This window comes from Hibiscus syriacus, unplaced genomic scaffold (genome assembly GCF_006381635.1).
Source record: "Hibiscus syriacus cultivar Baekdansim isolate YM2019G1 unplaced genomic scaffold, ASM638163v2 tig00000773_pilon, whole genome shotgun sequence".
Lineage (NCBI taxonomy): Eukaryota > Viridiplantae > Streptophyta > Magnoliopsida > Malvales > Malvaceae > Hibiscus > Hibiscus syriacus.
Window position 1 is genome coordinate 391,605 of NW_024061823.1, and position 65,137 is coordinate 456,741.

At 33.6% G+C, this 65,137-nt stretch overlaps 1 protein-coding gene, 1 long non-coding RNA gene and 1 pseudogene across 3 annotated transcripts; all 3 read left to right on the plus strand.

Annotated features, from left to right (window-relative positions):
• The first annotated feature begins 8,374 nt into the window (after positions 1 to 8,374).
• Positions 8,375 to 30,843, plus strand: LOC120217990. Its single transcript, XR_005525210.1, has 11 exons — positions 8,375 to 8,489; positions 8,593 to 8,664; positions 8,743 to 8,814; positions 8,924 to 8,995; positions 9,088 to 9,155; positions 29,611 to 29,676; positions 29,810 to 29,875; positions 30,015 to 30,080; positions 30,185 to 30,220; positions 30,307 to 30,347; positions 30,507 to 30,843. It is a non-coding gene; the product is annotated as an uncharacterized LOC120217990 (long non-coding RNA).
• Positions 30,844 to 30,865: 22 nt separating this feature from the next.
• Positions 30,866 to 32,912, plus strand: LOC120217328 (annotated as a pseudogene).
• Positions 32,913 to 38,706: 5,794 nt separating this feature from the next.
• Positions 38,707 to 40,030, plus strand: LOC120217973 (probable WRKY transcription factor 65). Of its 2 annotated transcripts, none has more exons than XM_039215003.1 (3): positions 38,707 to 38,978; positions 39,059 to 39,202; positions 39,303 to 40,030. In XM_039215003.1, exons 1-3 carry the CDS (start codon positions 38,824 to 38,826, stop codon positions 39,808 to 39,810), a joined length of 807 nt encoding a protein of 268 aa, XP_039070934.1. In that variant the 5' UTR covers positions 38,707 to 38,823; the 3' UTR covers positions 39,811 to 40,030. The 2 variants fall into 2 exon arrangements, with proteins under 2 accessions (XP_039070934.1, XP_039070931.1); XM_039215000.1 differs by having other exon boundaries at positions 38,710 to 38,978; positions 39,056 to 39,202.
• Positions 40,031 to 65,137: the final 25,107 nt, after the last annotated feature.

Here is a 65,137-nt window from a genome sequence, read left to right on the forward strand (position 1 = left end):
TAGCCTTAACAACTAGCCTCGCCTTGTGCCTTTCAATCTCTCCTTTGGCGTTTTGCTTTGTTTTGTACACCCATTTGACACCTATCGCCTTAGTCCCTTGGGAAGTGAGGTAAGTTCCCATATGTCATTCTTCTCGATGGCCTTGATTTCTCATCCATGTATCTATCCATTTCTTTCTTGTACCGCTTCTTGAGATCTCATTGGTTCACAATCGGCAAACAGACAAAATAATGTAAGATTATCTTCGTTCAGTTACTCATAGAGATCTCTAAGGCTTCTTGTGCGTTGCAACTCTTCACTTTGACTCCCACTTGACGATGATGAAGGTGATGAGTCTCCTTGAGTGGTTGATGTTGGTGAAGTGGGTGGAGTTGCAAGCTCTTGTTGAGATTCATCTAGTTGTTCCTCATTGTCTGCATCTTCTTCAACTGAGGAAAGAAATTAAAGTCATCAGTATGAGAGTTAAAATCCCATTCTCCTTCTTCGTTGAAGACCACATCTCGACTAATCACAACTTCTTATTGTTTGGATTGTACAACTTGTAGCCCTTCGAATTAGCATAGCCGATGAAGATAAAACTCTCGCTTTTATCATCAAGCTTCGTTCTTCTCGTCTGGTACATGAACAGGGCTATACTTTCTAAAGGTTCTCAAGTGAGAAATGCCAGGCTTTCTTCCACTCCATGCTTCTTGCGGTGTCTTTCCCCATACACTTCTTGTTGGAGATCGGTTGTCAAGTAGAGCACACGCTACTGCCTCCGCCCAAATTCCTTGGGTAGTTTCTTGCTTTTGAGCATGCTTCGTGCCATGTCGAGGATTGTTCTGTTCTTTCTTTCTGCCACACCATTTTTCTGGGGGGGATCTAGGAACTGTCATTGGTCGATAAATTCCATTTGTTTCACAACTTGAAACTCCCTGGAAGTAAATTCTCCACTCGATCGGATCTCATGGCTTGATCTTTCTACCACTTTCTCTCTCCACTGCTGCTTTGAACTTCTTAAAGACTTCAAAAACTTATGACTTCTGTTTCAAGAAATATACCCAGGTTTTTCTTGAAAAATCATCAATGAAGAGAATAAATAGTTACTGTTACCGAGAGAGCTCGGCTTGATCGATCCACACACATCGGTATGGATGAGCTCGAGTGGCTTCTTGGCTCTTGTCTCTGACTCCTTTGGAAAGCTTTTCTTGAATTATTTCCCGACTAGACACCCTTCACAGAGCTGGTTAGGATGGTTGATGCGAGATAGTCCTTTCACCATTCTCTTCTTAGATAACAGCTCTAGACCTCCAAAATTGAGATGCCCAAATCGAAGATGCCAAAGCCATGATGCATCTTTATAGCAAGATTTCAGGCACTTTGCAACATCATTTTTTATGTTGATCAAGAACATTCTATTCTTTGACATCGGTACTTTAGCAATGAAGTTATTCTTATCATCTTTTATAGAAAGATTATAATTATTCATATGAATATCATAACCTTTCTCTACCAGTTGCCCTAAACTTAAGATGTTACTTTCATATTGGGCACATAGTAGAAATTTGAAATAAATGATGTCTTCCATCTTTCAAACGAATAGAATGTTACCTCTCCCTTTCAGCTATTGTGGAATCATCTCCAAACGAAACATTTCCGCTTACTGACTCGTCTAGCACCACGAACATGTCTTTCCTTCCACACATGTGATTGCTTGCACCACTGCCAAGATACCAGGAATTTGCTTGGCCACCATCAGTTTCCTTTCGTGCTAAAAGAAGAGTTTCTTTGCCATCTGTCTTTTCCTCCACGTAATTGGCCTTCTCCTCAATTTTATCGTTGGGAGCTCTACATTCTTAAGCATAATGCCCAAACTCTGACAATTATAACATCGAACTTGAGATTTGTCATGCCTTGAGTCAGATTGATTCTTCCACGGCCTCGTGTTGAGCTTTCTCCTTCTCATAGTTGTTGTTGGAATTGTTGTGTAATTCTAGCCTCATCCACGACCTCGACTTCCATCGTCTATGACCTCTACCTCTGCCTTGGCCACGTTGGTTTCTATCATTGCGTTGGCTCTCATGCATATCCTTAAGTTGCAGCTTGAGGAGTTGCTCAGTAAACTCATGCTTCTTCTTATGCTTCTATTCGTATGCTTGCAATGATCCTTAGAGCTGCTCGATCTTCATTTCTTCCAAGTCTTTAGTTTCTTCAATCGTCACGACGATGTGCTCAAATTTGGGATCCAACGAACGGAGTATCTTCTCTATTATCCTCACATCTTCTAACTTTTCACCATTTCTTTTTAATTGATTAGAAACAACTACTACTATTGAGAAATAATCTGAAAGACTCAGATGCTTTCATGTGTAAGGATTCAAATTCACCTCTAATGTTTGGAGACGAATCTTCTTCACTTGCTCGGATCCTTTGTAAGAGGTTTGCAAATTCTCCATGCTTCCTTGCTAGAGCTTGCACTGAAATCTTTTCAAAACCATCATCATCTAATGCTGGTAGATGAGGTAGAGAGCCTTCTTGTCTCTCTTTCTGAATCCTTCAAGTTCTCTTTTGATGGTGTAAGAGTAGCAAAAAAAACATCATCCACAATCTCGTTATAGTCTTTCTATATGATATCCCCACATCTTGTGATCCAAGAAGTGCCTTCATTTTGATACTCCAATTGTCGTAGTTGTTGTTGTGAGTGTCGGAACTTGAATGGTGCCATACCATTTGCCATATCTCTCAATATAATGAGATTTTGTAAAATCCGATTGGCACGGATGAATCCGGAACGCCAAAAAACCTTGGGAGGGACTTGGACAACTCGGTCAAGGGGATCCAACTCGGCTGACTCGGCTCAACTCGGTGAGTCAACTCGATTTTGGCAGCAGTCTTCGGCGGTGCGTCAGAACTCAGATTGAGAAAATTCTGGCGGCGTCGGATTCCTTTCGTCGAGACATTCGATCTTTCCAACTCGCTCTGATGCCACTTGATGGAAATAAAACACTCACACAAACAACTTTTATGAAACTCAAACAAAATATTACAAGATCACTCTCACTCAAAAACAAGAACTACAACTCACTCTTATAAGACTTTGCTTCTTCATCACTTAGAGCTCTTAATTTTAATTGATGCTTAAAACTAAATGGGAATGAGTATACTACTCAAGAACAATCCTACACCACACAAATAAAAACTAATTTAAACCATTAAAGTCACAAATACCTAAATCTCATCTAACTAAATTGATGTAAGCAATGACATCATTATCTTAATTTTAATTGATGCTTAAAACTAAAATGGGAATGAGTATTTATACTACTCAAGAACAATCCTACACCACACAAATAAAAACTAATTTAAACCATTAAAGTCTACAAATACCTAACTCTCATCTAACTAAATTGATGTAAGCAATGACATCATTACTTAAATGATGTAAGCAATGACATCTTTACTTAAATGATGTAAGCAATGACAATTTAGTTTGGGTTTGGGTTAGGCTCCCATAATGGATCAAGTTTATGATCCAACACAAGCAGCATAATGAAATAGATTAGAAAGGACAACAAAAACATAATTCAAACCAACACAGCAGCAATGAGGAAGCTTAGCTAGAAAATGAAAAAATTAGAATCGTTAATGAGATATTTTCAATTAAAGAAAGTTTAAGAAAATAATCAAGAAATTCCATTGCAGGCTAAAATTTTTAAATTAGAAAAATACATAAACTAAAATTAACCAAATTTAAGTACAAGGATGAAACCTACAAATTTCTGCATAATGCATGAACTAAAAAATAATTTGGCATTTTCTTTATACAAATTAAAAGCAAAAGCACATGCCAAAATTAGACTTTTTCAAGCAAGGTCAATAAATTTTCTAAAACTAGAATCAAAGTCATCGGTTTTTATTATTTCTTATAGAAAGGTAGGAAATGATTATCTTCATCAATTACTAATTATTCAATCAATTTATATTAAATTAGTTATGATTAACGTTGATAGTAATAATGGATATACAAAAGATTTTATGTTAGATCAGCGGATTTATAAAAAAATGGTTACAAAGGGAATAGAGTAAGAAACTGTGATTAGGTAGCAGTATATCCTCTCGGGAAAGATACTCCCATGCGATCAGCCATTGGAAGAAAAGCGCTTTAAACGGAGGAGAATCATAAATTACCTTCACGATACACATGGTGGAACGTGAGAGACCAATTACGATCCTTCAAGCTGCGTATGCCCGCAATAATAGTAACATAAATTAAGGAAGATGAAATGAAATATAGTAATTGTTTTTTAATATAAAATGCCAACAACTTGATTGGTAGGTTGTTGAGATTCTACTTTGAAATATCAAAGTTTTGGGAATCAAGTAGTGAGAATGACATTCCATCTACCAATTATACATGCATTACACCAAAAGAATCCAAAATGGTTCTCTCAAATCATGCATTTCATTAATGCGTAGTTAGAATTTTTATGTCATTGTCTTTTACCACCTATTTAAATACTATAAAATGAACCCATTTTCTATCTCAATTCTGAATTATCTCTTTACTGAATATACATAATTCTGCACACACAAAAATGAAGATGGATAGAAGCAATAATATGTTAGGAACCATGTTTAGATCAGGGGTGCTTGCAGTTTAACCATGTTAATGTTTACAGAATTAGCAGTAAAAGTTGAAGCACAATCAGAAAAGCTTGCCAGTGATGAAGGTGATCCCTAATTTACTTTGGCTTTTTGGAACTATTCCTTTTGTAAATGTCCTAAGCTTCGACTTAGCATTGAACACTTCAACTCTTTGAATACCAAGAAGTCTATATTCTCTTTCAATGAAACATGTGGATGTCTTTAGAAATGGCGCGTTTCTTTCATGCTTTTGTTCTTTGATTGGTGGTCTCCATCTCCAAAGTCCTAGTTGATCCTATTTATTTCAGTAAAATTTTATGAGCCCCTATATTGTATGTAAATTATGAATTTAGTTCCTATATTATAAGTTTTTTAACTTTAGTTATATATATTTAACCAAATGTAGCCCACTCTCTTGCTGGAAATGTTAATGTTTAGACTAAGAACCTAGCTTAGCTAGAAAATGACAAAATTAGAATCGTTAATGATTTTGGGTATGAATTTACCCAATACATTTTATGTGAATTTTATTACATGATATTTGAATGTTTTGAGTATGAACTGCCCAATAAAGATTTTACTTATGATATTTTGATATTTTCTATGCGAATAATTGTATATGAGAAATGGTAAATTTTATTACATGGTTTTGAATAAGTGTGAAATTGGCATATGATTTTGATAAAAGTCTAATATATATGTATTGAGAGTTTTAGGTACAAATGACATGTCATGAGGTGGAGTGACTATATGATATATATTTATATGACACTTATGTGTAATTCTACGAGGCACTTTCGACTGCAAATATACCTACGAGACACTTTTAAATGCATTATAACACGTACACTCGACGAGACTCATGTACATGATTTCTCGATTAAAATGTATTGACTATTGTTTAATGATGAAAGTACGAGTTTATATGGTTAATATGAAAAGTACAATTTATACGAATTAGAAGCTAACAAAGGTATTATGAGATACTTAGCCGCATATACTAACTTAAGAATACTAAAACCCTAGCAGTTTTCCTCCTCCTCCTCTCTTCCCTTTCTTTTTTCTTTATAATTTGTGTCAATTTTATTGATCAATCTAACATTTTCTTCTTTAATTTTGTTTAATCGACGGCGGCGCCAGTTTTCATGTTGTTTATTGCCCGTCAATTATTTTTTTAGTTTTTTTAATAAGAATAATTTTATCTTTATGATACGTTTTCTGCTTTTATGGCACGTTAATATTTATCTTTGTGGCACGTTTTTCTCTGCCTTTTGGTAGCTTACGTTTTTTTTGCCGTTATTTTCGTTTTTTTTTCTCAGAGTTGGATTTGACATCGCCACGATTGATAAAGATAACGCTTATTTGTTATCATGTTAATCTTCCCTGCTTTGGACCCTTGGATTGATTTGGATATGTGTTTTGCATTCGTGGATAGTTTTCTTATGTCGCTTAACTCTGATTTGCAATTTATTGATGGTCTTCAGTAGCTTCATCACTTTTTGTGATTCATTTACCGATGTAGTCAGATTTGTTTGTATCTTTATTTTGTTCGAGCATCAGTTGGATTTTTTTAATCATTTTTTGTTTTTTTTAGTAATCTAGGTGGCTAGTTTTTTGTCACATAATAATATTTTCAAGGTCATGTGACACCGCAAATCAAATCCGTAACATAAAAAGTAATTATTTTTAAAAAACAATTACTCGTAACATCCGCATACTACAACCGAAGCCGTAATCGAAAATAGTACTATGAGAAAAATTCTTGCTTTCACAACGTAAGAAAAGGGACCACTAGGCTACACTATCAGTTTGCGATGCTTTTCCATTACTGTTTGTTTAATTTCACACATGGGGTTGTCTTGTCTTCTTGTTGATTTTGAATGATACAGTCCCTACTCCATTAAATAGTAGAAAATGGAGTTTGTGCAGGGAAATTAGAAAAATAATATAAAATGGGAATTATACCTATCATTTCCTAAGAATGTAGTATAGCTTATGCCAAATTTTTTTTTCAATCAAGTTGTATTATTGAAGTTATCTTCTTTGTAAACGAGTGTTGGTATAAGTGTTTATGATTCAGGAATTTAAGCTTTTAGACCAAGTTCAAATCCTACCATAGTCATTCTTGATGAGCAATATGTAATTCATATGAAAATTTCAATTGAGTCTTAGATATACTAACCGGACTGGAGAACCACCCTTGACCTAAACTTTTGAATACCAAGAAGTCTATATACTCTTCAATGTCACATGTGGATGTCTTTAGAAATGGCGCGTTTCTTTCATACTTTTGTTCATGATTGGTGGTCTCCACTCTCCAAAGTTCTAGTTGATCCTATTATTTCAGTAAAATTTTATTATGAGCCCCTATTTGTTCATTGATTGGTGGTCTCCACTCTCCAAAGTTCTAGTTGATCCTATTTATTTCAGTAAAATTTATTATGAGCCCCTATATTGTATGTGAATGTCACGTGCATTCTTTAACGGTTGTAGGACTTTTTATGCCTTTGTCTTTCACCACCTTATTCATTCAAAAGACTATAAAATGAACTCATTTTCTATCTCAAATTCTGAATTATCTCTTTACTGAATATACATAATTCTGCAAAAAATGAAGATGGATAGAAGCAATAAAATGTTAGAAACCATGTTTAGATCAGGATGCTTGCAGTTTTAACCATGTTAATGTTTACAGACTTAGCAGTCAAGCTGAATCACAAACAAGAAAGCTTGCCAGTGATGAAGGTAATCACTAATTTACTTAGGCTCTTTGGAACTATTCTTTTTTGTAAATGTTCTGAGCTTTGCCTTAACATTGAGTATGTAGCTTATTGTTTAGATAATTAGTTGAACTGAGGTGTGCTTTATCTCTGGATGCTCTTCGTGAAATTGCCAGAGAATTAGGGAAGAAAGACTGGGATTTCACTGTAGACCCTTGTAGTAATCACTCAAGCTGGAGAAATCCAGATATAGATCCGAGGAAATTGTACAACAATACTCTCGTCTGTAACTGTTCCTTCCCCGGTGATGTCTGCCACGTCGTTAGCTTGTATGTTCTCTATATCTAAGGACTTAGTCCTAGAATTCCAAACAGTTCCATGTTAGAACACCTGGTTTTACGTGCTTCAATATTGCAGATATCTTAAGGGACAAGATCTGCCTGGTGTACTTCCACCATCGTTGCGAAGCTACCGCACATTAAGGTCATTAGAAGAGCCTGCGATTCTGAGTTTTATTTAACACTGATATGAAAAGATTACTCCAACTGATAGGCCTTTTCTTTCCTTTATAGTGATTTTACCCGGAACTACCTTAATGTACAATACCACCTGAGTGGACATCTACAAAGTTGGAAAACTTGTAAGCAACTTTTGAGATTCGCCGGGGCTTTTGATTTTACTAATTATGTTTACATTCATTGGGGCTTTTGCTGGATATACAGTTCAGGTCTGTTACGGTTAATCGCTTATCGGGACCTATTCCAGACTACTTGGGGAGCATACCACACTCCAATACCTGTATGTTCTAAGTTATAAATCAGTGTCATGTTCCCTCGATGAAAAGGTTTAATGAGATTCTATTAATTTTGTTAAACCTGCTCTAATACACTGCTGAATGATCAGGACCCTTGAGAGCAACATGTTTACTGACCTATTCCTCCAACACTTGGGAACTGGTTAACTTGGAGAATCTGTTGGTTCCTTTTTCTCTTTCTCTTAATGCCTGATTTTTCATTCATTAGCAACTATATCCAAATATGTGTCACTGATTTGGTTTATCCATTGATGACTACAGAGTTCTTAATGCTAACAATCTAACAGGAGAGTTACCAAAGGCTCTCACCAATTTGACCAAGTTACAGAATTGTAGGTTCTTATAAATGCAGTGTTGTTGCCATGCATTTGTTTTGTAAACAAGTTTAAGTTTTGAATGTAACTGGATTTCATTTTCTTGCTTGTCAATATGCAGTAGGATTGGCAGCAACAACTTCACTGGAAGGATACCTGATATTTTCCAAAATTGGACGCAACTTCAAAAGTTGTAAGCATCTTTTCGTCTTACCTCTTTCAGGAGGCTTATAGAACAAATATTTGTAGTTCATTTGTTCTTGGTTCACAGAGAGGTCCAAGCCAGTGGCTTTGAGGGTCCAATTCCTCCCAGCATCTCTTCCTTGACAAACTTAATCGAACTGTAAGTTCCCTGGCCATCTTAGGCCACAATCTCCATGAATTCCATAAGGAGAAGATAAAAAATATACTCGTGATTTATAAAATAAGCTTTCTGATTTAATCTCAAGCAGAAGAATTAGCGACCTGAATGGAGGAGTTTCGCGGTTTCCATCTTTAAGAAACATGAAAAGCCTACAAAAATTGTGAGTTATTTCTACAACAACAAGGTTCTTGAAAATCAGAAGAAATGTACACTTTGCTGCATTGTTCTTAATTGAAATTAACTATGTTGCAGGATGTTGAGGGACTGCAACATATCTGGACAAATACCTGATTATTATCAGAACTGCCACTAAGAATCATGTAAATCTGCTGCTCTTCTAGTTTAATTGCATGTCTGCCTTTTAGATTATAACTAGCAATTATTGTAGAAACAGAGTTTTCCGGTTCTGTTAAACAGGGTGATAACCGACGTTTTGCTATCAAATAATTCTGGCTTCTTAAAGAGATAGGAAAAAGTAGTATAAAGAAGCAGAGTCGATCCACAGGGACTGTGGTGCTTCTGATTTACTAAAATTGTTTCTTGATTTTAAAAGAAAATAGAATTCCAGATCAATTGAAAAGATATAATAAAATAAATAATTATAAGTTAAAAAAGGAAAATAATAAAATAATAATATAATAGTAATAAATAAAAATGGGGTTTTGAATTATTTAGAGGAAGTATAATGAAATAAAATTAAATAAACAAAAAATAAAATAACTAAATTGGAATAAAAAAACTTATTGTGAAAGCAACCTCAGACTTCAGCTTTGCCTCAAATTACTCGGATCATCGAAACATATTTTTACTTCAAGATTCACGTCGGCTTACAAGGACAATTCTTTGTTGTCAACTCGGATTATGTCGTTTCAACAATAACTGATTCCGATCTCAGTTTCCTCTTAGCAAAAAATTTTACTAAGTGTGTATCGGAAAGTTGAATATGCTTCAATAAGCAAATCCATCTTCAAACGTTAACCATAACAATATCCGGACCAATGTCGAAATCGTTTTGTTTTGAAAAGTAAGCTCAGAAAACATAGAGAAAAATCCGAAGCGATTTAAGTACCTTACAATTCTCACGTTTGGAATTGAGTCTTCGCTTCAGACTTCACCTTGAAAGAAAATTAGCTAAGCATGACCAAATTCATACTTAGCAATTGTTGAAAATGAAATTTAAAGAAAAATAAAGGGGTATGCGAAAATAAGATTTTATTCTCAGATGAGAGATATATGTTTCTAAGCTTACCATGAGAGGGTATTTGTATACTTCAAATTCCTAAAAACAAGCTAAACATCTTAAATCCTAATTAAAACACTTAAAACTATTTAAACTAAAATATTTAAAACAAAAATAATATTTAAAATAATATTCTAAATCCTAATTAAAATACTAAAACCTATTTAAAATAAAATACCTAAAACAAAGATAAAATATAAAAACAATATCCTAAAACTTAATTAAAATATTAAAACCTATTTAAACTAAAATACCTAAAACAAAGATAAAATATAATGTTTAAAATACTACCTTAAAACTTGAGTTTAATCCAAATCCGAATTCCTGAAACGTGCGACCAATCCATTCGTGCTTCTAGAAACGTTGACTGGATATTCTAGAAGGTGTTGACATCATCGCCTCGTCGGAAGTTTCATGTCTGAATTCATGCCCACTAATCCAACTTTGATTCCGAAAATTAAAAAAAACTGTAGAATTATGTCCTTTTTGTGCAATTTCCAAAATCTGACGTCCTGCATAGAAAATGAATCAAAACGAACAATTAAGCCACAAAATCCAATGATTAAGGAGTAATTTAAAGCAAAATATTAACTAAATTAAGCACTTATTAATTCTCCCTCACTTATTCAATGCTTGTCCTCAAGCATTCATCAATTAACATATCAAAATCATAAGTTGCCATCTTCAATTTCAACTTATTTCTCAAACTTCCAATCGAACTAAATCCATGATATTTGTTGAATTCAAGTTACAATCAAGCAAAGGTACAACCAATAAAATTTAAAGTAAGCAAGATATAACAATTAATTGCCAACTTCAATGAAACATGACTCAATACCTCACAAAGATTCACACATATCCGCTCAAAGTGTTTGGGGTAAATGAAATCGCTCAAACTGAAACTAACCAAAATATTATCATAGGCTTGGAATCCAATCAAGTCTCCACTACGAAAAATGAACATAATGCAATAATCAATGGGTCTTTAAACAAGGTGTAACTGGGTTTAGGTTAGGGTAGGGAAAAGGCCGAAAAGAAAGGTTTAAATACCGAAACAAGATATCAAAATAATTAAGAACAATCCACGAATTAACATGAAGCGCAATGAAGAACAAAACAAGGAAAAAAGACTAAATGAAAGACAATTGAAACGATCGATTTTTCCTTCCCTTTTTTTCCGAACAAGGGTGTTTTTTTTGTTGTTCGAAACAGTGAACAAGTTGTTGTTTTTTCTGATTTTTTGAAACAGTGAATTTTTTTCATTTTTTCTTTATTCGTGGAACAAGAATGATACAAGATATCAAGTATCTGTGAGAGTGTTTAAAGAGAGGAAAAATAAAAAAAAGGCTTCGGGTTTAATTATGAAATGTAAAACAAAGAAAGGAAAATATGCTTAAATTTGGTTCACTAGTGGATATATAAATGGGTAGGTTTTTTTGGGAAAAGTGAGTTTATCCTAAGTGCCCCTATCACATTAAAACATTACGTTCAAATGTAGTCTCGATATGCATTGTGATTACAAGTTCTAGAATATCCTAATTAGTTCAGTACACACAAGTCAAATAATGAGCAAGAAAGAAAATGTATGCTTGTTAGGCCCAAATCTCACAAGAAAAGTTTATATGCATTGAGTCAAGTTCATCTCTATTGACAAAAGCATGAAATATCAATACTCAACAAAAATTCACTAGCTATATCAATAACCAATCATGTAAATTAAATTCGATCAAAAACATGGTCATAATCCAAAAGGAAGCAAGAGTATAAAACGAAATTCAAGACTAGCAACCAACGATCCCAACATATCAACATCAGAATAACTCAATTTCAAATAATAAAAAAAAATCAAGGAAAATTTTGACTACATGTTTTTCCTTCCCTCTCACTTACTCCGTTTTGTCCCAAAACATATCAAATTTAAAAACAAAGAGGGGAAAAAGAATACTCCCCAATCTAGTGGTGACCGCGGCCACGTCGAGACGAGCTGTTATAGAGTAGAATGTCCGATACTGCACTGTTTTGTTCGAACTTCTCTACACAGTTCGAACCAAATATGTTTTTTATGCACTGTTTTTTCTGCATTGTTCGAATCTACTGTGTATATTTCTACACTGTTCGAACCAAATCAGTTTTTTCTGTACAGTTGGAACCAAGTCAATTTTCTGCACTGTTTTTCATTCAATATTCGATCGGAATTTAGATTTGTTCAAATAAAATAAAATAAAATAACTCAAATAAAATAAATAGAATGAAATAAAGTTCGCTGAAAATAAAATGAAATAAAACAAAAATATAATGAAATGGGTTGCCTCCCATCAAATGCTTTTGTTTAACGTCGTTAGCTCGACGACCTAATTTTTCAAATTGTGGGTTCCTCTAAATTGATTTCTTCGATTAGATCAACCAGAGTATTTTCATAATATGGCTTCAATCTTTGACCATTAACTTTAAATCGTACTCCTGAGTTATCTTCAATTTCAACAGCACCGTGAGGAAATACTTGAGTAACTGTGAACGGTTAGAGCAATTTTGATTTGAGTTTTCCTACAAAAAGTTTAAATTTGGATTTAAATAATAAAACCTTTTGACCGACAGAAAAAGTTTTAAAAGAAATTATATTATCGTGAAATTCTTTTGTTTTTTCTTTAAATATCCGAGCAATGTGATAAGCATTTCTTCGGATTTCTTCAAGTTCTTGAATGTGTAATTTTCGAGCTTCACAAATTGCATCCATTTCCATGTTACACTTTTTAATGGCCCAGTAAGCCTGATGTTCTAACTCAACTAGTAAATAACATGTTTACCAAAACAAGCCGGTATGGTGACATCCTAATGGGACCTTTATAAGCAGTTCGATATGCCCAAAGTGCATCAGTTAATTTTAACTCCAATCATTTCGGTCTGGTTTGACAATTTTCCCAAGAATTGTTTTAATTTCCCGCTTTGATACTTCTGTCTATCTATTTGTTTGTGGATGGTAAGTGGTAGCAATTCTTTGAGTTACTCCAAATTTCTTCATCAATAATTTGATCACTCGGTTTATAAATGTGTTCATCTGTCGCTTATTATAGCCCGTGACATGCCGAACATGGAAAATATTTTTCAAAAAATAATTGTAGTTTTAGCATCATTATTCCGAGTGGTCTTAGCTTCCACCCATTTAGAAACATAATCTATAGCTAAAATAATATAAGTATTTCCAAATGACGAAGTAAAAGGACCTATAATCGATTCCCCAAACATCAAAAATTTCACAAACTTGTATAGAATTAAGCGACATTTCATTTCTACGGCTTAAATTACCTGTACGTTGACATTTTTCACAAGTTTTACAAAATAGATAAGAGTACCGAAAGATGTTAGGCTAAAAGAAACTGCATTCAAGAATTTTATGGGATGTACGTTTTGACCCAAAATGACCACCGCAAGAGTAAGAATGAAAAAAATGTAAAATTGAATTTAACTCACTTTCGACAATACATCGTCGAATTACCTGATCCGAGCAGTGCTTCCATAAATAAGGATCATCTCAAATAAAGTATCAGGATTCCCGCTTAATTCGATTGATTTTAGCTCTTGGTAAATCTAATGATAACTTACATTTGGCCAAATAATTAACCATGCCCGCAAACCATGGAATTTTGCATTGCGCCACCATCAAATTTTCTTCAGGAAATTCTTCTCTAAGTGGTGGTTCAAATTTGGAAAGGGGATTTTGACTCAAGTGATTCGCAATCAGATTTTTGTATCCCTTTCTGTCTTTGATTTCCAAGTTAAATTCCTGTAAGAGCATGATCCATCATATAAGCCTCGGTTTTGCTTCCTTTTTGCTCAGTAAATACCTTATAGCTGCATGATTAGAAAAAACAGTAATTTTAGCGCCAAGCAAATAGGATCTAAATTTTCCTAAAGTAAAAATTATAGAAAAAAGTTCTTTTTCCGTAGTTGAATAATTTTTCTGAGTTGAGTCTAAAGTTCGAGATGGATAGGCTATGACATGTGGCTCTTTCCCTATTTTTTGGCTTAGAATGACTCCAACGCTAGTATCTGATGTGTCACACATAAGTTCAAAGGGGTAATTCCAATATGGCGGCTGAATAATTGGAGCTGAAATAAGTTTTTCCTTTAATGAATCGAAAGACTCCTTACATTTTGAATTAAAGTCAAAGTCTTGATCCTTTTGAAGTAGATTACATAAAGGTTGTGCTATCTTCGAAAAGTCTTTAATAAACATGTGGTAAAATCCTACATGGCCAAGAAAAGAAAGAATTTCCCTCACAGTTGTGGGGTAAGGAAGTGAGCATATAACATCTGTTTAGCTTTATCAACCATAATCCCTTTTGAGGAAACAATATGACCTAAAATTAACCATTTATGAACCATAAAATGACATTCTTCATAGTTTAAAACAAGGTTATATTCTAAGCATCTTTTAAGCACATTAGTTAAATTATCAAGACATTTATTAAAAGAATTACCATAAACTGTGAAGTCATCCATAAAGACTTCGATGCCCTTCTCCACATAGTCAGAAAATATACTTAACATGCATCTTTGGAAGGTGGCCGATGCGTTACAAAGACCAAAGGGCATTCGTCTATATACAAATGTACTGAAGGGACAAGTAAAAGTCGTTTTTTCTTGATCCTCAGGCGCCACTGGGATTTGGGAAAAAACCTAAAAAACCATCAAGGCAACAATAATGAGTTTTCCCAGCTAATCTTTCAATCATTTGATCTATAAAAGGAAGAGGAAAATGATTTTTCGAGTAAGAGAGTTCAACTTCCTGTAATCAATACAAACTCGTCATCCATTTTGAACTCTTGTTGGCACTAACTCCCTTTCTTGATTTTCAACCACTATGACTCCTGTTTTCTTGGGAACCACATGAATCGGACTTACCTAATTACTATCCGATATCGGATAGATTACGTCAGCATCAAGGAGTTTCTAAATTTCTTTCTTTACTACTTCCATCATCGGTGGATTTAATCGGCGTTGTCCTTCTCGTGATGGCTTTGCTCCTTCTTCGACTTTGATCTTGTGCATGCAAGTCGAGGGACTTAATCCTTTAATGTCGGCAATGGTCCATCCTATGGCTTCTTTGTGCGAGTGCAACAGTGCTACAAAAGCTTTCTCTTCTCCTTCGGATAATTTACTTGAGATGATCACTGGCAAAGTTTCATTTTCGCCCAAAAAGGTATATTTCAAATGCTCCAGTAATTGCTTCAATTCTACCTCAGGTGCCTGTAAAACAAGGTAAAATTTTAGTTTTATAGGAAGATAAAGATAATTAGAATTGATTAAATTAATATTTTCAAACTCCCTTTTTTCTTCTTCGTGGCAAAGTTCAAGATCCTTGAAAATATTATAAGAAAAATTAGATTCAATAAATTCATCAATTAAAGGATCTACAACATCATCCTAATTAATTCTTTCAACATGATCCGAGCATTTCATTGCTTTGTAAACATCAAATTCAATGATATCACCATCAAATTCCATTATCAATATACCACTCCTAACATCGATCTTTGTATGTGTGGTGCTTAGGAAGGGTCGGCCTAAAAGTACCTCGGAATAAGTATCCAACCTGTCCATGTCAATGACATAGAAATCTGCAGGAAAAAATAATACATCGACCTTTACCAATACATTTTCCATTACTCCTACTTGATAGATCACAAATCGATCAGCCAACTGTATTGTTATTCCTGTTTTCTTCAAAGGCTCATTAGTAATCATTTTATAAATAGAAAATGGCATAACATTGATTGAAGCTCCAAAGTCACACATTGCACGTTTAATTTTAAAATCACCTATTTTGCAAGGTATGGTGAACATACATCGATCCTTCATTTTTGGTGGGAGCTTTCATTGAAAAATTACAGAGACATGTTCTCCCAAATTTACATTTTCGTGCCCCATTAATTTCCTCTTTGTAGTGCAAAGTTCTTTTAAAAATCGAGCATACCTTGGTACTTGTTGAGTTACTTCAACAAGAGGTATGTTGACTTGAACTTTTTGGAACACCTCTAAGATCTCCTTTTCTTCAGCTCTTTTATCACGCTTCATCAGTCTTGATGGGAAGGGTGGTGGTGTGATTTCATGAGAAGAAAGAGAAGGATGGGTGTTAGACGTACCTTATATTTCTGAAGGTGATGTGTTCTCTTGTTCTTTCTGATGTGTGGCTTTTTCTACTAGAACTTCGGGTGAGATAATTTTTCCACTTCGGAGTGTGATGAAACTAGCAGTCTCTCCCAGATTTAACTTCATTTGAGAAGGTAGTCTTCCTTGTGATTCTAATTTTCCCATAGTTTGAGCTAGTTGGCTCACTTGGTTATCTAGCTCTTGAAGATGTGTTTCGGTTCCCTTTGAAATTTTTCTTGGGATGCAATGAACTTTTTTTTGTAAAATTGCTAATTTTCCTATGAGTTCTTGCAATGGTGATTTTTGTGTTTGTTGTTGAGGAGAAGGTCTTGGTTGATAAGTTGGTCTTTGATTTGTCGTATAGATGAAGTTTGGGTGGTCTCGCCATCCTGAATTATAAGTATTGTTGTATGGGTTGTATTGTCTTTGTGGAAGACCTGGAAAGCTCCATATGGCATTGATTTCTACTTTGCCTCCTTCTTGTATCAGCGGGCAGCAATCTATCAGATGGTCTAACTTTGTGCATATTCCACATGCTCTTGTTGCTCCAGATTTTCCTGCAACAAGTGAATTAACTACTTCAGTTAATTTGTCTAACTTATTTTTAGGGAAAAAATACTTATCTCGTGAACCCGTCGGCTGGGTTCACTTGAAAACTGTTGAGAATTGGCTGTCATGGTTGAAATCAATTACATTGTTGTTGTTGTGGTCATGTTTACTAATATTCCTCCACTGGCGGCATCTACCATCTTCATCTCTATTGGTAAATGACCTTCATAAAAGTATTGAATTAATATTTGCTCACTTAATCATTGTTGCGAACAACGTGCGTAAAGCTTTTTAAATCGCTCCCAATAATCATAAAGACTTTCTTCGGTCTTTTGTTGAATGGAAAGGATGCTCCTCCGTAACTCACTTGCTTTAGCCGCTGGAAAGAACTTGTCAAGAAAAATTTGATTCATGTTAGCCCATGAATTAACTGAATTTGGAGGTAAATAAAATAACCAATCTTTAGCCAAGTCGGCTAAAGAGAAAGGGAAAGCTCTCAATTTAATTTGATCTTCGGTAACTCCCTATGGTTTTATGCTAGTGCAAACCATGTGGAATTCCAACAAGTGTTTGTATGGATCTTTAGTGGGAAAACCATGGAAAGCGAGAAGAAGATGAATGAGTCCCGCCACTACGAAAATTAATGTATAATGGCGTCTGAGTGACAGGAACTGTGGCTAGCTCTCAGATCGTTTGTTCTTCTTCTGCCATTGAGATATTGTATGCGTCTGTTTCAGAGTTTGTCTCCGGAATTGATTCTGCTTTTGAACTCTGCTCTTGTTTTTCTTGTCTTTTTCTCTTTTCTCGAAGCGTTTGTGCGTGGATTCTTCGTGCTCCTGCTTCGATCTCTGGATCTAGATCTACTAATTCACCTGAGTTTATTCTGATCATAAATAAAAAACTAGAAAAATAAATCAGTACTTGCCGTTAGTCCCCGACAACGACGCCAATTTGATAATTTTCGTGTTTCTATCAAAATAATTTCGGCTTCTTAAATAGAAAGGAAAAGGTAGTATAGAGAAGCCGGGTCGATCCACATGGACTGTGGTGTTTCTGATTTAGTAAAATTGTTTCTTGATTTTAAAAGAAAATAGAGTTCCGGATGAAGTTGAAAAGATATAATAAATAAATAATTATAATTTAAAAAAGGAAAAATAAAATAATAAATATTAATAGTAATAAATAAAAGGGGTTTTGAATTATTTAAAGAAGTATAATGAAATAAAAATTAAATAAACAAATAAATAAATAACTAAATTGGGATAAAGAAAACTTATTGTGAAAGCAGCCTCAGAGTTCAGTTTGCCTCAAATTCCTCGGATCATCGAAATAGATTTTTACTTCAAGATTAATGTCGCCTTACAAGGACAATTCTTTGCTGCCAACTCAGATTATGTCGTTTCAACAATAACTGATTCCGATTTCAGTTTCCTTTTAGCAAACAATTTTGCTAAGTGTGTTCTCGAGAAGTCGAATATGCTTCAATAAACAAATACTTCTTCAAATGTTAACCATAACAATATCCGGACCAATGTCAAAATCGTTTTGATTTGAAAAGTAAGCTCAGAAAACAAAGAGAAAAATCTGAAGCAATTTAAGTACCTTACAATTCTTACGTTTGGAATTGAATCTTCGCTTCAGTTTTCGGCTTGAAAGAAAATTAGCTAAGCATGATCAAAGTCATACTTAGTAATTGTTGAAAATGAAATTTAAAGAAAAATAAAGGGGTATGCAAAAAATAGAGAGAAAGCTAAAGAGGAAAAGAAGATTTTATTCTCAGATGAGAGAGATATGTTTCTAGGCTTACCCTGAGAGGGTATTTATAGCCTTCAAATTCCTAAAAACAAGCTAAAACATCTTAAATTCTAATTAAAACACTTAAAACTATTTAAACTAAAATACTTAAAACAATAATAATATTTAAAATAATATTCTAACTCCTAATTAAAATACTAAAACCTACTTAAACTAAAATATCTAAAACAAAGATAAAATATAAAATAATATCCTAAAACTTAATTAAAATACTAAAACCTATTTAAACTAAAATACCTAAAACAAAGATAAAATATAATGTTTAAAATACTATCCTAAAACTTGAGTTTAATCCAAATCTGAATTCCAGAAACGTGCGGCCAATCCATTCGTGCTTCTAGAAACGCTGACTGGATCTTCTAGAAGGTGTTGATGTCATCGCCTTGTCGGATGTTTCATGTCTGAATTCATGCTCACTAATCCAGCTTTGATTCCAAAAATAAAAAAAAAAACTGCAGAATTCTGTCATTTTTGTGCAATTTCTAGAATCTGACGTCCTGTACAGAAAATGAATCAAAATGAACAATTAAGCCACAAAAACCAATGATTAAGGAGCAATTTAAAAGCAAAATATTAACTAAATTAAGCACTTATCACAGGGTTTTTTATTCTGAAATTATTTTTATTCAAAGAACAATTGCATATTACACAAGAGGATACATGAGATTTTTATATACATTAATTAGAGACCTAGATAAGATATGAGTCATCTTTTCTACAAATTAGGAGATAGTTTTAGAGATAAGTTAGGATTCAGAGTTTAACTTAAACACTACTTACACTCCCCCTCAAGCTGGGGAGTAAATATTGTGAAGACCCAGGTTGGATGTAATTTCGTCAAAGGTAATCCTTGGAAGTGCCTTGGTCAATATATCTGCTAGTTGGTTTTATGAAGGGACATATTTTAATTTCACAGTTCTGACATTTACTTTTTCTACAATAAAATGTCTGTCGATCTCCACATGTTTTGTTCTGTCGTGGTGCACCGGATTCTTTTCAATGCTTATCACATATTTGTTGTCATTCTGAAGTTCAAAATTGTTGTTGTCACATATCTCTAGTTCAGTTAAGAGTCTTTGTAGCTAAATTCCTTCACACATTCTGAGTTTTATCGCCCTATATTCTGTTTCTGCACTGCTTCTGGATACTACTGATTGTTTCTTGCTTCCTCATGTCACTAGGTTTCCCCACACAAATGAGTAGTACCCCGTGGCTGACCTTCTATCAGTTAATTCTCCAGCCCAGCTTGAATATGAGAAGATTTTAACTGTTCTGTCTTCATGTTTTCTGAAAATCAACCCATGTCCTGGTGTCATCTTTAGATATCTTAAGATTCGATTAACCGCCTCTAAATGTTCTTCTCTTGGATCATTCATGTATTGACTAACAATGTTAACAATAAAAGCAATGTCAGATCTAGTTAGAGATAGATAAGTAAGTTCACCAACTAGTCTCTGATAATGTTTCTTATTTACCGGGTTTCCATCTTTACTCAATTTCAAGTTAACTTCCATAGGAGTTTCTGAGGGCTTACAATTAGTCATTCCAGTTTCAGAAAGTAAGTCTAGGATATACTTTCTTTGATTTATGACAGTTCCTTCTCGTGATCTCGCTAACTCCATGCCTAGGCAATATCTCAGAGTTCCTAAATCTTTGGTTTCAAACTCTTTTGCTAGTAATGTCTTCAGCTTCTCGATTTCTACCAAGTCATCACCCATGATAATGATATCATCAACGTAGACATCAAGATTGACTTCTTCTTATCAGGAGCAGTTTTTACAAACAAAGTGTGATCGAATTGACACTGTTTGTAGTTATCTTGTAACATTACCTTCGTGAATCTATCAAACCAAGCTCGAGGTGATTGTTTAGACCATATAAGGATTTTAGTAATTTACATACCCGGTTGTTTCCAGAATGAATTCCTGGTGGAAGTTGCATATAGACTTCTTCTTCAAATTGCCATTGAGAAATGCATTTTTTACGTCTAGTTAGTAAAGTATCCAATCCTTGTTCACTGCCAAGGATAATAGAACTCAAACAATGTTGAGTTTTGCTATTGGAGCAAAGGCCTCCTGATACTCAACTCTATAAATCTGAGTGAACCCTTTTGCCACAAGTCTAGCCTTATATATCTCAATTTTCCATCTGCCTTGAATTTCACAGTAAAGACCCATTTGCAGTCGACTGGTTTCTTATCTTTAGGTAGATCAACAATGACCTAGGTTTTGTTGTTTTCTAGAGTTGAAATTTCTTCTTCAACTTCCTTCTTCCACTCAGGACTTTTTAATGCCTCCTCTATGGTCTGTGGAATGTAAATATAATCAACATGAGCTATGAAAGTATTAAAACTAGACATTAGTTTCCCATAAGAAACAAATTTACTAATAGGATGAGTTGTACATCGTTTAACTCTCTTTCTTTGAGCAATTGGTAACTCACTAGTATCAATTACCACATCCAACTTACTTTGGTCACTATCTCCTTTGTCTGTCGATGGATTTAAACATGGTTCTGGTTCTTGACAATGCATTGGCTCTAGTGTGGAAGGTAGGGCTTGTTTGGGTCGTGTTTTGTAGATGAGAATATATGTAGATGGTGTAGGTGTTTCATAAGAGTTGATGGGATTAATGGATTAGTTTTCATTATCAGATGTGGTGGTGTTAGAGGTTGTGGAGTGGTAGTTTTTTCAGTAGAAGATGGACAGATGGGTAACTCAGTAATAATCGGTAAAAATTGAAATTCAGACTCACTCTCCCCCTAGATTTTGGTTTTTGAAAAGAACGATTTATGTTCTTGAAAAGTGACATCCATAGATGTGAAGAACCTTTTTGTAGAAGGAGAGTATCAACGATAACCTTTCTGATAGGATGAATAACCAACAAAGACACACCTAATTACCTAAGAATCAAGTTTAGATTTATGAGGATTGTGGTCATGGACAAAGGCAGCACAACCAAAGACACGAAGAGGAACAGAAGAGGTAAAAGGTTTGAAGTGAGGGAATTTAGTGGAAAGGATATCACGTGGACATTTAACGGAAATAATCTTACTAGGCAAACGATTGATTAGAAAAGTATCTATTAAGAGAGCCTCACCCCAAAGGTATTTCAGAACATTAGAATAATGCTCAGTGATACATGCATCACAAGGTTCACATCAAAGGAAGAAGTAATAACTCTTCCAAATGATCCACTCGTCCAAGCTTTGGAAAAGAAGATCAGAACAGAAGCAGACTTGCGACGACTTTTTGAATGGGATCCTGATCTTATTTGGTCGACATGTCTTCTGGAGATACAACCTTCTGTCTCTTATCTTTCCAACGGTTCTTTAATCGCATCAATCCGATATCGGAAACTCAAGATATGGTCATTTTACTGAAGACGGTGCATGCATGAAATCCTATACGGGATTAATACGTTATTTTGTAAATATTACGAATTTTCAATATTTATATTGATTATTTGTAATATAACTTAATATAGGATGATGCATTATCTTTTAGGATTAGATTTATTATTTTATTAGGAATTAAGGTTGGGTTAAAATATTATCTTTAGTTATTATTATTTTATTAGGAATTAGAGTTAAGACATGTTTAGTTTATTATTATTTTATTCATTAATTATTTAGGACCTTTAGAACTCAGCCCCTATATAAAGGAGGCTTCATTCTACTTTGTAAATAAGATTTCTTTGATCAATAATACAACGAGAGTTTGTTTTTGCAAGTGCTGATTGCCTTGTGCCTTCGAAGCTTCTTCTCCTGGAGTTCTTTCAAGTTCTTGTGAGGGAGATTAATCTTCACACTCCAATTTGCCTTTTCATCGCGACTAGGAGGGTTGGTTAGAGCCATTTATCGTGTTTGCCTTTTCATTGCGACTAGGAGGGCTCAATAGGACACTTATCCATCTATTTTTCCACAAATCCATCCGCACCATCAATCATCTTTACCGTTCACCTTCATAAGGGAGATCTTTTGATTTCTTTATTATCTTATTTCATCTTTCATTTATTTATCTTTTGTTTATTTTATTCTAATCGTATTGTCTTGATTCCAACACATAAAAAGAAACCCTAAACAATCATAACGACTGCCGCCACCTTCCCATATTCATCACCTTTGTTCTTCATCGAGTCTAGAGCTTTCTAGGTTTGATTCTTTAACAAGAGCAACGTTCAACAATCCGCCACCGCTTCCCTATCAATTGGTATTAGATTTGGGCCGATTCTTGGAGAGAAACAAGCAATCTTGCTTGTTCTTGCACACAAAACCGTCAAGGTACCCCAACGGAGCTAGTTCACAAACGATTCAGCGTTTCAGGTTCTTTTTATTTAATTTTAATTTAGATTTAAATCATTCTTGTTAGTTTGCTATTTTTTTCAAAAAAAAAGGAAAAAAAAGGGCAAAAAAACAAAAAAAAAAAAGCCAAAAAAGCCAAAATTTCAAAAAACTGCAAACGAAGGTATTTAGGGCTGATTTTATCCATATATTATATTCATTCTAAGAGTAATCCCCAGTCCAAATTTCACCCCAATCGGAGTTCATTGGAGCCTTCAAATACATCATTCAAGTTTCATCGGCAGATTCGGTTTAGAATCTTGTCGAATTTCTTGAAAATTTTACAGGAGGAATTTCGTGGTGAAAATTTCCAGATTGAAACTTCATATATTGGATGGAGATCATTCACACAAAATATCAGAATTTTTGGAGATCAAGAACAACTTCGAAAAAAGTGATCAAGAAAAACAGATTGTTTGAGGACTCACCGTTCAACAGAGTCTACTGGATACTACTGAAGGTATTTGGTTCTGAAATTTTACAGGTGGTTTCTTGACGCATCGAAAGACATTCAAGAAATTTTTCAGAATTTTTGGACACCGGTAACCCCCCTCAAAAACGTTGCTCAAGTTGATCCAGCGTTTTCTAGGTTTTCTGGTTTGGTCCCTTTTTCTTTGACTCTTAGTGCTTTAGGTTCTTTTGTTTTTCCTTGTTATTGTTCTTTTGCATTATCTAACACATTATCTTCTTTGTGTTAGTAGGACTAAAGAGTTTGCATACTTCTTCCTTCTTTGCATTCTCGTTCTCTTGGAGTCTAACCTTTGTTTGGCCTCTTAGAGCTTTTAGGTTTTTCTTATCGCCTTTGCTAGTAATCAAACTCCGATACGAACTGTGAAAGACTACTTGGTAAAGTGAGTTTTAAAGAGTAAAAGATCGGCTTACTTGCCTCTCGTTGTGTTACTTTCTTGGAGTGACTTGTGAGGTTTCTTGCTTTGTTGAATTTATTTTATTTTTATTTTACTTTAAAATTTTCTTTTGAGTGTTATGATTTCAGAATGGGCGACACTAACAACAAGACACTTACGGCTATCTTAGCCACACGTGCCCGACTCACGACTCAAGTTGAAAGATTTGATGAAATCGTGATAGAACGACAAGAACCACAACTGGATCTACCAAACCAGAATCCAAGACCAAACAATGCTGAACTTTTGGTACCCGAGGAAGAACAACCACGTTTCCAAGCACCCAAACTCTTTACAAAACCAAAGTTCACGATCCCGTCTTTCAAAGGAGACAACGATCCAGACAGGTACATTGAATGGGAAGGAAAAGTTGATCTCATGTTCACATACCATGACTGCCCTCAAGCTAAACAAGTTCACCTCATCACCATACAATTTGAAGGATATGCTCGAACTTGGTGGATGCAAACAAGGAAAAAAATCCAGAACTTCCAAATTCCAACAATCACTTCTTGGACCGACCTCAAACAAACCATGAGGAACCGATTCCTACCGACACATTATACACGAGAATTTAAACAACGACTACACCGACTTCGACAAGGTAGAAGTTCAGTTGAAGATTACTACAAGGATATGCAGTCCTTACTCAATAGGGCTAACATAACCGAAAAAGAAGAAGTCACCGTGTCAAGATTCGTCGTCGGCTTAAACTCAAGCATCACTTATCTTCTTGATCTACAAGGGTACGAAAACCTTGAAGATACACTAAAGAAAGCAATGACAATCGAAGCACAAATCCAAAGGAGATCTCGAATCAGTGAACATTACCAAGGTACTTCATCCTCTTACCAAGGTAATCCTTCAAATCCTTCCTCATCTTCTACTCCATCTTCTCTGAAAAAGCCAAGAGATGACAAACCTGACAATGAGAAAGAACGACCAGCAAAGAATGACACACTTCCAGCCCCTAAAGATCAAATTTGTGAGGAGGTAGTGAAATCAAAAAAAGAAAAAGTTGAGAAAGAGGCAAAAGAAAAAGAGGTCACTAGTTACAAAAGCCAAAAGCATAATGACCCATGGGAGGTGAGTGAACCTAATTGTGAGAAGAAAAGAGTGACTCAAAATCTACGTGTGAGCACAAAAGAATTGAGAGAGAACCTTCTTTACAAACATCCTTTCATCCTTGTTCGCTTTAGAGAATCAATTGTTTCGATTTCTAACATTAACAAGGATTTGCCTAGTGTGTTTTCATCTTTGTTACAGGATTTTCGAGAAGTGTTAGGTGATCCACCTGACGGATTACCACTGGAAAAAGGAAAACAACACCAAACCAATCTAATTCAAGGTTCTATCATACCTCGTCAAACATACAATCTCGAAGAAACCAAAGAGTTAGATTTGTTACAAAAAGGCTACATCCATGAAAGCCTTAGTCGTAACGTCATCTTAATGACGAAACATGACTTGAACAACTCCACATGCTTTATAGTTCGTGCACAGGGAATCCATGTAAATGATGAGAAAGTAAAAGCAACACGAGACTGGCCCACACCATCTTCCATCGCCAAGAGTTGTCGAATAGTGCTAGGTGACCCTCCTGACGGGTTACCACCTGAAAGCCCTAATCACTATGCCATACCAATGAAGAGTCACGATTTACGAGAGTCCAAAGGTAAATATTTTATTACTCATTTTAATGACATTGTAACGTACTTCTTCTCCTTCTTACAAGGTAAGGCTCGTGAAGTTGTCATCCATACTAAACACAACTCCTTTAAGTGTGTAACATACCGAGGTAAGCAAAACACAGTAGACGATACACTACCACGAAGGTATACTCTTACCTATCAAACTCATACTACTATTCCGAGAATTGAACATATCAAAGATGTATATCACGATAACTCGGATATTTCTGATATTTCTACCCATGCATTTAAAAGTGCTTTTAATGAGCTTTATCTTGTATATGAGTTTCCTTGCCAACTAAACAGGTTATACAGTCCACAAATCTCCTCCTGTGAATCATTAATTCATGAACCAAACTTAGGAGACTTAAGGGATTACATTAACAAACAAGTTGACATGGTTTTTAAACACTCATTCTCGCCATACACGAATGAAACCATGGAGAAATTATCTGAAATAATCATACAGAAAGCCAACAGTGACCGGCGCCATGTTGAAATTCAACCAAAACATTAGATTACAAGACTTGTATGTAAAAGAGGATTTCAAGACTACAAGAAATCAGTTCCTACAAAGAAGAAACCTCGACTAAAACGCATAAAGACACATCACATTGATCCTGGTAAATGTTTCACAAGTTTTTATTTCAACACATCTAATTCTCTTTCTTTTGGATTTTCAGATTCGAGGACGAATCCTTTTGAGGAGTGGGGGAATGATACATGCACCAGATTCCATAATACATGCTTCTTTGGACTAATGTTTCTACTCGAACCTATTAGAAGAACAAAGTCTCGAAGATTCAAAGCATATCTATTCGGTAAGCATAATGTGAATGAATTATTAAACTATTCTAATGTTGCTCCCTTTAATGTTTCAGATTCGAGGTCGAATCTTTTTGAAGAAAGGGAGGATGATACATGCATCACAAGGTTCACATCAAAGGAAGAAGTAATAACTCTTCCAAATGATCCACTCGTCCAAGCTTTGGAAAAGAAGATCAGAACAGCAGCAGACTTGCGACGACTTTTTGAATGGGATCCTGATCTTATTTAGTCGACATGTCTTCTGGAGATACAACCTTCTGTCTCTTATCTTTCCAACAGTTCTTTAATCGCATCAATCCGATATCGGAAACTCAAGATATGGTCATTTTACTGAAGACGGTGCATGCATGAAATCCTATACGGGATTAATACGTTATTTTGTAAATATTACGAATTTTCAATATTTATATTGATTATTTGTAATATAACTTACTATAGGATGATGCATTATCTTTTAGGATTAGATTTATTATTTTATTAGGAATTAAGGTTGGGTTAAAATATTATCTTTAGTTATTATTATTTTATTAGGAATTAGAGTTAAGACATGTTTAGTTTATTATTATTTTATTCATTAGTTATTTAGGACCTTTAGAACTCAGCCCCTATATAAAGGAGGCTTCATTATACTTTGTAAATAAGATTTCTTTGATCAATAATACAACGAGAGTTTGTTTTTGCAAGTGTTGATTGCCTTGTGCCTTCGAAGCTTCTTCTCCTGGAGTTCTTTCAAGTTCTTGTGAGGGATATTAATCTTCACACTCCAATTTGCCTTTTCATCGCGACTAGGAGGGTTGGTTAGAGCCATTTATCGTGTTTGCCTTTTCATTGCGACTAGGAGGGCTCGATAGGACACTTATCCATCTATTTTTCCACAAATCCATCCGCACCATCAATCATCTTTACCGTTCACCTTCATAAGGGAGATCTTTTGATTTCTTTATTATCTTATTTCATCTTTCATTTATTTATCTTTTGTTTATTTTATTCTAATCGTGTTGTCTTGATTCTAGCACATAAAAGAAACCCTAAACAATCCTAGCGACTGCCGCCACCTTCCCATATTCATCACCTTTGTTCTTCATCGAGTCTAGAGCTTTCTAGGTTTGATTCTTCAACAAGAGCAACGTTCAACAATCCGCCGCCGCTTCCCTATCACTCAGGTTACCTCAAGAAGATGACGACTTTTACGTTTGGCGATCCCATTTAGTTGTGGAGTGTCAACACATGAAGTGAGATGGACTATTCCATTTTCCTGGAAGAAGGATCCCAACGACTGAGAGAGGTATTCCCTACTATTATCAGATTTAAGGATGCCATGGAACTTTGGAATTGTGTTTCAACCATTTTGTGGAATCGTTTGAAGATGGTACAAGACTCATATTTGTCCTTCATAACAAAGCTCTAAGTACTACGAGAGTGGTCGTCAATAAAATAGTAAACCAAAAAATTCCATGTAAACCCGTAACCCGTGAAGATCCCCAAATATAGCTATGAATTAAGGAAAAAGGTTTAGGCGAACGAGAGGGAGAAGGAGGATAACAACTTGGAATGTGTTTTGCAAGAGAACAAATGTCACAAGAAAATGATGTGGGATTTTTATTCATAAATAATTTGGAAAATAATTTTGAAAGATAAGAAAAACTTGGGTGACCTAACCTAAAATGCCATAACACAATGTCGGCAGCCGCATCTGTGGGAGAAACTGAAGCAAAAGAATAGATAAATGGTGCATGTGAGTGGTTGGGAACGAAAGTATAAGGAGGAGCGTCAAGGATGTAGAGTCCACCATGACGCCTAACATTACCAATCACCATCCCCGAGGTCAAATCCTAAAATTCACAATAATCACGAGTAAAATGAGAAGTACAACCCAAATCAGTAGATAATTTGTTAATCGAAAGAAGATTGCAAGTCAAACTTGGAACAAATAGAACATTAGATAGAGTAATGTGACTATTAATGCGAATTGAGTCACTGCCCTTAACCGGTGATAGGGAGCCATCAGCAGTATGAACACTACATGAGATACCATTTTTGTGAAATGTGGAAAATAAATTGAAGTTGCCCGTCATATAATCACTTGATCTGGAATCAACAATACAAGAGACACACCCTGGTGAAGGGGATAATAAGGTAAAAGGAGAACTACATTCACTAACAGTGCATACAGACTTGGACGAAGAATGATATGCCATGACTGTCGAGGAATTGAGAGCTTGGGATATGTTGCGAACTAGCAGGGAACACTGCTATAAGTGACAATCAGATATTTGAGAAGATTGACACTAGGATGAGTATCAAATGAGCTATGCAACGAGGAGACAGTTTTGGCCGGACAGTTACCAATAGCGGTAGAACAGGTACCAAAAAGCAGCAGAACAGGTACCAAACAACGGAATAGGAAGGGTTGTCTCTGTGATGAGGGCAGCGCTGGACCGGCAACGCGACAAGAGCAGTACGAAGAGGAGACCAACACTGCGACAGAAGCGGCACTGTTGTGGTTGCACAACAAAGAAAACGACGCTGCGAAGGGGTGGTGCTGCGAAGAGGATGGTGTTGCAAAGAATTTCACAATTGGAAGGAAGATGTGCACATAAGGCACACTGCTGATCGAAAGGATGATGAACGACGGCAGAAGCAAGGCTGGGATCGACACTGGCGACTGATACCATGAAGAAACAGAGTTTTTCGGCTCTGGTAAACATAGTTTTCCGGTTCTGGTAAACATGGTTTTTATTCTGAAATTATTTTTATTCAAAGAACAATTGCATACACAAGAGGATATATGAGATTTTTATATACGTGAATTAGAGACCTAGATAAGATAGGAGTCATCTTTTCTACAAATTAGGAGATAGTTTTAGAGATAAGTTAGGATTCAAAGTTTAACTTAAACACTACTTACAATTATTAATAGTAATACTTTCTTATGTTATATTCAATTCTAACAATTTTATCTTAGTGTTTCAATTAGAGCTGCATATGCTTTAGCCCTAAAGTAATAACATGGTGCACTAAGAAGTCAAAAGTCTTATCAAATGATACCATTTTCACTGATCTTAAAATCTATTTGGAGCTTTAGGGACATGTTTATGAAGTTCATTTATATTTCAAGTTTTAATATTCACAATAATTTAGATTTTCGTTGATCAAACAGATAATCAGCTATTGGTTGCCATGCTGCCCTTTCATGTCTACTAATGGAATACAACAAAGTGAACAAACTGCTCTTTTCTGTTTAATTTTCTTGCAGTGATCTCAGTTTCAACAGATTAGTGGAAATTGGTAGAGGTTTTACGATTTCTCAACCGGAAAAAATGTAAGCATTAGTAAGATCAAAGTCTTTTTATTATTCACCAAGGTTTTTCCCAGTATATTTTCCTCCATTTCTAACTTTAATTCTAGCTGAGAAAGTTTAAACTGCAACATGATTTATGATGCTAACTAAATAGGTATCTGACAAACAACTCGCTCAGTGGTCCGATTCCCGATTAGATCAAGAACTTAAATAGTTGCAGGTAATTCATAGATGCACATATAGAATCCCATTATCATCATCTAAAGGGTCAAGATCTCATAGATGCACTTTTCCTTTCAAAACAATGTAACATGCATTTACAATTAATGTCATTAAGCCAATATAGTTTTCTTTTTCAGTGCGATAGATCTTTCTTACAATAATTTTTCTGAGGACTACGTGCAATCCAGTTGTCGGGAAACATTGTAAGAACAATTTTTTCCCGATTCTTCCTTTAACTTTCAAGTATGCTATCCCTTCTTTTTAACTTCTCAAATATTGGAAAGTAATTATTTTGTTGTTCTATCAGAAACTTGTTCAAAAGCTCTACTGATGGAAAGAACTTGTAAGTTCCTACGTATCCAAATTTCAAAAGAAATATCCAGGCTACTTTGCATAAATTGATTTTTTCACTGTTCGACCATGATGCAGACCACTCAATGAATGTCTGCAGAGTTATCCGTGTTCGAAAGGTACTTGCATTTCTTCCACCAAAATATACTAATATATGCTTCATTTGTATTTTCATTCATGCCCACTGCATTCACTCGGCTGATCAAAAGTGCTGTAAATTTTTACATTTATTTTGTCAAATTTACTAATAAACTCTAGTATGCTATGTTTCTATATAGATCATTATTCTTTATACATAAACTGTGGTGGGGAGAAAACTACTGTAGGAAATATTGATTATGAAGCCGATCTCGACCAAGGTGGTGAAGCAAAATATGTTCCGACTGGATCAAATTGGGAAGTCAGCAGCACAGGACATTTCTGGGATACGAATATTAGCTATAGAGACTATATAGCACATAATGTATCTGTGCTCAGGATAAATGAATCAGCGTTATACACGACAGCACGCCTTTCTCCCCTTTCGCTCATTACATTCGCTGCTTAGGAAATGGAAACTATACTGTTAAACTTCACTTTGCAGAAATAGTGATAAGAGACAATCGTTCTTTCCACAGTCTTGGAATACGGATATTTGATGTTTATATACAGGTATTAAATCACATTGTACATTCTCTCCATGTCCCATATGCTGCTGTGATAATTTGATCGAATTAGTTGGTTGCAGGGGACACGCATGTTGAAGGATTTTAACATTATATAAGGCATACATTCGTGAATTTAAGTCTGTTATTGTAATGGATAAGACCTTGGAGATTCAATTTCATTGGGCCGGGAAAGGGACAGCAGCTGCACCGAAGAGGGGAACATATGGCCCTCTGATATCAGCTAACTCAGTGAAATCAGGTAAGTTAAACACTCTTGATGGAGGCCTTTATCATCTTCATATCATAACATATCTCTCTTAGCTTCATATTTTTCAATATTTGCATACATATAAAGTAGATGCCTGCCAACATCTTTGAGTAAGAATGAATGACGAGTGATTTCAGAAATTTAATCTTCACGCAAGTCTAAAAATAGTTTCATTATGCATATTGCTTGGACCATAATCTAGAGCTTTTGGTTCACATTGTGACAACTTATTTTGTGAATTTGAAGTGTTGGGTTGCTTTAGCATGTGAAAGGTTAAATTGATCTTGTGTAGAGTTTAACAGGTTTGTTGAACTTGTGTAGAGTTTAAACCTCCAAATGATGGACAAAATAAGACATTCATCGTGGTAGGAGCTGTAGTTTCGCTTTTGATCCTAGTTCTCATGATCTTGGGTGTTCTTTGGTGGAAAGGCTGGTTGTGTGACACAATATCAAGGGAAGAAGGTAGTTTATATCATCTTTCTTTTAGGTATCATAATTTTTACAGCTCAGCGTATTGACTATTGGCCTTGTACCTTGAACAGAACTAAGAGGATTAGATATGAAAACTAGAGTATTCACCTTACGACAAATCAAAGCGGCCACAAACAACTTCGATGCAGCAACAAAATTAGGGAAGGTGGTTTTGGATCTGTGTACAAGGTCACATACAAAACCACTAGGGCTTTATTTTTCAGTACTTTCCCCCTACCTTTCTAGTTTATCCCCAAAAAATACAGATAGGACTAAATTGATAACATACAAATATGAAAACTTCAGTTCCTGTTTCATTGCAGGGAATACTATTGGATGGTACCATAATTGCAGTTAAGCAGCTCTCTTCAAGATCAAAGCAAGGAAATCGTGAATTTGTGAATGAAATAGGAATGATTTCAGGTATACAACACCCAAATGTTGTTAGACTATATGGATGTTGTGCTGAAGGAAATCAATTATTGCTGGTGTATGAATACATGGAAAACAATAGTCTTGCGCATGTTTTGTTCGGTAAGCTTGAAAATGCTTTTTTTTTTCCGTTTGACATGTCCTTACCGCGAAACGAAAGGAATCAATTACTTGTTTTGTAATTTATGTTAACAAAAGGTACAGATGAAGTCCAACTGAGACTGGATTGGGCAACAAGGTTGAGGATTTGTGTTGGTATTGCAAAAGGACTGGCCTTCCTGCACGAGGATTCTCCTCTGAGAATTGTTCACAGAGACATCAAAGCTGCGAATGTGTTACTTGATAGGGATTTTAATCCTAAGATCTCTGACTTTGGTCTAGCCAAGCTTGATGAAGAGGAAAACACCCACATCAGCACCAGAGTTGCTGGAACTATGTGAGCTCTCTTCTTTTTTCCACTTTCAGTTCCATCTGAACAGTACTATAGTTCACAAATAACCTTAATTATGCAGAGGATACATGGCCCCGGAGTTTGCATTATGGGGCTATTTGACCTATCAGGCAGATGTTTACAGCTTTGGAGTGGTTGCATTGGAAATTGCTGCTGGGAAGAACAACATGAAATACCGACCAAATGAAAATTTTGTATGCCTTCTGGATTGCGTGAGAACAATCTCCTTTAATTTCCTTGCACCTGTAGACTGTAGTTGTGTTTCACATTGAGCTGCAATAGTCGAATTGCATCCATTTAATATGTTGTATTTTAGGCCCTTGTTCTGCAACAAAAAGGAAACCTTTTGGAGCTAGTGGATCCAAAACTTGGTACAAAGTTTGAGGATCATAAAAGTAGCTCTGTTATGCACTAATCCATCATCAGCATTTCGGCCTACAATGTCCGGAGTGGTGAGCATGCTCGAAGGCCGTACTGAGGTTCATTAAATTATCCTGGAATCAAGCTCTTAATTATGGTGATGACATGAGATTTAAGTCATTAACAGGGCTCGATCAGGTTATCCTCCAGACAAGTGAAACTCAGTCCTTCCTTCAATCGTCAAATTCTATATATATAGGATCATCTTCTACATCTTCCCATGAAAATAAAAATTTAAAGATTTGGAAATAAAAAATGAGAGAATTTTCTTAAGTGTGTAAAAAAATGTATATAGTTCCTGGTTAGAAGGGATTCTAATAAGTCATATTTTTTTTAATAAATAATATAGGGCGAATAAAGTAGTATCTATTTAAAGATTCTTAATCATTTGATAATGAATATTTGTACCTCTATATATATAGTGGTAAAACGTGAAACTTCAAGAAATAACAAAAAAAAAAAATTAACTATTAAGATCGTTTAGTTCGAATAAGTTATGTTTCTTAATTAAATTAATATATATTATCTCATTCGTTGCTAATTTTTTATTCGTTTGACGTCTAGAGTGGTCGCATGGGAGAGATGCCAATAAATAAATTTGTAGTTTAAGATTATACATTGCTTCACGCATCAATAAACTCTAGAAGGATTAAGTTTTTTTTTAAGATTTACACCTATTTCTCATTTAGTTCAATTAATTCATATAATAACTTCTAATATATATATATATTTATATATATATGTATGTATGTATGTATGTATATGTATGTATCACAGTGATAGAAATTATTTATTTAATCTGACTTAATCATCACAATTATTCATTTAATTATATTTGTAGTTAATTAAAAATGTAGGGTGGAGGCACATAATTTATATAATATAATACAGCCAGATTAAATGGATTTATGTCACATAAAGAATTAGTTCATTTTCATGACTATGAATACATTATCCTCCAGAATATTTATATAATTATCAAGCAGTAGGATTATTCGTTTTGCTTAATTAAATAACTTAATCAGCAGCGGTTTTAATGAGGAGCTTAATCAATCTTATCTTCTAATTATTCTTAATAATTAAGGAGAAAATCAAAATCAAAGAGAATGAGAAGAATACAAGGGTGAGAGTTGGTTTAGGACTAGAATGTCAAGAATATTGCAGAAAAGCCATAGTTGATGAAATCACCATTAATGAGTTCTTTTTTTTTTCATTGACTAATACTATCTTTATAATCATAGCTTGACCCTCCATTATAAAGTGGACATTTAATTGTTCTATTTGTTTGCCCTATCATATTTTTAACATAATTGCACAAGAGCTATCTAAACTATGACTTTCATTTTAATCGGTCCGTCAATTTTAAAATATTTTATATCGATCCCAAAATTATGAGTCCCATTTAAATTGGTTCCTAAACTTTAATGAAATTATATCAATCCTCATACTATCAGTAGCATTCCATTTTGATCTTTGTTTAATGAGTCATTAACTCTAACGGTTAAACAATTAATTTGTTTTTGGAGGTCTCAAGAACTGAACCCGAGCCTTTTTAAAAATTCAGAACCTTCAAAAATAAATTAATTTTTTTCAGGTCACTAGTTTAATTCTCAAGACTTAAAAAAACAAATTATTTTTTTTAGCCAGAAGAGTTAACGATATGTTAACGAAAGGACCAAAATGAAATGGTATTGTTAGTTTGATGACTTATATGAAATGTTTTAAATTTTAAGGAACAATTAGAATGAGGGACATGATTCGAGGACTATATAGAATATTTTAAAATTTTGAGATTAATTTAAAATACTAATAATAATTTGGTGACATCTTATGAAATTAACTCTATATCTTTAGTATTAAAAGATAGCATCAATCATAGTGATCGTACAATAAATTAGACATCAATATTTTACGTGAAAACTTTTTCAAGAAAAATCACGGGCGGAAGAAGAGAATTTTTACTTATGTCGAAAATAGATGAAATGCAAGAGGATTTCTAAAAATTGACTTAGCTTCTAATCAAAGTCTTCGGTATCTATTTATAGAGATAATTACTTGGTTACAAAGTAAAATTGTTTAGAGAAAATCTACTCAAAGTAGGTTTTCTATTATTAATCAACATAAAAGAAAATAAGTTTCTACTCAAATTAGCTTCTAATAATCTCTATATTGACACAAATTCTAAAAATACAAGGAGTTTGATATAAAATCATAAATTCGATGAAACTCCAAAACTCAACAAAAAGTTAATTCTTCAACTCGATAAATAAGTTCTTCACCTTGAGAACATATTATTCACTTCTTCCACGAAACCCCTTAAAGAGACATTCTTCAATAATGATTGCCAATGGAATCCAAACTATGCCCGAACTTAAATTTAGTGTTCACATCGATTTGGTCATCATAAGTGTCAACTTTGCTCACAATTGTATCATATGAACAATATCATGCACAACATGATCCTAATCATCAATGACTATCTTTTTTATATTAAGGTGGTGTTTGTTTTTGCAGAGGTAAAAGGTCTGCAGTCTGCGGACCACGTCTGCAGGCATCTGCAGCAGAAGATGTGGACCAAAAGTCTGCAGTCTGCAAGAAGACGTCTGCAAACTGCTAAAATGAACTGAAATATAAATAAACTGATTTTTTAAACTTAAAAGAGTTTTGCAATACTGAGATTTAAATAACATTAGTTTTACAATACTGAAATTTAAATAATCCATACAACTACAATAATAAATTATTTAAAATAAATCAATCCATATTTTAAAATAATTCATACTAATAAATTATTTAAAATAAATCAATCCATACAACTACAATAATAAATCAATCCATATTTTAAAATAAATAAATCAATACTAACAAATTATTTAAAATAAATCAATCCATATTTTAAAATAAATCAATTCATACTAATAAATTATTTAAAATAAATCAATCCATATTTTAAAATAAATCAATTCATACTAATAAATTATTTAAAATAAATCAATTCATACAACTACAATAATAAATCAATCCATATTTTAAAATAAATCAATCCATACTAATAAATTATTTAAAATAAATCAAACCATATTTTAAAATAATTCAATCCATACTAATAAATTATTTAAAATAAATCAATCTATACAACTACAATAATAAATCAATCCATATTTTAAAATAAATCAATCCATACTAATAAATTATTTAAAATAAATCAATCCATATTTTAAAATAAATCAATCCATACTAATAAATTATTTAAAATAATTTATTTTAAAATAAATCAATCCATATTTTATAATAATTTATTTTAAAATAAATTATTTTATAATAAATTATTTTAAAATAAATTATTTTATGATAAATTATTTTATAATAAAATATTTTATAATAAAATATTTTAAAATAAATAACCTTATTAAATTATTTAAAATTATTTTAATAAATAACTATATTTTATAATTGTTCTTGAAGAGGTTTGAAGATCTTTGAAGACATAAAACCATGTCTGAACCAAGAAGAGCTCGCGCATACGTTTGAAGAGCTTCTGTCTTCTAAAAAACAAACAGTCTGCGAAGCCTAATGTCTGCGCGTGGTCTGCGCGACGCAGACATAAGTAGTTTGAAGAGCTTGCACAGTGAAAACAAACACCACCTAAGTCATGCGATCAATTGGACTCTCTTTTTATTTTCAATTTTTTATGCTCACGAAATTGAATTATGTCCTACTTCCCAAAATTATTATACACGCAATTGTTTTGTTCAACACAAAATTTTTATTTGCTTGATTCAGTTAAGACATTTTCACCAATAACATTGTAATATGACGCAAATAAGGAAATAACAAATGCATTTGTCTAAAATTGTTGAAACACGTAGAACATAAAACTTGACAATCTTTTTTCTATATTTTTATCACAACGAGAGGATCTTACTAATTTTCATAGCTCCACCTTTACTATAACATTTGTACCGTTTTGAACCCAAATGACTAAACAAAATTAGACTTCTCAAATCTACCACAACTTAAATCTAGAGGTGTGATCCAACAAAAGAATTTATATTTCAAATATGTTATTATTTTGATCAAGATAAATAATTTGGACGCTCTGATACTAGTTTGTTTAAAGATAACAACCATAATGATAACAATAAAATAGACATCAAGATTTTTCATGAAAAGTCATTTCTGGAGAAACCACGTTTAGAAAAAGAAAATTTTTAGTAATATAAAAAATTGAAGAATACAAGAGAATTTACAAAATATACTTAGCTTCTAATCATAATCCCTATTATCTATTTTTATAAAGATAGTTACTTGGTTATAAAATAAATAAATACTCAAAGTAGGTTTTCTACTAGTAATCAACAAAGAAAAGTAATTTTCTTTTCTTCAATTAGACTAGATTTCATACTTCTCCCAATCAATTTGAATTAGATTGAATTCAGATCAAACTATAATATTTAGAAAGAAACATTTGTTAGGAAGAACAAATATAATTGTAAGTACAAAGAATAAATAAATAAAATCTACCTACAAATAATTATATAAAATTACTACCAACAAGAAGGTAGAAAGAACCACTGCACTTAAAGAAGAAAATGAATCAAAGATGTAACACATGGATCAAGCATAAAAATTCACATCCTAACCTCATCATCATACTAATCAAACAACGAACTCTGAATGATCCACAATAACAATGTCAATTAAACTAAGAGTAACTCAATATAACAAAATTACACTATAAATTATAGAAAAAAATAATCTCTTATTTATTAAGATCTTAGATAATGTGAATATTTAAATAAGATACTTCTTCGTTCTCATTTAAATTATCTTTTATTTGCTTTTTTTGGTCAATTTTTAAAAACTTTGACTCATTATTTAAAATTTATTATTGATAAAAATATAAAAAATATTTTAAAAACATTTAATCAAATAGTTTTGAAATATATATTTAATAAAATTTAATTTTTTGAATATTTAAAATAATCATAGTCAAAGTTTAAAAATTTTGACTTTTGAAAAACCGATAAGGAATATGTTTAGTGGGATAGATGTAGTGTCATTTTTTGGGCGTCTTGAGACTAATAGACTCCCGAATCTAATTTAGATTTTAGATTTAAATACAAATCTCTAAATTTGTCTCTCCAAAATCGTTTTTTTAAATAGATATTTAGAAATCTTTTGTAAATGATAATTTTATGCGTATTCGATAATTCTTCACCTAAAACGATTGATGATAATTTCATATTTCAAAACACAAAAAATAATTTAAACAAAAATATTTTCAAATCTAAAAATGGATTAGACAACAAACACTAATTATTTTTTTCTTTTAATCTTTATTTGATATGAAGAATGAAAATAAGAAATATAAAAAATTATGAACCAAATGGTTAAAATTCATTACCACCTCCTTATTTAAAATCTTAACCAATTGATTAACATATTTTATCCTTTTTTTCTCCTCATGAGAAAAAAAGAATATAACAATAAAAAGGAAGGCAAATCATTCCATCCTTGTCAATGAGATTTTCACATCTTATAAATATTTTAATAAATATTGTATATGATAACCTCTTAACTTCCGATTATAAAATACAAATATATATCGCTTTAATGCATATAATTAAAGAAGATCAAATAAGTTAAAATAAAAATAATTAAAAAGATGGATGGTCATGTAATTTGAAGCTGCATTTTCAATAAAATTTAGAATTTATTATATCACATTTGCCTGCACGTCCTTTGTAAGAAAGGGGAAAAAAATACTCAAAACCCAATCTATAAACGAGCCGCTCCTCCCCTCCTATTTTTTAGAGGACAGCCTCTCTGTTTCTTCTTCTTCTTCTTCTTCTTCTTCGACCAAACATCGTCTGCTTCATCAGTTTCTCTTCCGATCACCAATCATGGTCGCCGCTGGTAGTAGTTTCAACAAAGCCGGCAACTCTTTTTTCTCTGATCAACAAGAAGATAGAAACGACAACGTTTCATTGGAGGCCGGAGCTGAATCTCCTTCTTCTACCACTTTCAACGACATGAAACTGGCTTCTCCTAAAAAAGGGTATTTTTAACTGAAATTTCTATTAAGTTCGTTGTTTGCATATGTTTTTTTTTTTACGTAATGGGGTTTTGTCACAGTAGAAAATCCATACAGAAAAGAGTGGTGTCAGTGCCTATCAAGGATGTTGATGGTTCGCGACTAAAGGGGAAGCGTGCTCCACCGTCTGATTCTTGGGCTTGGCGAAAGTACGGCCAAAAACCTATCAAAGGCTCTCCTTATCCCAGGTTTGTCTGCGTCGAGGCGTAAGTTTTAAGTTTGGGATTTTTATGATGTTGAGCCGTTGATTAAGGCTTCTGTTTTGATCTCGCGGCGGCCGGCGAGCAGAGGTTACTACCGGTGCAGCAGCTCCAAGGGATGTCCTGCAAGAAAACAAGTCGAGAGGAACCGAGCGGATCCTACGATGTTAGTGATCACGTATTCCTACGAACACAATCACCCATGGCCAACTTCTAGAAACAACAGTGCCGTCGCGAAACAAGCTGCGGCTGCGGGGGAAGAGGAAGAGGAGACGCCAACCACGGCCACGAAAGTTGTGAAGCACGAGCCGTCTACTTTGCAGCCCGATACGGGAACGGAATCAGGGAGCGAAGAGAGGTTCGCTGATCTGACGGGGTATGAATTCGCTTGGTTCGGGGGGATGGAAACGACGTCGTTGAGGGTTTTTGAGAGCCCGATGTTCGCGGAAAGAGACACCGGGAAGGGTGACGTGGCGATGGTTTTGCCGATGAGGGAAGAGGACGAGTCGCTATTCGCCGATCTGGGCGAGTTGCCCGAGTGCTCGTTTGTGTTCAGACAGCAACGGAATATGGGACCACAAGTTGGGATCTGCTGACACGTGGCCGAATTAGGAAGTTAAAAGACCGGCGGAGTTCTCGTTAGTTTGAACGCCGTGCCGTTACCGTGTGGCACAAGTTACTACGAAACGGGAAAACAACAAAAGGAAAACGAAATTTTTATTTCTTTTTAACGTGTATGCTGTTGTGAGCTGCCGCCTATCAACATTTTCCGTCGGCTTTAAGGGACTTAATTGAATAGAATCGATTTTAACTTGACTCAATTGTTAATTTTGGCAATGTTGAAAATAGGATAATAGTTGCCTTTTTTTTCATGTACTTTTCTTCATCACAGCACATGTTCCACTTTCATACGTTGTGAAATAAGTAGAAAGTAAACTTTTTGTACGATTAATAGTCGATGTTGTATGCTTCTAGATTATGTTAAACTTCGATCTCACTGGCACATAAATTGAATGCATACATAAAATTCTTTTTGCAAATTGTCGTGTTCTGTATACGGTTAAATTGTTGAAAGTTTTATCGATAATTAGATGGTTTAGCACGAACCAAGTTATCTATATAGTTAAAGGAATGGTTGTTATATTTAGAAGTCTAAGGTTCAAGTACCAACAATCGTAAGGTATTTGAGCGTTCATTGTCAAATGGTTGAGAGTCTCTAGAACGGATACTACCACCTGTAATCACCCTGAATTAATAATAAATAATTAGATTTTTAGAATAATTAGGTTAAAAAGGTTGTCCATACAATAAATTTTTATAAAAAAATCTGATCATAAACAGTCCATCAATAAATTAAATTCAATGGTTAAATAAGAAAATGTGAAAATTCTTTATATTTTCAGATATAATTTTATTGAGTGTAAATATAATTTATAGGATTTTATTTTCGTTTAAATTTTATCAAATAGAATTGAGTTAAAAAGTCGAGAAATTAAAAAAATAAACTAAAATATAATGCTCGGATGATTTATTGTTTACAAGAAAATCATGATTATTCGAATTAAATTAAATTATATTTTTTAATTATTTATCCTCATCGCCTCAAACACTTGAGCATCAAAATTTAGTGATGATATAATATGATATTAGAGTGTCACACTATTAGGTGTGTTCATCCAGTTAATTCAGTCATCAATTGAATTAAATAATTATTAATCGAATTAATTAAAAATTTTAATTGTTAATCGAATTAAATATTTTTAAAAATATTTTAATTAAATTGAACTAAGTTCGATTAATTTCGTCTGTTAACCGAATTAATCAAAATTTATAAATAATATATAAATCATAGGTTAGGATCTATTTATACTGTGTAAAACTCTTTTAGTTTTATATCTTTTAGAACCTTTGGATTGAAGTAAATCAAAGGCTGAGATTAACTCATTGTTTCTTCCCAGTGAATACCTTTTTATTTTCTATTGTTAATTACAGCCTTTAATTTCTCTCATCAATGGTACTACAAAGATGTAAAACTAAAAGAATTTTACACAATGTAATTGGATCATACCCCCTATATATTATATATTATATGTTTAATATTTTTGATTTATTCGGTCAGTTAATTCGGTTAAAATTAAAGTTTAAACGCCCCTAAAACTAAATAATATATATATATATATATAATATATTAAATATTTAATACTTTCAGTTAATTAGCCGTTTTTAAATTGAATTAACCGATAACCAAAATTTAAAAAATTCATTAACCGTTAACGATCGAACCTAATATTAACCAACCGATTAATCGAAAATAGTTTGATTCAACCACGTAATTCGGTTGTAACCGAATTATGAACACCCCTACTCATTATCATTCTCTTGATACCATTTTAAAACAGGCCTAAAGATATAATTAAATATAAGTTCGAATATTTTTTTTTAGCTGACCCTATTCCCATATGTAATGGGGTGAGGGGGAGGTAAGGTAGTAGGCTGCCCCTAACGCCAGGTTGAGAGCAGCTTCCGTGGAAGACCTCTGGCAGTCAGAATTATGAATTGCCTACCGTGGGACTCGATCCCACGACCATAAGGTTAAGAGCCTTGCGCTCTACCAACTGAGCTGGACTGGCAATACATAAGTTCGAAGATTAATGTGGGAAAAATTCATGGACCAACATGGGAGAAAGATATAAGTTCAGAGGCCAAACATGTAATTAAGCTTAAAATAAAATATCGCTACCTAATCTTTGTATCTTAAGGTTCTCTCCCAGCTAATCAGCCAGTCCATCAAAGAATTGCAATATTATAATCCCTTGTAGTTGTATAAAGTAAACGAAACATGTATAATATGATTAGTAGTTGAGGAAGAGGATAGGAATTGAGGGACCCAAGCTGTTATTAAGCGATAAAAGTTTTAACTTCTTTTTGTAATGTTCAGTATAAAAATTAGTATAGTTAAGAAACTATTTTATGAATATATAATATAATTTTTCATACAAATATAAGTTGTTTTTATTGAAATTGAGAAAATATATAAAAGGGTTAACTACATGATTGATCACTTATATTTATCTTTGGTTCATTTTTCTCTGTTGATTTCAGAAAACCAAAATATATAGTTGATTTCGTGTTTATTAAACTAAGATATGGTCACCAAAAGTTAACTGCTATTAAATATTTTAGTATACTAATACATTTAGTCCTTATTATTTATATATTCTCTCAATTTAATCATACATTTAATAAATTAAAATAAATTTAATCCTCCAATCGAATTATGACACGTGTCATTGGTACCATATGTCGTGTCACGTGCACTATTCAGTTGAAGGACTAACTCTATTTTAATAAATTTTATTTTAATATAGGGTTAACTTTATTTTAATAAATTAAATATATTAAATTAAAATAAAATTAGTCCTCCAACCAAATGGTGACATGTGGTGTCATTCGATTGAAGGATTAAATTTATTTTAATGTATTAAAAGTAAGATTAAATTGAGAGAATGTGTAAATAACACTGACCAAATGTGTGATTATACCAAAATACCACGTCAGTTAATATGTTAACTGTTAACAACATAAAAATGAAAGTGAGCATATATTAATTAAATAAAAATAAAAGTTGAAATCAATGAGAAAAAGTAGACAAAACACAAACATAAGTGATCAATCATATAGTTAACCCTATTTAAAATTATAATGAAAGTATACAATGTAACGTAAACTAAATACATAATTAGAATATTTTCTATAAACATTGACATAAGGAATTAGTCACTTATGATTATACATGGATCATACAATGAAAATGTTAAAATAATATACAAAAAAACTCGAATAAAATATAGATATGAGCATATCTGATTGCATAGCAAACGAGCCACCACGAATATCAAACTACTGAAAGATCACCGATAATTACAAATTAGAATTGAGCATAGTGAGAAAACTATCTCCGAATGCAAACCACGTATCCAATGTTAATTTGATAATCCAAAACAGAGAATATTAGCCTGATAACAAATGAGTATCATCTTGATTAATCGAGACAATGTCAAATCTAACCATGAGAAATAAAACAAAGATAACGGCCGAACCAACTAATAAAGAAGATTGAAATCATGCTAAAAAAATAGAGAAAACTTACCATAAAGATAAAGGAAAACATGTCATAAAGATAAAGTTATTAAAAATTTAAAATAAGAAAAAATAAAAAAGATATGACACTCCATAAAAGATAGAGAAGAAAATAATAAATACGATGGTTGGTGACTAGCACTAATGTTAATGTCATTGTCGGCCAACAAAGATGAGAAAAATGATAAATTATACGAATAGTCTCCTTTGTTTTCGGTCTAACCGACTTTGATTACCGATTAAAAAATTAAGTTTGTTTTTTCCTTTACGTTATCAATCCATGCTTGCTGCCATTTGCTTGCTGCCATGTAAGTCAGCAGATTGTTGCTATCTGTTTACGGCCATGTAAGTCTTTTTCGAATGACTGGTAAAACATGTAATGGGTCAACTAATTTGGCAAATTAACAGTACCATGATTTCCATCTTTATATAAAAATGTCCACTCATCGATTCAATTCCAGAAAGCATTCAAGTTTAAATTTTTTTCATCAGTTTCAAAGTATGGGGTTTACAGGTTCTACAAGACTAGTGCTGACGATAATGGTAGAAAGCTTGTGGGGAATGAGCATGGCTAACAAGGACCACGGCTCTGGGTTTAACCACACTAACTGGGACTAGGGTCCTTATCATCCCCTAACCAAACTGAAGGACCCAACATCATCAATGTTGATGGATTAGAAATTGACACTTCGACTCCAAGTACACCGAATGAGCATTCCAAAACAGACCATTATACTTCGATGATACTTTAGGTGAGTTCATTAAACATGGATTTTTTTTCTCTCTTCCAAGAGGAGTGCTATAAATTTAGCTTCATATACTTGTTCTTGAAATATGGTTTGTAGTTTTTAAATACGACCCACTGAGCAACACCGCGTTTCCTCACAGTGTTCATTTTCTACCAAACCTATGGAGACTCCTAACGTGTGACCCAAGATGATTGTGAAAACGACGCAAGGCCGCGGTGACTTCCTTTTTAAGTTGAATAAGTGGTGACCATATTACTTTGCATGTTGTGAGCGTAATGATTTTCATTACAAGGCTGGACGTATGAAGTTTATGGTGATGCCATTTTTTTTATCGCACATTGGTGTATGTAGATTGAGAGCAGCGAATATAAGAATCATTGTTGCTTTATAAAGGGCTTTAGTGAGTAAGATGATTGTAGGAAAGTTATGATTTATATATTTTTTCATTAGATATTACAAATTGAGGTTTCAAATAAACAAAATGTATCGAAATAGGCTCTTTTCTATAAGAAAGTCCTACTGCTTGTCTGGGATGAGGTTTTCTTATAAGTGTCATAGACATTGGATGCTAATATTTTTGTACATTCCAATTTCTTCCCATTTGTTCATGTCTTCTTCTATGTTTATAGAGGAATTAGTATATTGTCGTTATTTTAGCTGCGTTAGATTGATTGTTACTTGGTCAAGCTATCTAAAATATATGACGCAAAAATATGACGATATTATGATTCGATTAGTTGGGCAAGCAATTTTCGCCTTAATAACTGCATTTATATTGTTGAAGATGAAGACTTTTAGTGCATTCCTTCATGCCTTGTGTCTCCTGCCCTTAGTGTGTTAGAGTTTGATTCGAATTCAAAGTAACACAAATTAATTAATATTTGAATTTGGGAAAATAAGAATCCTAATTTGATAAAAAGTAGAAAAATTTATAAAAATAAATTTATATTTTATTTAGTTTTCCTTTGTAATCAAGTATTTATACATATAAATAAATACTAAGCGTAAAGGGTTAGATATCATGTTTTTCTTTCTCGAATATCCTCTTGTATATTTCTTCCTTTATATTAGTGAAATTATTTTCCTCTATTCATGTGTTTCCCTTTTTGTTTTCCACATAATCTTGGTGTTCTTTGTTTTCGATCGTATTTATTTGTTTGCAAATAATCGTTCTGATACTATAACAAAATAGTATCCGAGCTATGGTTCGGGCTGTAGAATTTGAAAGGAACTTGTTGCGGATTTCGTTAGCGGTTTTGAAGATATTTCCCTTTTCGGTTTTCCATGTAAATCTTTGTGTTCTTTGTTTTTCTTTGTCGGTCATGTTTATAATTTGTTTCCTAATAATCATTTTGATATTATAACAAATTGGTATTAGAGTTTTGGGTTCAATATTATGACAACAATGAAATTTTATATTCCGTTGTTAGATCGAAACACCAGGTTCTCGCTATGGCAGGTGAAGATTCGGGATGTTCTTGCATAGGTAGATCTCGACGATGCAATAGAAATATTTGATGAGAAGTTGGCAACACAATAGACAAATGAGGAAAAATGTAAAGATCATAAAGTCCTTTCTTAGATTTGTTTCCACTTATCAAATCAAATTTTGCAGGATGTGTTGAAAGAAAAAACGATTGCTTCTTTGTGGACGAAATTAGAGCAACTATGCATGTAGAAATCGATCGCTCGAGTTGGTCGAAGATTCGTCTCTTGAAGAGCACCTAGTCGCATTCTAGGAAACTGCCTTTAATCTAGAGACTTTAGAAGTGAAATATGGCCAAGAAGACTTAGGATTGATCTGCTTATGTTCGTTGCATCCTTCCTACTCATCTTTTAAAGACAATCTTGTATAGTCACGAAACATTCACTCTTGAAGAAGTGTACAATGGCCTACACTCGTTTAATAAGATGAAGCATCTTGTTTCTGGTTCTGAGTCCCTAACAGAGGGTCTCGTTGTGCATGGATCGACTACCTCAAACCATGAAAGCAAATGCGAGCATTCTTCTAGTAATATAGGAAGGGACATATCAAAATATTCCAACCGAGGTAAAACTTTTCTCTTTTGTAAAAATAAAGGTCATGTTAAATCGAAGTGTTACATGTTACATAATATAATTAAAAGAAAAGATGAAGAGAAAAACTCTAAAAAAATCTAGTGATGTCGGTGTAGCGGAGGAGTGTGATGACAAAGAATTCCTAGTTGCGGATGACGAAAACACTATAACAAGTGATGAGAGGATACTTAGACTCTGGTAGCCGTTTTCATATGAGTCCCAATCATGACTGATTTGTGACAGATAAAGTTGTATCTACAAGTGATGTATTTTTTAGGAAATAATATCCCTTTTAAAGTCACAGATATTGACACAATCAATATTAAGATGTTCAATGGGATTGTTGGAATACTGGGTAATGTTAGATATGTTCCATATTTGAGCAGAAATCTAATTTTGTTAGGTACCCTAGATTCAAAGGGGTACAAATTCTCCATTGAAGGTAGGACTATAAAAATTTGCAAGGGCTCTCTTGTTGTAATGAAAGGGAAGAAAAAGACTATAAAATTTCATGTTATACAGGGTTCAACGGTTTTAGATAATGTATCTGATTGTTCCTCCTCCATGTAAAATAACGTCGTTACTGGTAAAAATGTAATGACTAAATTAAGAAAACGAAATTTTTGTTGTTGAATAAGATAACTGTGGGCAGAACGATTATGTGAAGCAGAAAAAGTTTAATTTCGTGGGCATAATTAATTTGAAGATAGAATTATCATTAATGATCAGGATCATGCTATGCATGATATTGCTCATAGTAATACATTTGTGAGCAAAGTTGGCACTTATGATAACCATGCCTATGTTAAGACTAAATCCAAGCTTAGAAAAAGCTTGGATTCGGTCGATGTTCATTATTGAAGATTACCCCTTAGAGGGGTGTTGTGGAAGAGGTGGAGAACTTATTCGTTGAAGTGTAGATTTTTTTTTGAGTTTGGATGCCACATCAAATTTGGGTCAAATAAGAAGAGTTACGACTCAAATACAAGAATGTTCTCTATGTAGTACGTGCCAACTAATAATATCTAAGACGTACTCTGATCCGAAAGATCCAAGTTGAGGGTCACAACTAGAGATAACTCATTGATCTGATTTCCCCTAAAGAACCTACGGACGAAAACACATTCCGAACTCTGAGCTCACAAGCTCAGTGTTATACAAATAAATATAACATACTATATGTATTCATCAAATGATCATGCAAACATGTATAAGCATGAACATGTAATCAATCCAACACACAAAAGTAGGCGTCATAGTGTAGTCGGAGGGTCACATTGCATCTCAGTACTTACACCCCTTTAACCTACTTAAGGTACCCTAGATAAGACTCGGGTCACACAGCATCAGAATCTTCATCTAGAAGGGCCCTCATTTCCTACCACCTAGGATGAATCCGAGATCACATAGCATCAAAGCCTATATATTGTTAGTCTACTCCTCAGAGTAATTGGGATACCTCTGAGGTCACTTAGCATCAGAGCCTACGTCCAACTAGCGTTAAAGTGCACATGCACTGACTTAATATATCCGTATGTCTAACCACACAAGACGGTCATCATAAATCTAAAGAAGTTCAGGTGTCCTCACCGTTTCTTGAACGTCACACAAGGGCTAGTTTTATGCCATCTTAATTATGTCATTCTCAAATATTACTAGTTGTTCTCACTTTTAGTCTTATTGGAGAAGAGTTTCAATGCCTCTAAATCCCCGAGCCCAAACACTTAACCTTCAACCAAGTTTCTTACCCAACCTAAAGACGAGGGTATCGATGATGACCTTCCAGTGTTGATACTGACCTTAGAGGGTATGAGTACTACCCTGAGTACCTATACCAAAAATGACTTTGATGTTCTGAAAAATCCCTTGATATCGATACTCTTACCTAGAGTATCGATACTCTAACATATGGGTATCGATACTACCTCGAGTATCGATACCAAAAATGGTTTCGATGTTTTAGAAAATACCTCAATATCGATACTCTTCATGGGAGTATCGATACTCCATTCCTAGTATCGATACTCCCATGGGTATCGATACCAAAAATGGCTACTGAAATTTGAGTTATTGTACTAGTATCGATACCAAGCCTAGGGTATTGATACCCATAGCGGAGCATCGATACCACATAAACGGGTATTGATACTCCCTACTTAAATCTCCTTTTATTTTAGGCTAATTGAAGGGAGGTATCGGTATTGTTCATACAATAGCGATACTCGAGCCTAGAAACACCTTGTTTCCCACGAAAATATAACCCCTAACTCAACCATTCATCACTTAAAGATTATTAAATGTTATGTGGAGTTCATAGGACTTTTAGAGGATCATAATAGGTCATTTAGCATGTTTTATTTACCTAAAAAAGTATAAAGTCAACATCAAACGAAATTTACATATCATGCTCATTAAACTTATACAAGCAAACAAACACAAAAAATGACCTACACATGGCATAGAAGAGTTATAGGTTACCTCACTCCTAGGCTTCCAAAGAACACCTTGAGCTCATCCAAGAACAAGTTTCTCCTTGCCCTTGTCCTTGGAGCTTTCCCCCACCTCTTTCACTAATCACAAGCAATGAAATGAGTTACTAACTCATCTAAGGACTAAAGAAGATTAGAAACATGACTTCTACCCTCTAAAAAGAACTTAGGGCACTAAAAACTCTAAAACCCAAAACTCATCTTAAACCCTCATTTATGGTTTTCATGGCTAAAGCTTGAAAAAGAACATTTGGATGAAAGCTTGGAGGAGCAGGATTCCATTTCTTACCTTAGATTTCTTAGACAATAGATGAAACTCACTAAGTTCTCACATTTTCTTCTCTTGAAATGCCAAGAAAGGGAGATAAAGTTTGAATGTTGTGAGGAAGAAGACAATGATGAAGGAAAAAAAGGAATGAGAGTCCTCTGCATGTATGACCTCATTTTAATAAAAGGATTTGAGCCTTTAAAACAATAAAAGGGTTAGTTGCCCTCCTAGTCCTTCTACTTTCATGCTCAAATCAAATATATCTTTTTTAAAGCCTTAATAGGTGCAAGCCCAACTAGAACAAATCAACCTTAGCTCAACACATCTATAAGGTCTCTTGGCCTACTTTAAACTCACTCGGGTTTATCCAAAACTACTGACTAAAAAATCGGGGGTTATAATTTCAAACACAAGATTTTGTATCTTCAAATCCCAAAAAACACAAAATCCCATATAATCTCTTTAGAGATATACATGAACCACCGAGCAACACCCCAGTGCTTTACTAAAATTCATCAACCAACCATTATCACTATCACGAACTACACTGTCACAAGTAGTTAATCCTGTCTCCGATCGCCTATTCTCAGCCAGTTGGCAGGGTTGCCATAGACAAAATTGTTAGCTCCGTAATGTCAGAGCAGATTGAGTCATACTACGAACTGCAACCACTTGTACTACTTCGCGAAGCGTTCTTCATCTCTGCTTAAGTACACTATCAACCCCCATAAATTTGGAATCGAAAATAAAGCTATTCTGACGAGTCCACAAGTTCCAGATAAGTGTACCGAACAAAATTTCTCAGTCCAACTCATTTTTAAGGAAATAACTAGGATTTTGCATATTGGTCCTCACCCAACTACAGAGGTCTATAGTGAGGAATTCATTCAAACGCTCTGGCTTGACACCGCCATCCATGTAGAATAGGCGACCATACATTCTTGAAAGATATACGAGATAGACTCCACTGTAGCCCCATGACAGAAACCTGTGGTATTGTTGGAGATATGTCGTTAGACCTGCTCCTAATTTGTATGTCGTCAATATTTCATACATAAACCTTATTTTTTATCATTTTAAAAATAAAAATTAGTTAAATATATTACATTTTTTGAATTAAGAAAAGGGTAAAGTATAGTAATGGTCACTAAACTTTTCTAAAGCTTTCATTTAGGTCCTTCAACTTTTAAAACTTGCAATACAGTCCTCTAACATTTAGTCCGTTTGCAATATGGTCCACGACCGTTACACTGCCGTTAGTACATTTGCAATATTGTCACTGAACTTTTCTGGCACTTGCATTTAGGTCCCCCAACTTTTAAAACTTGTAACACAATCCTCAATTTCATTCTAAACCCAAATTTCAAAATAATTCAATTATATTTTAAACCCTAAATTTTAAAATACTTTAATTTAGGGTTTAGAATATAATTAAAGTATTTTGGAATTTGGGGTTTAGAATGTAATTGAAGTGTTTTGGAATTTTGAACATGAATTTTCTATTTAACAGTGTTTAGTTCAATATAAATTTCAGGTTTGTTACATGCACATCTAGCAGTTGCTGCACTTTGAACATGAAAAGTGCAACTATCACGTTTATTGCATAAACCGTTGAAGTAAAAGTAACAAGGCCAATTTGTCTTGTTCGTAGCTGCAACGCTTTGGTATGACAATCTAATAGGTTTGGATGGAACTTGAGCATGCACATCCAACAACTGTGAAAATAGTAAAGAGTTTTAGTTCATAGGACTACAACATACAACCAAACAATAACTAAAATAAACCAAGAATATCAATTAATAATTCATTCAAAAGGATGACTTAATAAATAAAGGGAAATATATTCAGTCATAGTAACTCCAAAAGCTAAGGCATCAAATGAGTTGTTTAAGATAGACATTAGATGCCAAATACAACATTACCAGTTGAATGGACTACCCTTTTAACATATAATTACTTCTAATGCTCCATATTTAATGTTCCTCAATAGCCAAACATGAACATCCAATTCGTTCACGACATATCCGTCCCATAATCAACATGAACTTATTAAAAAGAATACGAGCTCAGAGGACGTAAAAAATCACAGGTCGGATCAATACAATTCCCAGTAAACTAGTACCAGCAGTCTCTCGGATTGAGCCTAGCGATTTCACTATGTCGATACTCACAACCAATTCTCTGATTTAAAGAAAAACCAAACAAGAAGATCAAAAAAATATAGCCTAAGACCTCTTTCACTTCTATTATGATGGACTGAATGTCTTTCATAAGGAGTACTAAAAGTTTTAAGCAAGAAGAATGAAAGAAAATTAGATGGTTTGGTTCAAAACTAAGACTAAATATCTAGATCCTTGACATGCAGTTCCATAAACATAAAAATTTCAACAACAAAAACACACAATGCGAGCTGAAAATGGGAAAGTGCGAAAGAGGAAAAGCTTATTGTTGAGTTAATCGATCGACGGAATCGGCTAAGAGGGGGTGAATTGGTAATTAAAATTTTGGTGGAAGCTTTTGCAGACAATTGAAAGTAATTGCACAACGATTTAGAGTGGTTCGACTTTCTCAATCAAAGTCTACGTCCACTACCTTAGCTATCCACACTAAGGATTTTCCAACAAATTCACTAATTTGTTCTTTCTTTTGAGGCCAAAGAGATAACCTTACAACTCTCTCAAGAATATACCACAATTCTTGAGAACACTCTTTCTCAAAGAGAATATTACAAATTTGTAAACTTACAAGGAAATCCTCACAAGGTAGATTGTTTACACAATTCTAGAACAAATAAAAGAACACTCAAAAATGAATACAATTGAGTACAAGTAGTGTTCTTGAAAAAAAAAATGAATATTAAATGAAAAATAGGCTTGAAATGCTTAAACTTGAGGTTTGATGCTTTCTCTTTGATTCTCTCTTGATTATTGTTGATTGTTGTTTCTTGTTTTTGATCAATGGCTTCTAAGCTTGTTTAAATACACCTTCAAATGATTCTGAACGTTGGGGATGCTTAGTGGAGTCAATAGAGTCGTTTAAGTGTGAAAATAATTAATAAATTCAGTTGGGAGCATCAGTGCATCGATGCATACCCATGGTGCATCGGTGCATCAGTGTAAAATTCAAATATTTTGACCGTTGGACCCTTAGTGCATCGGTGCACTAAGAGTGCATCGATGCATCAAGTACATTCGATGTTTCAAAATAGCCAGAGTGCATCGATGCGTCAAATGCATTCGATGTTTTCATAAAATCCTCAGTGCATCGGTGCATGGTATATGCATCGATACCATGCACTGATGCATGAAATGCATTTGATGTTCAATTTAATTCATGGTGCATCTATGCATGGATTGGTGCATCGGTGCATCACTTTGATAAATTGATTTTAGGCTTGATTTTGGTTCAAAATACTTTATGAAAATTGTTTCAAAAATAGTTTAAGTATAAAACACAATTTTACACATTTAGTAAGGTTTGAATTTGAACTTGAAAGACTTGGAGTAATAATTTGATATTCGATTAATTAAATCGAATATACTTAGAAAATCTTTTGTAAATTCTTAAAATTTATTTAAACTTAATTTGTTATATCGAAACACAAAAATGTTTTCAACAATCTCCCCCTTTTTGATATAACAAAACATTTTTGTTATTTTAAGATTTTCTAAAAATTTGAAATCAATTTTGAAAAATTACTCCCCCTTACTATAACACTTCTCCCTTTTAACACTTAATATTTCTCCCCATTTTTGTTAAATCAAAAAGATTTAATAACCGATTTAAACAAGGTTTTGAAAAAAACATAGCCAATTGATTAAATATATATATATATAACTTAAGCTGCTAATATCACAATCAAAAGAGAGATTAGCCATTAGTTTCATAAACAATATTCATAATTAAATGTGAAATAGCATAATTGGTCAAAATGAACTAATATGATGCAAAAATTAATAATCATTAAGATCAAAATAATAAAGATAAAATCAAACCAAATATATATATATAATAAGTTCAAAATCCATAAAGCATCCAACTCCTAACAAATTCAAACATTTATCAATCCAAAACAAACAATCCAGAAATATAAAAAATTAATCCAAGTTTGAAAATCCAAGAAAACATAACAAGGAAACAAATTCACTCCATAGGAGGATCGGGAGGAGGAGGATAATGAGCTTGAACTTCAAGAGTGAGAGCGTCCATACGTTCACACATCTCCCACTGAAACTAAGTAATCTGAGACTCCATGGAGGCAAACCTCAGATCAAACGACTCCAAGAAGGATCGAAAATATGGTGGCATTTGATCTTCTTGCCGTGCCGGTTCCGGTGCAGGCTCATCGTCTGGAACGTGATCGTCGATATCTTGCATAAGTTATTGAAACTCAGGATCATCGTCAGTAGTCGGTGCTGGAGGAGGAGGAGGAGCACGAAAAGAGCTAAGAGCAGCTCGTGAAGAGCTAGCTCCCGGGGTTTGCTTACCGGGTCGAAATACCCAAAGACCGGTTTCCTCGTCTTGTTTCCAATCCGCTTTCTTCAAGGAAGTAAGATTGATTTGGTTTTGGAGTGGGATAGGATTGTCGAGAGAGACATCTAGACCAAGTTTGATAAAGAGGTTACTAAGAAGACATCCATAAACTAATGTTTCGATATGTTTTGAAGGAACAATGTTTATGACATCAACTAGTTGACTGAAGATAATGTGGGGTAGATTGATTTTGATCTTATTCTTGAGATAGTGCATCCACCACAAATCCCTAATACGAATAGTGGAGTACCTACCTCCGGATGGTCTAAACCACCAAGAGATCATCAGATGAAGAAAACGATCGTGATGAAATCGTAGAGTACTAACACTAGCATTTGGAACATAGGGATAATCTATAGTTTCAGTCTCATTATATAACCCATCATCATCTAATCCAAAACGTGAAGCTATAATTGCGGGGTCAATATTAATATATTGGCCTAAAAGATATGATCTAATGGCTATAGTCCCACATTGATTTTCATTTTGAATACATACCACATTGGAATAGAAAATGCGGACTAACTGTTGATAAACGATAGGTTTGAGCTGAAACATTTTATCAAACTTCCAAGCTTTAAGAATCGGAAGGTATTCAAAGTCAATATCTATCATAGCTTGAAGAGAATGAATACGCTCTTCCTGGATTCTATAAGTTTGAAAAGAATTTCTGTACCTAGAGTATAATTCGTCTCTACGACGCTCAGGCATGTTAAAACAAGATCCTAATAGAGATGAAGGTGGAGGAGGAACGCGATTAGGAGGTTGGTTTGAACAACGACTCGATGAAGTTCTAGGGCGTTTGGGATTAGACATAGTTTAGGAATCAGAAAAAGGAATATAACCTGCATATTGAAACACATGTATTCAATTTAATCAATCCCAAAACTCAAATGAGTCCGTAATAATTCAAGGTTCTCTAAACCAAATTCTAATGGGCATAGTTTTTGAAAAACTATTTAGAAAACAACGTTTGAAAATTATAATATGTATAGTTTTTCATGAACACAACATAATTAAATCAAAAACATCAAATTTAAAAACTAAAATCAGATTTTCGATTTTTTTAATTTCGAAAATTCAAAAAATTATTGAAAATTTGCGAGTTTTTGATAAAATTGGTTGTAAAACCTAGTTTATAATCATCAAACAATCAATGCTCGATATAATGTTCATCCTAGAACTAATCTAAACTAGTCCTAAGATCAAAAATCAATAAAATAGAATTTTTTAAATATTACCTTGAAAATTTTTGAATTTGAGGGAATTTGATGTTGTTTTGCACGATTTGATGATAAAAGCATGATTAGGAGTTGAAGAGCTCGAAGATTCTGACAAAATTTCGTTGATTTTGAGCAAGAAGAGAATTTAGAGAGTGAGAGGGATGAGCGGCTAGAGAGGTTTAGTTTTTAGGGTTTGAACCAAATGAGAAAAATAAGTCTTTTAAATCCAAAACCAGACGGATGCATCGATGCATGGCCCTGCGCATCGATGCACATTCAAGGCGTGCAACGGTGCATCAACATGATGAATTGATGCACATTCAAAGGGATGCATCGATGCACTTTTAAGTGCATCGATGCATGAAGCACAAAAATGTCAAAAAATTTGTTTTAAACACTCAAAAAGCGAAATTAATTGGCTCTAGTGGTATTGGTAACTCATTTATTGAAAATTAATCATGTTCAATCAATCAAATTAATCCTTTAAACTAATTTTGAACATAAAATTAATTTTCATCTAGCAACATAAACTCCCCCTAACTAATAGCAAAGAATACAATCAAAAATTATTATTATAAGCATTTTTCATTTATACTTAAAAGTGCTAAAATTATTTTAAAAACGAAGTGAAGATAGGTCAGTTCAACCTAATTCTCTCCTAAGTGTCCAAAATATTTCTTTGCCTAAAGGTTTTGTAAAGATATCCGCTAATTGGTGCAAAGTATTAATAAATTCTAGAACTATATCTTCCTTAACGACATGGTCTCTAATGAAGTGATGTCTAATTTCAATATGCTTAGTTCTAGAGTGTTGGATGTGATTTTTAGTGAGACAAATAGCACTAGTATTGTCACACTTGATAGGAATGGTACTTAATTCAATTCCATAATCAAAAAGTTGTTGTTTCATCCATAAAACTTGTGCACAACAACTACTGGCTGAAATGTATTCCGCTTCAGTGGTAGATAATGCAACACAATTTTGTTTCTTTGAAAACCAAGAAATCAACATATTTCCAAGGAATTGGAAAGTACCAGAGGTGCTTTTCCTATCTAATTTGCATCCTCCATAATCCGCATCAGAGAAGGCATGCAAGCTAAAGCTAGAGTCTCTAGGATACCAAAGTCCTAAACTAGGAGTGTCCTTAAGGTATCTAAAGATCCTCTTAACAGCTAGTAAATGTGATTCCTTAGGACATGATTGAAATCTACCACATAAGAAAACACTAAACATAATGTCTGGTCTACGTGCAGTTAGATAAAGCAAAGAACCAATCATTGACCTATATAATTTAACATCCACACATTTACCTCCTTCATCTATGTCAAGCTTTGTCGTTGAGCTCATTGGAGTGTTATGTGGCTTCCTATTTTCCAGTCCAAACTTCTTGAGCATATCTTTGACGTACTTAGCTTGATTGATGAAGATGTCATCTTTTCTTTGCTTGATTTGGAGTCCCAAGAAGAATGAGAGCTCCCCCATCATGCTCATCTCGAATTCACTTTGCATTAGCTTAGAAAATTCTTTTCAAAGAACATCATTAGTAGAACCAAATATTATATAATCAACATAAATTTGAACTACTAATAAATCTTTACCTTTATGCTTTAAAAACAATGTAGTGTCAACCTTCCCTTTTGAAAAACCTTTTTCAATTAAAAAGTTTGACATGGAGCTTGTTTTAAACCATAAAGTGTTTTTGTCAATTTAAGAACATGATTTGGAAATTTTAAATCTTCAAAACCTGGAGGTTGTTCCACATACACTTCTTCCTTTATAAAACCATTTAAAATGCACTTTTAACATCCATTTGATATAATTTATATTCATGAAAACATGCAAATGCTAATAACATTCTAATTGCTTCTATCCTAGCTATGGGAGTGTATGTTTCATCATAATCTATGCCCTCTTCTTGAGTATAGACTTGAGCAACAAGTCTAGCCTTGTTTCTCACTATATTACCACTTTCATCAAGCTTATTCCTAAACACCCATCTAGTACCTATAATAGATTTATTACTAGGCCTTTCAACTAATGTCCATACTTTACTTCTCTCAAATTGATTTAACTCTTCTTGCATAACCATAATCCAATGTTCATCTTTTAATGATTCTTTAATATTCTTAGGCTCTATGCATGAGATAAATGCAACATAATTACAAATATTTCTAAGAGAAGATTTAGTTGTTACCCCTTTTGATGGATCACCTATAATCTCACCATCCTTGACATAGTTGTACTCTCTTGGGTAAGATACTTCCCTTTCTTCAATGGTTGGATTATCGAGAGGATCTTGAGTTTCCTCATCTTTCGTTTCTTCCTTTGATGATGGTTCTCCAATGTCATGTTCAACGTCATTTATGTTTATAATACCTACATCATTATTCAAACAAGAATCCTTCCTCGAAAGGGGATTATCATCGAAAACAACATGTATACACTCTTCTACAACTAAAGTTCTTTTATTAAATACTCGATAAGCTTTAGAATTTAAGGAATAACCCAGAAAAATTCATTCATCACTTTTAGCATCAAATTTACCATGATTGTCTTTACCGTTGTTTAAAACAAAACATTTACATCCAAAAGGATGAAAATAGCTAATGTTAGGCTTTTTATTTTTGAAAATTTCATATGGAGTTTTCTTTAAGATTGGCCTAATCATTACTCGATTTTCAACATAACACGCAGTATTTGTGGCTTCCGCCCAAAAATATTTTGGCAAATTGTTTTCACAAAGCATGGTTCTAGCCATTTCTTCTAAAGTTTGATTTTTCCTCTCAACAACTCCATTTTTTTGAGGGGTTGTAGGTGCTGAAAAATTATGGCTAATACCATTAGAATTACAAAAATTAGTAAATCCAAGATTTTCAAATTAAGTTCCATGATCACTCCTAACACTAGTTATAGAGTAACCTTTTCGTTTTGGATTATTTTTGAAAACGTGATGAATTTTTCTAATGCTTCATCTTTAGTAATTAAGAATAGAACCCAATTATATCTAGAATAGTCATCTACCAAGACAAATGCATATTGTTTTCCACCCAAGCTAGTAGTCCTAGTTGGCTCAAAAAGATCTATATGGATCAATTGTAATACTCTACTAGTTGATACATCATTAATGGATTTAAAAGAAATTCGCTTTTGTTTTCCTTTAGCACAAGCATCACAGATTTTATCCTTATCAAATTTAAGCTTAGGCAACCCTCGAACTAAATTTCCTTGAATTAGCCGTTGCAAAACACTCATACTAACATGTCCTAGTCTCCTATGCCATAACCAACTACCATGCTCATCCTTAGCAACTAGGCATAAATTAGTCATATCAATAGAGTCTAAATGCACCATGTATATGTTTCCTATTCTATGACCAACAAGCATAATTCGATTAGATGCAATGTTAATAACTTTACAACCATTAGTTTCAAACATGTCATTGAATCCTTTATCACATAATTGACTAATACTTAAGAGATTATGCTTTAATCCATTCACATATAAAACATTTTTAATTTGTATTGAAGAGTTATTACCTATAGCACATATACCTTCGATGTGACCTTTTGAATTATCACCAAAAGTCACTTATCCTCTATTTTTGGTGTTAAGTTCCATGAACCGGTTTTTATCTTCGGTCATGTGTCTTGAGCATCCACTATCAAGGTACCATAAGTTTGAATTTGTTTCCCGTGCCTTGTAGCAATGCTCCTTTTCCTACAAACATAGATTAATTTCTAATTTTTGGTACCCAAATTCTTTTGGGTCTATATTCATTAGTTTCCAAAATCCTAGTCCCCTTAGGTATCCATTTGTGTAGGATATCTTTATCTTTAGTAGTAATGAGTCCTTTAGGAACCCATATACTTCTAATGATTTTTCTATTAGAGGTTCTTCGGGGACCTCTATGATTGTAGTTTTTAAAACTTTTTCTAACAAACTTGGATTTTGAATTTTCTCCATTGTCAAAACGTTTTGTTCCATCTTTATCAAAAGAAGTTTTAAGATCATCAATTTTCTTTTGATGATCATCATTGACCTTTGAACGTAAATTTTGAAAATCCAAAATTTTCTTTTCAAACTCTTCTAGTTTGATTTGCAAATCTTTGATTTTACTTTCAAGATCGTTGTTGGTTTTGGATATGAGTTTATTTTCATTTTTCAATTTTGAAACATCATTTTTATATTTTAAAAATAATTTCTCATAATCCAAAGTCAACCCATTACATTCCTCTAATAGCTCATCATAAGATAAATCATCAAATTCAGATGAGTTAGAGGTTACCTTATAATCTTCCCCGAATGCCATCAAGCACAAGTTTGCTACTTCTTGTTCTTCTTCATCGGAACCCTCTTCATCTGTAATATCCCAAATCAGGGTTAGTGACTAAATTGCAAATTTTAAAAGTTTTGTGCTCAATTTAGAAATAAATTAAAAGTCTCGGGAGTTAAGTAAAGAATTTTAATATTGGATTAAATAGAAAAGATGGATGAACTAAAGGAGCAAAATGGTCTTTTCATGGGAAAGATTTTTATCTTCCCTTTTTGAGTATTATAAAACGTGGGAAATATGAGAGAGTTCCAGATTTCTCTTCTTCATTCTCTTCTTTTCCACCGTGAAGCCATAAGCAAAGGTAAGATCTCTTGTTAGTTGATATTTAGCTGAATTTAGGATTTGGTTATGATTATTGGATGATAATTAAGCTTAAGGAAAGCTTAAATCATCTTAAAAACAAAGGATGGTGGAATTAGGAGAGATTAAAGATTAAGAGTTTTTTAATGAAATTTTGGAATAGAGTTCATTACTCAAATTGGAAGTTGAATTTGACTTTTCATATATGAGAATAAGAAGCTAGAAGTGTTAGAATTAAGTTTGGGTAACATGGAAAAATTGGTATGATTCTTGAATGTTATGTGGAGGAGTGGATTTTTAAGTTAAAGAGATATTGAATGAAAATTTATTAGTTTAAGTATGTATATTTGAGTTAAGAATATTAAAGGAAGTGAAATAGGAAGTGTGGAACTGAAAATAAAGTGATTTTCGAGCTCAAAATGTGATTTCTGGGCTAGGGGAATCGGTATCCATTCAAGGGGAACCGATACCCCCTCAAACGAACCAGAATTTACAGAATGTCATGGGGGAACCGATAGCCCCACAGGAGGGAACCGATTCCCCCTAAAGGAAAGTTGTGAATATTGGTTTAATAGGTTCGTGTAAGTTGCTAGTCTCCAATTACAAGGTGTAGGTATCTAATAATTGCCTTAAAATATACATTTATGTAGATTCTAAGTGTAAAGCAATTCTGGAATATTTGGCAAGTAAGATCGATCAAGGAAAATATAAGAGATCAGTATTAACTAGTGAGGCCAGGTGAGTGCATATTATAATATACGTATTGAATATAGAAATTGGACTTGCGACAAGTATGTTTCCAATATGATTGTAGGAGTGGAAGTATGATTATGTTTGATATTGTGTGAATATGTTTTGTTCGTATTATATGTTATGTGGTATGAATTTATATGATATGAGTTATATGACAATGATTTATGTATTATAGGAAAATTGTTATATGAACATGTGATATAAGTTATAGGATCACAAATTATGTAAGGTAACCACGACTTATGTGTTAACAAGAGAAAGTGACATAAAATATAGAACAAGATATAAATTACCTGATTTAGATATAAGGGAATTGGTGGAATCAACTTAAGGGATTAAATAAAATGTGAGATAAGTTAAATAACATTGACCTATAGAACAATATGAGATTAATAGATATATATATATTAGGAGATATTGATAGAACTGGTTATAGGGATATGTAAGACCAATTATATGGTAAAGATCTATGAAGCTATAGGAAGATGTTATAGGAGCTTTTGATGATAATTTATTAGAAGACTTGCATATGCGATAAGTATGTGAAACTGAATTAGGTAAACATGTGTAAAGGTTATATAAATAATAGAAATATAAATGAGACAAGTAAGTAATGATATGATCAATTATGGGAAATTGTGCATTAGAGTTATAAGATTTATGGAGAATGGAGGAAAACTAGAATGTGTGTGATCTTATGAAAATTTATTATGAGCCATGTGAATGAACTATAAGATTATGTGTATATGTAATTATGAAAAGTCATAATAATAGAATGTAAGCAATGTGTCAAGAAATGTAAAATGACACGAAAAGTTATATAAGCTACGTGATATGTGAAAGTGAACTATGTGTTATGTGAAATGATAAGTATAAAAGAAAATGCCCATGTTATGTGTCTTGAGAGCTAGGGGTATAGTTGGCATGCCAAGAGTCGAGGGTCTACGCGGTCCTTCGGGATATATATATTCTTTGGAACATGTGTGAAGTATTGTGAGACACATACTTGATCCCTAGTATATGTATATGATTCTTAAGGAATGATATGTGGTCCTTATGGACATTATTATATGGCACTACGGTGTAATTCTACGCTGCACTCCGGTGCAATTCTACGTGGCACTTCGGTGCAATTATACGAGCTGTGGTGACAGCATTAGTGCACAACCTCTATAGACTCACATGTCTATGGTTCTCACATGTGTACATGGGCTAATAAAGGAAATAATATAAAAGAACCTTGCATGATAGTATGTGATTGGTTTGTAATCTTTATGGTGTGAAGTGATATATGTGATATGATGATGTGTATATAGCTTGGTTAAGAGGAATTGATTCAAGAACATATGAAAAAAAGATAAAGAATAAAAATAAGACTAATAAAGAGATAATAATAAATACCTTACATATGATTTACATGTTTTGTGCTATGAAACCTGTTATAAGAATATGTGAATGATGTGTGTGTACAAGTGGATAGTGGTTACATGACAGAATGTATGATTTTGTATGATATAATAAGTATAGATTATGAATGCATTAGTAATGGTTATTTGTTTTTATGCCTCACTAAGTCATCGACTTAGCGTGTGAGTGTTTCACACTTAGGTTTCGGAAAGCTAGAAGAAAAGTGAAGAGGAGCAAGACCGGTCAGTTACTTCCTACCGAAGATCATATCAGAAAAGATGTCTTGAATTAGATGTATTATGTATATTGAATATAGTTGGCATGTACTAATTGATTGAGTTAAACAAACCGCTGTGGCTTTAATGAAAGTTTTAAATTTTCTCGAGTTTTTGTCATGAGTCAAAGTTTGAAAAGTCAATGTGACACCTCGGACTTGTATCCGGGTCGGGTACGGGTTGGGGTGTTACATCATCGCTCCATGTAGCCACATGAGCCTTGTGCTTAATTTTTTATTGACTATTTCTTTTCAGTTGTGGACAATCATATTTGACATACCCCGACTTTTTGCATTTATAGCAAATGATAGGGTCCTTCTCTTTTGGTTCATTTTTTAAGCCTTTATTTCGTTTGAATTTTCTTCCTCGGTAAGGTCTCATCATTTTTCTGAACTGTTTGGCAAACAATGTCATTTTCTCGTCATCGTCATCTTCATCCGAATCACTCTCATCTTTTGTGGATTTTAGAGCAACTCCAATGTTTTTCTTCTTCTCCTTCTCTTTTAGTGTCTCGTCAATCTTATCGAGGTCCACCTCATCTTCAAGCATCATTTCATGAGTGAAGAGGGAACCGATTAGCTCTTCAAGAGTTAAGGACTTTAGGTTCTTAGCCTCGATGATTACAGTCTTCTTGGATTGCCATGATTTTGGAAGTGAGTAAACCAACTTCCTCACAAGCTTTTCGTTTGGAATGATCTCTCCATATGATTTGGGACCAATGACAATCATTGAGAATCTATTCGTCATAGCTTTGATATCTTCATTTGGTTTCATCTTGAAATTTTCATAGCTATGTGTTAGAAGACTAATTTTAGATTCTTTTACCTCGTCGGTGCCTTCATGAGTGACTTGTAGTTTATCCCATATTTCTTTGGCGGTTGTACAAGATGAAACTCTTCCATATTCATATGGTCCAAGAGCACAAAATATGATATGGATTGCTTTGGAGTTGAGTTGGAACATTATTGTCTCTCCTTCACTCTACAATCTTGGATGAGTGAGAGGCTTGATATATCCATCTTCTACAACATTCCATGCTTCCATGTCACTTGCTTGAATGAAATACATCATCTTATTCTTCCAATAGGCATAGTTAGATCCATTGAATAAAGGAGGCTTGTTGACGGGCATTGAATCGAGACCGGAGTCCACATTTGAATTAGAGGCCATTGATGACTTGACAATCGATATAACTCTTCCCGAATCGACTCAAGAGGTGATTAAACCTTCAAATGAGTGAGGCTCTGATATTAATTGTTGAGTTAATCGATCGACGGAATCGGCCAAGAGGGGGTGAATTGGCAATTAAATTTTTTGTGGCAGCTTTTGCAGATAATTGAAAGTAATTGCACAGCGATATAGAGTGGTTCAACTTTCTCAATCAAAGTCTACGTCCATTACCTTAGCTATCCACACTAAGGATTTTCCAACAAATTCGCTAATTTGTTCTTTCTTTTGAGGCCAAAGAGATAGCCTTACAACTCCCTCAAGAATATACCCTAATTATCGAGAACACTCTTTCTTAAAGAGAATATTACAAATTTGCAAACTTACCAGAAAATCCTCACAAGGTAGATTGTTTGCAAAATTCTAGAACAAAGAAAATAACACTCAAAAATGAATACAATTGATTACAAGTAGTGTTCTTGAAAGCAAAATGAATATTGAATGAAAAAATAGGCTTGAAATGCTCAAACTTGAGGTTTGATGCTTTCTCTTTGATTCTCTCTTGATTCTTATTGATTGTTGTTTCTTATTTTTTATCAATGGCTTCTAAGCTTGTTTAAATACACCTTCAAATGATTCTGAACGTTGAGGATGCTTAGTGGAGTCAATAGATCTGTTTAAGTGTGAAAACAATTAATAAATTCAGTTAGGAGCGTCAGTGCATCGATGCATACCCATGGTGCATCGGTGCATCAGTGTAAAATTCAAATATTTTGACCGTTGGACCCTTAGTGCATCGGTGCACTAAGAGTGCATCGATGCATCAAGTGCATTCGATGTTTCAAAATAGCCAGAGTGCATTAATGCATGGCTGGTGCATCGATGCATTAAATGCATTCGATGTTTTCATAAAATCCTTAGTGCATCGGTGCATGGTATGTGCATCGATGCATGAAATGCATTCAATGTTCAATTTAATTCATGGTGCATCGATGCATGGATTGGTGCATCGGTGCATCACTTTGATAAATTGATTTTAGGCTTGATTTTGGTTCAAAATACTTTATGAAAATTGTTTCAAAAATAGTTTAAGTATAAAACACAACTTTACACATTTAGTAAGGTTTGAATTTGAACTTGAAAGACTTGGAGTAATAATTTGATATTCGATTAATTAAATCGAATATACTTAGAAAATCTTTTGTAAAATCTTAAAATTCATTTAAACTTAATTTGTTATATCGAAACACAAAAATGTTTTCAACACTTACTTCCAGATAGCCCAAAAGAGAAAATAAATACCTTCTTGCAAGTGATGCGAGAGGCTAAGAAATAAACACAATCGGTGTTGCGTTCCATCAATTCTTCCTCTATTTTTTCTTTGTAAATAAAAAGCTGAAAGACATAGCACTGCTTGGGTTTACAATTTTACATGGCGGAAAATTGAAGAACAAAAACCAAACAAGAGTGCATGTGAGCGAAAGAGACTGAGAGGTGAATGCGTTGTTTGTGATTTCATTATATTTGATCGTATGTTGGAAAATCTTTAACCACAAGGATTAAATGAAGAAATTATTATATTCTATTTATACAAAATAATTCCAGCTTTGTGGGAGACTTTCAACAATGATACATAGTTCATCTTAGTAGTATTTGTCAACTCTGCATTTCTAACCCCATTTTTTCTCACAAGCATTTCATCGAACATCTATGTTGCACTTGAGATGACCTGTATCTAATATTAAACCTTGAATCGTTGATGGTCCCGATAGTCCCTTGGTCGAGTCTTCTCTCAATGGATCATTATCAAGTCAACACCTCCACATAATTCAAAGTTAGATTAGAATTTCCCATGCATCCCCAGTTGAAAAGTTACGCTGGAAATGAGAAGAGAAAAGCAAAAAACGGAAATTCAAGATCGAAAAGGAATTTGGGGTTTAGAATAAAATTAAGGATTGTATTGCAAGTTTTAAAAGTTGGGGGATCTTGAAAAGTTCAGTGACCATATTGCAAGCTTCTAATGGTAGTGTAACGGTCGGGGACCATATTGTAAACGGACTAAATGTTGGAGGATTGTATTGTAAGTTTTAAAAGTTTGGGGACCTAAATGAAAGCTTTAGAAAAGTTCAGTGACCATTACTATACTTTACCCTTAAGAAAATGTTATACTTTTATTATATATATATAAAAGTAAAATACGTAAATAATCACTTGATTATAAGATGTAT

Bases quoted from the DNA above. Each gene is read 5' to 3' on its own strand.
- LOC120217973 (XM_039215000.1), top strand. From the start codon at position 38,824: ATGGTCGCCGCTGGTAGTAGTTTCAACAAAGCCGGCAACTCTTTTTTC. The intron at 38,979-39,055 runs GTATTTTTAACT...GTTTTGTCACAG, and splicing joins CTGGCTTCTCCTAAAAAAGG to TAGAAAATCCATACAGAAAA. The intron at 39,203-39,302 runs GTTTGTCTGCGT...GCCGGCGAGCAG, and splicing joins AAAGGCTCTCCTTATCCCAG to AGGTTACTACCGGTGCAGCA.